This window comes from Ictalurus punctatus, chromosome 26, assembly GCF_001660625.3.
Source record: "Ictalurus punctatus breed USDA103 chromosome 26, Coco_2.0, whole genome shotgun sequence".
In the NCBI taxonomy this organism is placed as follows: Eukaryota; Metazoa; Chordata; class Actinopteri; order Siluriformes; family Ictaluridae; genus Ictalurus; species Ictalurus punctatus.
Genome location: NC_030441.2, coordinates 10,421,548 through 10,493,636, shown reverse-complemented (window position 1 = coordinate 10,493,636; position 72,089 = coordinate 10,421,548). Strand labels below are relative to the sequence as shown.

The 72,089-nt window shown below is 39.6% G+C and overlaps 3 protein-coding genes across 5 annotated transcripts in view; all 3 read right to left on the bottom strand.

Moving 5' to 3' along the window:
* LOC108258936 (radixin) overlaps window positions 1-22,344 on the bottom strand; it is a 42,130-nt gene extending 19,786 nt beyond the window's left edge. Inside the window, exons 1-3 of the mRNA XM_017457970.3 lie at window positions 22,075-22,344; window positions 12,528-12,639; window positions 189-272 (exon numbers count right to left, since the gene is read on the bottom strand). Coding sequence (XP_017313459.1) covers window positions 189-272; window positions 12,528-12,539 — 96 coding nt within the window. The 5' untranslated portion in view covers window positions 12,540-12,639; window positions 22,075-22,344. The remainder of the gene's footprint in view (window positions 1-188; window positions 273-12,527; window positions 12,640-22,074) is intronic.
* A 6,096-nt stretch (window positions 22,345-28,440) lies between these two features.
* Window positions 28,441-35,737, bottom strand: hpxb (hemopexin b). 3 transcript variants are annotated; one of them, XM_053675933.1, is made up of 10 exons: window positions 35,565-35,737; window positions 35,216-35,231; window positions 34,888-35,014; window positions 33,841-34,004; window positions 33,484-33,637; window positions 32,014-32,226; window positions 30,918-31,001; window positions 30,681-30,811; window positions 28,930-29,074; window positions 28,441-28,755 (listed from the first exon to the last, which is right to left on the bottom strand). In XM_053675933.1, the coding sequence occupies exons 1-10, from the start codon at window positions 35,627-35,629 to the stop codon at window positions 28,529-28,531; spliced, it is 1,326 nt and encodes a 441-aa protein (XP_053531908.1). In that variant the 5' UTR covers window positions 35,630-35,737; the 3' UTR covers window positions 28,441-28,528.
* A 3,212-nt stretch (window positions 35,738-38,949) lies between these two features.
* On the bottom strand, window positions 38,950-42,204 carry LOC128629226 (uncharacterized). The gene has a single exon (XM_053676312.1). The coding sequence runs from the start codon at window positions 42,007-42,009 to the stop codon at window positions 39,538-39,540; it is 2,472 nt and encodes an 823-aa protein (XP_053532287.1). The 5' UTR covers window positions 42,010-42,204; the 3' UTR covers window positions 38,950-39,537.
* Between the last annotated feature and the right edge of the window lie 29,885 nt (window positions 42,205-72,089).

Here is a 72,089-nt window from a genome sequence, read left to right as displayed (position 1 = left end):
GAGAGGGCTCATTAGGTTGGCTCATTTAGTAAAATGAAAATGAGGCCCTGGTTCTCATGGATGCAAATATCCCCACGAACCTATTCGACCAGTATACGTGTTCAAGTTACTCTCCATTTCCAAAAGCTGTAGATGTTCCTGAATTCAGTTTCATTAACTGAACTAGGCTGATGTAGCTCTGCACCTACCTGGTCAAAGAGCTGTTTGCCTGTGGTGTTGGGCTGGATGGCAAACTCCAGCTCGGCGTCCATCGTAGTCACCCGTACATTGATCTGAAAAACAAAAAAGACCAACCAGCTTTACTGAGAGCATGCAGATATAAATCACTGGTACTGGTTAAATCGTGACGCTTTCTGAGTATTGGCATCATTGTATTGTACATGCACTTTGGCATGTCGGTTTCACCCTCAACCGACCCAAAATTCCCCAACAATAGCAAGCATGTAAAGTTACAGCTATGAAACGTCTTCCTGACCACATAATATTCACTTTACATACAGTCAGTTCAACACTGTAATGTTGGTGAGGACTCTGGAGGTCACGCCGTCACACTTTCCTCCCAAGTGACAAAGTTCCTCTTTCTTAATGACCATGGATTGATGAAATGTTTGTCAAAGGACAACAAAAATGTGCGCAGTCAGTGTTCAGCTGAATGAGCAGCGGAACTAGAACTATTACCACAACAAAGAAGGCTGGACAAATCTGTTTTCCCCTCGGGATTCAAGTGAATCCTGAAATTCAGCTTTTCACTTCAGAAAATCTTTACTGCATGACCTACTGCTTATTTAGCAGTTATTTGTGCTCGGGTTTTCATTTTCCTACCAGCAATTTTCACAATAAAAAAAAAAAAAAAAAAAAAAAAAAAAAAAAAAAAGAAAAAGTTAAGCCAGATGCTCGGTCACATTTTGTAAAACGTGTTGCCTGACTACAAAACTGCAAACACAAAACAAGCACACGATTATCTTTTTTTAGTGTGTGAACAAAAGCCAAGAGGCCTCAGTCAAAATCACCTCAAATTGCTTAGACGATGGCCTAATTCAAGCAGTCCTGGACATGGACAAGGCTGTTTCATGTGTACAGAAGGGGGGGGGGGGGGGGGGCGGCGACAGACTGAACTGGACCACTTATTTTTTGTGATGGCACGGTGGGGGAGCGGCTCCGTGTGCCATCAACACCGAGACGTCCGGTTTGCTCTTCTATTTGCTCCGGATGCTGAGAACAGCGTGTCGGCGTGAGTGTGTTGCACGTGGCATGTCCGAGTGTGTGCGCATACGAGTGTGAGTGAAACGGAAAAAAGAAAAACACTGTTAAGGGTCACAATGGGTGTCTGAGAGAAAACCCCCACACGTGCAGTTTTATGCTCTCTCAGCACTCTGAAAGGGCAAGTGTGCTCGGCTTCCCAGCCTGCTCTCTTGCCGAGGTGTAGCGGATGACGGAGCTCCGCGATTGGCTAGTGCTGGCCTGTGTGACCTGCTGCTTGGCCTAAGGGAGGAGGGACGACCTAGAGGGCACTCTTTATCCCCATGTGTGTCTCGTACGTCACAGTCTGGTGCCGAATTACAGGTGGTACGCATGTGCATGGGGTAGCTACCTCTACTGATCACTCTCCCTCTCACGCGTGCATACACTCTCGCTCACTCTGCACACACACACGAAAGGTGATCCAGGGAGCCGTCCTGTTGGGATTGGGTTACCTCGGTCTCTCGTATCCATGTGCCAGGCCTTCCTTTCTCCATTCTGTTTTACTCAGTGACTCATGAAAGCTCCAGCCTTGCCATATTCAGTCGAGCACTCGCGCACACAAAGTCTTGCCACTTCTCGGTCACACTCCAGAAACTCTGGAGCTCTCTCTCTGCTTTCTAAATGAAATGTTTGGGGGTTTTCTTTGCCAAGATAGTGGCATTGAAAAAAAAAGGTGCATTACCATTTATTCCTCTATTATTATTATTATTATTACCACCACCACTAAACATCTAGAAGACGCACAGAGCTCCTTCTCCCTGTATTCATCATCAGCACAAATACAACCGAATTTACAAAAAGCTTTATATTACCCAGTATTGTAGCCTATTACAGTGAACTGACCAATCATGAATTTGTGATCCTGCTTAAAACTACAGCGGCATGTTCCTCTAGACCTTCATGCTCTTTTATCACACGCAAGCAGATTAAACACGGCTCCGTTGTGAAATGCGAGATCTGATCGCTGACCTTCAATCTTCTTCCAGTGTAGGAGTTGAAATGTGAATAATGCTCACGGCATGAGCGCGTCGCTAATACAGAACAGAGCGGCGCCATTCTTAAAGAAAACAGGAATCTTTTTTTTTTTGGGGGGGGGGCTTACAATTGAGATCACAATTCCCAAAAGCTTTTTTTTTTTTTGAGAACTCCAGCTTTGTCCATCCCCTCCCCCCACACACATTTTCTCCCTGGTTTGTTCACTTGCCAATTCTCACCCACCATCCAGCTCTCTCCTATTATACGAACAGGGAGGGTGAAGGCGAACACGTGGTTTTCCCATGAAGACACATGAAGCCAGCCAACCACATCTTTTTGAATTGGGCAGCGTGACCCACTCGGGGGGGGGGGGAAAGTGTTATCTGCCCTCTTTCACATACCTGAGCGGACAGAGAGAGAGAGAGAGAGAGAGAGAGAGAGAGAGAGAGAGAGAGAGAGAGAGAGAGAGGGAGAGATAGGGATCAAGAAAGACAAGGCCGTCCCTCTCACCCAGAGAACACGCTTTTTTGGTGCCGGATGTCTGAGGATTCACCAAAAAGATTGAAACTCGAGACCTCGTTGGCTTTTCCACTCGGAAGCGCTTCTAGCTATTTTAATATCAGATGGTCAGAAGAAAAGAAGTCATAAAAGATCTATGAACAGCAATGCGTCATAATCTGCATGTGCATCACTACACTTTTATACTTGTAAGAGTGGGATAAACACAACGGAACCAGCACGCTGTTAATCACAAACACAAGACAATCATCAGCTACAAATTCATAATGGTGACAGACCCGTGAGTGATTAGACACGCTTCCACTGGCACAGTTTAGCCAAGCTGAACTCTCTGAACACGAGCGAGTGTGTGTGCTGCTGAATGGAGCTGAATAATTGACAGCAGGAAGGAGAGAAGTGCTATCGGCCTTAAACACACACACACACACACACACACATTTCAGCTGCAGTTACATAACGAGGAAGGTCATGAGTGTCAGCGAGAGCGCTACATTTAACCACCAAGGATGCACAAACATGCAGAAGTTACTCATTAGAGTGGTACTGGAGCACAAAACTAAATATGTAACCATTGTTATTATACACACAATATCTTAACCTCAAAACCCTTACGCCCGAATGGACGCCGTTTCTCAGTTTCCCGCCGTTTCGTGACTCAGGAAGTGTTTATCGCTCAGAATTAAGATGCAAATCATCTAAAGATTTAGCACTTTCAAACACTGTCAAAACTCCGCTTCTGTCCAATGTTCAACACTGTTGTTTTTTTAAAATGCACTATAAAGACTTTTTCCCCCTTACACACACAGGAAGTTATTTCCATGTTTTATATTTTCCATTTATATTTTCCATGAGCAAGAGTGAGTGTACTGCTGTCAGAAGCAGCACAATCTCACCAAAACATCTGGAGAAAACTGGTTTGTTCAATTTAAAAATAAATAAATAAATAAATAAATAAAACAAACCAACCGCACACACCAGTTGATCTACAAGAATCTCCACCAGACTGACAAAAATTCCTCTAACACCGACTTCCGTCCTCGTGTTCAAGGCATGGATGAACGTTTAGTTTAAGGTTTAGCTCCACCCACAAAATTCCGTAAAAAGTAAGTAGCTCACAGAGAGCTGAAAATGGCAAAATGATAACTGAATGGTGAAAGAGCGACTCCGAAATATTCCAACAATGCAGCTTGACGAGTGCGGGCTGCCACACACTCGCACCTCAGACCCTTCCTCATTCTGTAGGATGCAGTTTTATGGCAAACCTATTTACATATCAAATAATGCATCTGTGTAGCTGAAACAAAAACAAACAAAAAAATTTTTTTTTTTTAAAGATACGGTATGTATGAATTCTCTAGTGACTGCAATATAGGAATAAACGAAGTGAAAATGCCTTAGGGTTTAAAAAGTTCAACAACTTCATCGTATTTATTTATTTAGATTAATGGCTATTACTTTAAAACGTAAGCACACATTAGTGTGCCGAGACAACAGGGCACATTTTACAACATTTACAAGCTTAAACTAAGACAAATTAGACTTCATTGTTCACAACAGATACCGTCAGTCAGCAATAACCTCCAGCTACCACACCCTCCTCAGTCGGTACAAAGCAGCTGACACACACACACACACACACACACACACACACACACACGGAAGAACAAAGTCAGAGAAGTGATGAGGGAAGAGCTTAATTGTCATTTCCGAGCCACTAGCTCCGAATGGCGGTCCCTTTGTATCAGGAGTGGCGCAGGCATCCAGCAATCAGCCGTGAAATGGCTGGCCTTTTGTATGGCTGCGAGTGGGCTCGAGCCAAAACAAGCTCAAACTCGAAGCCAAACATCTTCCAACCCAGAGCAAACGAACGGCAAACGAGTGCTGTGTTTGACCTGATCCACTCGTTCGGCTTATGCAAATCACAGGACGCAGGCTTAGCTCCGACAAGATCTCACAACAGCTACACAGTCCATACATCAATAATAATAATCATCTATTTATTCTCACTAAACAATTGAGGTCATTTTCAATTGTTGAAATTCTTTTAGATCGATGCATCGATCCAAACGATCCTAACTGAAAGACTCTGGTAGAAAACCATCACCACTTAAACGTTCAGTAAGTCATTGTACTAACGTTGTGTTTCCATACATGTCCGATAGTTCATCTTTACTGCCCCCAAAAAAATAAACGGCTCTGATGTAATGTTTGCATGTGGGTGTGTGTTTTAACATCAGCGTACCATATAGTGTACATACACACACACACACACACGCAGCGCTTCCTCGTCTGCGGTTTCTCTCCTCACTTAGCTATCCCTTCTTAATTAAATGTGCTGCTGCCTTGTTTGTAATCCATTTACATGAGATTGGCCAAGGTGAAGTGTCAGATGGGGGTTTGGGTGGGGGTGGATTTGTACTGATTAACCCCTCAGACACGGTAACAACAAAAACAAACCCTGCTTATGAAAGACACAAACACAAACACACAAACTACTGCAGACTGCTACAACGCGAGCTAAAACCCGAGAAACCACAGGACACGAGAAGTACAAGACGAGCAGAACGCCTTTCCGCTTCTGAATTGAGAGAATCTTCTGAAATCTTAGAGATGTTTAAACTATACGACAAAAGGTGCTGAAACGTCAGCCATCGTGAGGAAGAGGATCCAGTGACTCAATTTGGTCTCAACGGCAGGAATCCAGGACCCCACCTACCTTGTGTGAAAAGTTCAGGCTGGTGGTGGAATGGAGTGGGGAATGCTGCAATGGCATGCACTGGGCCCATTAATTCCAGTTCAGCATTGTTTTCAACACCACAGCCAGAGTACTGTTGATGACCACGCTCATCCCTCACGGGCCACAACTTACCCATCTTTTAATGGCTACATCTAGCATGCAAACGCACCATGTCACAAAGTACAAGTCGTCTCAATCTGGGATGTGACAGAACGGAATAATCGAGCATGAACGAGCAGCACTTATGTGATGCAAATTATGTAACGTCAACATGAATCTCCAAGCATCGTTTCCAACACCGTGTGGAATCCATGCCACAAAGAATTACAACTGTTCTGAGGCCAAATGTATTTACACGACTCGGTATTAGCATGTATATAGACAATACAGTACACTAATAAACGTGTGTATAACATATTGTTAATATGCGTAATATTTCATCAATAAAGAGATCAAAAATTCACTGTTACATTGGTAAAGCAAACCGTAAATATTAAATTCCTGCTATGATGACCCCCCCCCACCCCCCCCACCCCCCCCACCCCCCCCCCACACACACACTCCACTTTCATTCCTTCCACACAGGATGTTGACCCAGACCTCCAGTTCGACACTGGCCTTTTACACTCCACTCGATGAAGTGCAAACAAAAAACAGGCACACGCGCTGCCACATGACGGCCCTCTCTCCCTGTGAGGTCTAACAGGTCATAAATACCCCCTGAGGGCGAGGACGGCATCGCTGAGCGCCTTCTGCTCGTCCTGCGGCACCCTCGCTGCCCCCGGAGCAGTTAGAGAGAGAGGGAGAAGGTTTCACAGAGCAACGAAGTATGAAAAAAAAAAAAGAGTCACAAAAATTAGTCAGTCAACTGAGAGAAAGAACTCTGTGGTACAAACGGAAAAGGAATTTTAAAATCTGCCTAAATTTAGCTGAAAATGAATCCAGTGTAGTAGAGAGAAAATCTTAGTACGAAGGGGGGAAAAAATGTAATTTATTTATATATTTTAAGTTGAGAAGTATAGGCTAGAGAAGTGGTTATTTAAAATCCTCAAGTCAACATCACAGAGTCCCTCAAAAATTTCACGATTTTAGAAATGAGCGCAAAATCACTCAAACTCCGCAATATTTGGAAGAATATTTTCAAGTCAATTTTTTCAAAATTACCGCACATCTTGCAAGGATTCGGGCCGAGACAGGTCATGTGACGTCACCGTGACACGCGTTCAGCCGAAGCCCTCTTCGATTTACGTGCGTCGAACAGGAGTACGGCTAAAAGGCCTCATTTACCAAACATCACTGTGAAAGCCCGCGCAAAACAATTTCGTGCAACAGCAATTTCACCAATTCAAGTCGTTTTCCACAGAAAAACAAAAATTGCATCACAATTTTTTTTTTTTGGAAACTTTGAGTGCAACAAACACAAAAAATAAAACCTCGACGATTTCCTGTACAGACTGTCCAATTCACAGAATATCCTCCAACTCCCCCTCCTTTTTCTCACTCCTGAAGTTACTAAGAAAGAATAATGCAGCTTGTTAAGAAGAAACCACAAACTCCTCCATCCCCATATCTCCCCATGGTGGAAAACTTCTAGAAACAGCTTTACCTCTGATTGGTCAAGGGCTGACAGTGGAGACTCCTTACAGAAATTAAACACTTTCTGACCAGAACCATACTCAAGTATTTATCAAACAGTGGTACTAATTTAAGTTAACCATTATCACAACTGTTTCAATTTGTTTGGGATTTAGTTCCAATTTTGTTTAAATTCCAGATTTGTTATTTGCTGAAAGAGATACGAACTTTAACGGGATTTAGTATTTGGGGCTTACCGTCCTCAGCTGTGTTACATTTTTCACCAAAATGATCCCCGCTTGTTTTTAGTGAAATACATAATACCACCTTGAAGTGTGTGACTTTAGACATCACCTAACTTCAGAAAGCACTTATTATGCCTGGTTTGCAATTGAATGCTGTTTTTTTTTTTTTTTTTTTTTTGGCGCAGTTCCTACTGATGCTCCTGCATGACCTTACCAGAAAACGTTCCCATAAACAAAGAAAGGAAGAAAGCAGCAGGAGGTAATTGTGTTCATATTGTGTCTATATAATGTTTCCCAGTAAGTACACTATACTTTGACTGACCGGCTACTACAGCAACGTTACCCGAACTTTGTTTAAAAGATAAATCACCACAGCTGGTTTTAGTGCCTTCAGCTCCAATAGGAAAAACACACCACTCATCTTTTATTTGGTGGGGGGGGGGGGAGAAAAGAGTTCATCTGTGCCTGTTCACGAAACCATAAATCAAACTCAAACACGCAACACAAACATAAGGAGAACGGCTGTATAAGTGAACATCAAAACAGCAGAGGACCGAGGGCATGTTGTGGTTTGCTGACTTTCCCTGAGAACACAACCGAATGTAGCAACAAATGTGGATACATAGCAGACTGGATGTTTAGTTTGGCTGTAGTCGTGGACCGAGATGAGACAACAGACACCATGCAAGAGAGCAGACCAGTTTTGAAGTTAAGTGTGAGGTAGGGCTTTACTCCTGATTGCAGTTTCGTTTGGCAGGTAACAAAAACAAACAAAAAAAATTTGTCTACCGTACAGTAAATAAGTAAAACAGGACCAAACAGGGACAGGTGGGTGGAGCCAAGTCGACAGTCTCAAATTAAACAAAGTCAAAGCTGTGACTCAAATCAAACTACACTTTTTTTTTTTTTTTTTTTTTTAAACCCATTTTAGCCATTTAGGATTTGGAGTATTTACTGTAGATGGTCAGTGCATAAAGTGCAACACAACGCTGTTGTAGAACTTGTAACTGGGCACTGCATTCCCAGTAGAATACTATTTGAGATTCAGCCACAGAATGGGAATGACTCATGATATCAAATGTTTTCACTACAATTAAAGTTCTGGTTACACTTGACCTTGTATGCACTCACTCGCTCATTACTGCCGGCCTACAAGCTGCCTCAAACTTAAAGCAACAAAAGATATAGCCGTGCTCATCTGAATGAAAAACAAGCTATGTCCTCAATGGCAGGAAAACACGATGTACCGGACAAGTCTTAACACTTGCCGAAGTGCTTTCCTGTCCAAAATGGAACAGTTTTTGTACAAGATAGTGCCACTATAGGTGAGGATATGGTGGTGTGCATGCTAGCTTGTGCACATGCAGGAAGTAGAGGAACTGTTCTGCTTCATTCACTAATGACAAACTGTTGAGAGACCATTAGATGAAGTCAGTGATGTGCACTCGCAGGAGCTGGAAGTTGCTCATTGGTTTTTATTGCTGCACCGCTGATATATAGAGGGCAGCACAATGCTCAGGTCGTTGAGAAGGGGACAATTTCTTTACATGAATATGGAGCTGTAGACCATGAGCAGCAATCCAGCACAAGTGTCCTTGTTGGTCAGATAGGATAGGGCTAAGTGGATGTCAGAAGACATGATGCCTGTGGTGGAGTGGTTTAGCTAGTGTACACACTGATGAGGGTCAAATGTAGCTGGGGTCAGATGACCAGCTGCTCGAAGCACTTCATGACCCCTGGCATGAGTTCAGCAGGAGAGTTCTTCAGCACAGGGATGATGGCCAGCTCATAGTAGGTGCACCAGTGACATGGTGAAGTCTGTGGGATGATGACAGGGCCAGCAGTTTTGCATGGGTTCACCCTCGGTAGGTTCCTCTTTCTGTGCACTCCCGTAGCAGTCGACACCTGGTCATCATGGAGGAGCTGTGAGCCTTATTGCTGTCTGTTTGGTTACTTCAACATAGAGGTCAAGTATCGTAGAAGTAGGACGGGAGGCATCATTGCAGTGGTGGCTTGGCGGTTAAGGGGTTCAAGCCCCAGCACTTCCAAGCTGCCACTGTTGAGCCCTTGAGCAAGGCCCTTAACCCTATCTGCTCCAGGGGTGCTGCATCATGGCTGACCCTGCGCTCTGACCCCAGCTTCATGACATGCTGGGGTATGCGAAGAAAAGAATTTCACTGTGCATATGTATGTGTGACCAATAAAGACTCATTATCACTGGTGTGGGCAGGATGCCACTTCCTCATATAGTCAGTGACTGAACATCCTGCCACACATGCTGTGTGTCATTGTTGGTGAAATGTTCTCTTTGTAGAAGGCCTTGGTGCTCTTGATGGCAAGGTCCTTGTTCCCTAGATCACCGTTATGCCTCCTGATCTGAATGCAACAGTCAGGGCCTCAGACTGGGTGGCAACAGTAAGAGAGATCACATCATCCTCCATACACTTGCTAAGGTAGCTAGTGACAGAAGCTGCAAGATTCCTCATAAGTCTATGTAGCAGCATCCTTGAACATCTGATCAACTACTCTGAAACTACTTGCACTTTAATGGTTTGTGTGGCTGGGTTTTTCTGTTACCGTTGATATGCAGGGATTAATAGCTCAGAAGTGTGAACTGATCTGGGACAGATATGGCCTTGAATCCTCTTTTGCATTGGAGTAAACGCTGCTCCTGGACTGTTCATGGAAACACATTCCCTTGGCACGTTATCAGTGGGTACTCTGCTGCAAAGATGACAGTAGATACCTGTATACCAACATTTGTACACATACACACCATCCTTTGCCCCAGCCTTGACAGATGAAGAGGTTGTAAATGTAGAACCATGTGAGCCCGTTCAATTGGACTAGCAAAACAGGAATGTTGTAATGAAGCCATGTCTCAGTTACAATTAAAACAACACTCGTTCATCTAACGCTGTGCAGTCGGTTTTATTTTCCAGTGAGCGACCATTTCTCGGAAGCAACGACAGAAGAATGCGCCTTTAGCCTGGGTACCAACTTACCAGGTTTACCGTGTTTCAACCACTTGCAGCTTTATATTTAAGTTTTGGCAACCCTGAGGGTCATGTTCATAGTGAATGAATGTAGCAACATAAGCAATTGATTTCCTCATCAACAGCTTCCACATAAGGCTGCGTCGTAAATGTGCTTTGTGGTGCCATTACAGCCATTCGCACTTAGTCCTCTTAACTCCGTTCTTAGTGCTGGTTCGACATTACAAGACTTTATTTAAAAACACCTGAACATATTCCCCTGATTTTAACAGGCAATATGAGAGTTTACTAACGAACCATGTAAAATACTCCTAGCTGTACAAGTTTTATCTCTGGCTTGGAGAACATTTTATCAACCGTCAAGTCACAGCCTTCAGCAACGACTCGGCACAAACATAATATTACAGACGGTGATTACGCACAAGGCGACTGATACGCATTTATTGCTTTAAACTGTTGAAATGGAGGTTTTGTTAGTAGTTGTACTGACTTCTTTAGTTCAACGCAAATGGTTTCTTCCTCCGTACCACAAATTCACGGTTGTAACCGTAACTCTACAGTCCTTTCTGCAAAACCAAATCAGTCAAACTGTAAACAAATAAACCATAGAGCCATACAAACATGTCGCGTACATGTACCTATTATTGTTCATACTGGTGAAAAAAGTTCTGGCCTTCCCTCATCACTCAAATTATCAAGCAACACAGGTTATCAAATCAGACATTAAAGCAATCAGAACTAATGTAGTGTTATCAGTAACAGTCAATATTAGCTTAAAATATTTATCTTTATGGCCAGTTATCTCGAGGATAGAGATTGTTAGCTTAGTCTGTCGGCAGCAGTAAACGTCACCTAATTCAAAAAGTCAATGAACTGCACTCTGGGTACATTTATTTCCTGCCTGAATCTCTGTTAATGCATGCTCCCCTTTAGTTAAATCAGAGACTCTCAACCTCCATAAGAGGCTAAAAATAACACTCCAGCCCAGATTTGTCCTCATGTGACTGGGACCAACAAGTGCAAGTCCCACAAAAGGAGTCTGAAATGTGAGAACACCTTTTGTTGTGGCAACAGTTGAGTCAGGACCAAGTCCGCTTAAATCATCAGAAAGTTTAGATAAGTGTGTACAGGGTTACCGGAAATGCTCCCGAAACTCCATTTAGGATTTGAAAGGAAGTGAAACCGCATTTTACAGCTCTCCACACTGACTGCGCATAATAAAATGAAAAACAGCTGCCATGTGTTACAGATCGAAAGTAATCTATAAGGCAAATCATGTCAACCACATGACCAAGACCAAGAGATTAAAATGCAGTTTAAAAAAATTAACAATAATAAAAAAAAGGATGGAAAGATTATGGAGTGTGGTGCTGTGGGGATTTGTGCTTATTCAGCCACAAGAGCATTAGTGACATCAGATACTGATGTTGGGCGAAGAGGTCCGTCAGCATTCCAGTTCATCCCAAAAGGTGTTCAGTGGGGTAGCGGTCAGGGTTCTGCGCAGGACACTCGATTTCCTCAACTACGACCTTGACAAACCGAGTCTTCATGGACGCGTTGTGTACAGGGAACAGTGTCTTGCTGGAACAAGTTTGGGACTCTTCGTTCCAGTGAAGGGCAATCTTAACGATACAGTACACAAACACATCCTATATTACACCCAATTGTGTCCCCCCAATTATTTAATTATTTTTTGGCAACAGTTTGGACCCACATATGGGCGTGATGGTCAGGTGTCCACATATATCTGGTCATATGCATGTATATAACATGTCAAATTAAAAACAATAATAAAAGCACATCGAGAGGAAAAAAAAATACCCAATACAGCAAGTCTATACAGACCATCTTTGGTTTTGATCGCTCCGACATCCGGGTTCATTTACCAAGAACAATGAAGCATCCTAACTCAAATTCAGAAATCTGCCCAACGTCATCAGCCGAAGACCGCTCCCTGCAGAAAGACACTTCCTCAATCTGCCTATCCAGCACGAACAATTCTCAAACTCTTCTCTCTACTCATGCAATGCACACTAAATCAACTGTTATTTTTGAGATGATATGATGAGTGACCATTTAACAACAAATTTGACCATAAACACAGTCCTACTACAGACTCGGACCTTATGCCCAACACCATGCATGTCCTTCACAGAACAAAAGACAGGTCTCTCGCTCATTTCCAATACATACATCATTTGTTTTGAGGGTTTATGTTTTCTTTCTTTTTTGACTTACCGGTTTCGGCATCTTCACCTCCTCCCTTGCCGCTTATCCAGGGGGGAAAAAAAAAAAAAGGGAGAAACTCGTCCTCCGTTACAGGACGACCCAAATCCTTTTGGCGCAGGCCCTGGAAGAGGGGGGAAAAAAATGCAAGAATGAGCCATCTTAGCTTCCACTTTTAGCCAAGGACAATGCTTTATACTCAGCAAACGTATCTCTGCTTGCCTCAGAGTCCATTTTTAACACACACACACACACACACACACACACACACACACACACACACACACACACAAAAAGAACAATCCAACACGTTTAGGACAGAATTCACTGATAGAAATGCATAAGATGCCTCACAGGCTCAGGGTCCCTGCTTCAACCTTGAGCTCAAATTACTATCTGCATGAGTTTTGTTTGTCCCGCATGTCCCAGATTTCCTCCCACTTCCAAAAAACATGCCAGTACATGGACGGGCTACGCTGAATAGCCCCTAGATGTGAATGGGTGTGTGTGAGATGCCATGCGATGGACTGGCATTCCATCCAGGGTGTGTCTGCTTTGCATCAAGTGGATAGCTATCATCATATGATGTTTGTAGAAACAAAGACGAGAAGGAAACAACACGAAATTGGCTTGAGAAAACATCAAGAAAATGCAAAGATATTCAATTGCTGGATGAACGTTTCAGTCAGGAGATCATTTCATAACATCCAACATGTGGGTTCGTTTAACGAGGAGAGCATTAATACACTTAACGACGTTAAAGCGTCATCATTGGCACCGACATCTATTCTACCATGAATGTAATAACTTCCTAAACTTTTGTGCTGTTACAGTTAGACTGATTCCATGACTATGAAATGTGAGCTGATTATGGCTGCTTTGGGAGAGTTAAAGCTAATCTCTGGGGCAATTTCAGCACTATTGAAATATATATATTTTTTAAATTCCACGTCTTGAGCATATGCAATACAAAATTTGAACCTCAAACTGAATTAAGCATATAATAAAAGTTCCAAAACGCATACAATCAATTCATGCATTCTTGTTTTTCGCTCCTTCTACTTCTTCGCTATTTGCATAAACAACTCGCCTTCCTGCTGCAAAGAATAATCTCACCTCAATACCGTAGAGATTTGCACTTCACAGACCTGCTACCCTCATTAAATATCTACTGCAATCCACTTACACTTTTCTTATACTTCCATCAAGACTCCTACTTAAAGCCTGTTTGGCATAGACATCCTGTATGTGCTTACTTACATCGATCAGCCATAACAATAAAACCACTGGTGAAGTGAAGAACATTGATTTTGTCGTTACAATGGCAAGGATGTGGATATACGTGTCAAGGGGTGGGATATTAGACAGCAAGTGAACAGTCAGGTCTTAAAAGATGATGTGTTGGAAGCAGGAAAAATGGGCAAGCGTGAGGATCTGAGCGACTTTGACGAGGGCCAAATTGTGATGGCTAGACGACTGGGTCTGAGCATCCCCAAAACGGCATGTCCTGCAGGGTGTTCCCGGTATGAAGTGTTTAATACCTACCAAAAGTGATCCAAGGAAGGACAACCGGTGAACCAGCGACAGGGTCATGGGCACCCAAGGCTCGTTGATTAGCGAGGGGAGTGAATGCTAGCCCGTTTGGTCCGATCACACGGGAGCGCTACTGCAGCACAGATTGCTGAAAAAGTTCATGCTGGCTATGACAGAAAAGTGTCAGAACACACAGTGCATCACAGCTTGCTGCGTATGGGGCCACAGACTGGTCAGAGTGCCCACGCTGACTCCTGTCCACCACCGAAAACACCTGCAATGGGTATGCGAGTATCAGAACTGGACCATGGAGCAGTGGAAGAAGGTGGTCTGGTCTGACGAATCACTCTCTTTTACATCACGGGGAAGGCCGGGCGCGTGTGCGTCGCTTACCTGGGGAAGAGATGGCACCAGGATGCACTATGGGAAGAAGGCAAGCCAGCGGAGGAAGCGTAATGCTCTGGGCAATGTTCTCCTGGGAAACATTGGGTTCTGGCATTCGTGTGGATGTTACTTTTACACATACCACCTACCTACACATTGTTGCAGACCAAATACAAAAGTATTTATATAAATAATGCACCCTGCCACACTGCAAAAATTGTTCAGGAACGGTTTGAGGAACATGACAGAGTTCAAGGTGTTGACTTGCCCTCCAAATTCCGCAGATCTCAATCCGATTCGAGCGTCTGTGGGATGTGCTGGACAAACAAGTCTGATCCATGGAGGCCCCACTTCACAACTTACAGGATTTCAAGGATCTGCTGCTAACATCTTGGTGCCAGATACCACAGCACACCTTCAGAGGTCTTGAGGAGTCCATACCTCGACGGGTCAGAACTGTTTTGGCAGCACAAGGAGGACCTACACAATATCAGGCAAGTGGTTCTGATTAATGGCTGATCGATGTATAGTTAACACCTTTGTGACTATATATAGTAATTGTTAAAATCCCACTATCTAGCATCAGGTTCTGTCTCGTCTCTGGTTCCTCTACAGAATTCGTCCTCATGCCAACTCTTTGCACAGTCTCCTCTGGCTTGTTCATTAGGGATCCAGGCACAGATTCGTCTTGTGCTGCTTTGTGTATTTAAAAAAAAATCTCATCACTGAATTTAACTGATGTGTAAAGCAGACAGACTGCATGAACAGGGCAAAAATGGTTTGGGATTTTCCCAGCTGATGGTACAAAGCATGAAAAGTATTTGCTGAAGGTGAAAATGGAAACGTTTGGTAGATCATCAAATAATGATATAGGCACTGAACTTCCATACTTTTCCTGTAAGGTACTTAAAATGAATGCCAATGAGTTACTGAATGCTTTTTGGAAAGTTTGAACTGTTAAACATGAGCAGTGAAGCAAGAGATTCGGTTTTTAGATTGCTCTATTACAAACCTTAAAATTTAATTTCCGCTCATGATCAGTTGCTACTTCAGATTTTAAACAATTTCAATGCAACTTTTATTTTTTTTATATACAAATTTCAAATGGCAGGATTCGCACTCGTTACTCAGCAGTGTCTGGATCTGTAGTGTATACAGCATACCCCACAACACGTCAGAAGAAATTAGGTTCAATTAAGCAGAGCGAGACTGAGTCAGGACAGAGCGAGGAAATGTACTAAATAAAAACACTGCAGTGTCTGCACAATTAAACTGATAAAGGCGAGGCGTTTGTGTATTTTGGGCTGATGCCAGACTGCAGCAGGAGTGGTGATGACACCAGCTTATTGCCATAAAATACCTTTACGACAGTTAAACGGAAAATAATTAAAGACGTTAGTAATAGGAGTTTAATGGTATTTTATCATCTATCAACACACCATTTTCTCCTCCCGCATTAAGTAAACATCTGGTACATCACAGGCCGTCATCTTGAGTCCAATTTTCAACCCGAAAATTATAGGACTCCAACTGGCTAATCCTGTTTCTCACCATAGTAACTGGTAGCCAATACAACTGGCTAAAAGGATTTAAAGGAGCTGTTCATTTGACGTCTGCGCGAAACATGTTATCTGACACCGAATAACATTTTCGCGAGGTAATTGTGCTATAATGATGTTAATAAAAAGGTAGATAAAAATACGCTTTGCTTATTATAGCATTCAAAACTGCAAAATAGTTCCTAGCTACGCCACTGCGAGGCCATACACATTTTGTGGTAAAATGTCATATGTGAAAGGGAAGTATTAGCAAAAGCGTTCATTAGAAACGACACACTCTGATCCTCCGGTTTGTACATTTTCAGCTCAGGCCTGAACACCAGCAGGGGTGAATTGAAGACCAACTGCTTTTTCAACCACAGAGAAGAAAGAGAGAGAAAAAAAAAGAAAAAAAAACCCTCATCTTTTCGAATTTGTTGATAAGTCAAAAACATTTCAGAGTTGCAATGTGAATAATGGAAAACAGCGAGGGCCTACAGGACATGTTTACTGACATTAAAAATAGTAAACATTAACACGAAAAGATCCTCAAAGGCAATGACTACATTATAATTCTTCAAAATTCCCCCAACACTACACATTAACATCACAAAACACTCATTTAAATATGACAAACACGTGTGCTACATCTAAAAACACGGGGAAAAACGCGCATTCTGAATATTAATAAGACTGCAGGAAGTCATTTCCATTCATTATATTCATTCCGTTCCATCTATGAAGAACAGACATAACTGAACATCGCTGTTGGGAAACAAAGAACCATTTACACATACTCCTCGCTCATACACACAAAAACTCGTACAGCGCCACAAATACAGTCGGCAATTATACAAAACCTACAAAAATACCAGACTGAAAGATCTACAAATTGTCTCATATTTTATCAAGGCTAACTGGATAATCCGTTAAAACACATGATACGGTTATAGAAAAATCATCTCGATGTTGATTGTTTTTGAAATAACAGGATGAAATGTTTCATTCCTTTTAGACCACGTTATAATTTTTTTTAAATCAGTTTATGTTTACATTTAACATTGTATGTTCCTGCTATCACTTATGTTATATCAGCTATAAAAAATTATGTCCACACCAGCCTCTCTTTTTTCCTCTTTCCAGAAGTTAATGAAACAAAAACTACACACACACACACACACACACACACACACACACACACACACAGTGCGTTTACATGGACAACGATAATCCGATATTACCCCGATTAAGACGATACTCTGATTAAGAAACTAGCATGTAAACAGTGATTATTGATTCTGGCTAAAGTCATACTCGAAGTAAACACAAATCAAATTAAAACATGTGGAGTATTCCTGTTTTAGTCACATTATCGAGGTGTACAGACCTTAATCACACTATTAACGTCGTGTGGGAGTTCTCACCGCATTGTGCGACAGGACACGTACACACACGGCAGCGCTCAGCCGTTTTACGGCAAACAAGAGAGCACGGCTGCGTCCCAAACCGCGTACTTACCTGCTATATAGAAGGCGAGATGCATGTATCTCAGCTACTATACAGTAAGTAAGTACGCGGTTTTGGACGCAGCTCGTGGCCTCAAGCAGTCGTCTATTAGCACGTACAGCATGACAAATAATTACCTGCACTTGAAGCGTTCTTAAAATTAAAAATAAAAACACCCAAAACTGTATACGGTACCATAACGAAGACCAACTGTATGTTGATGCGTGAAATTCTGGAGGGACGTCGGACAGCGTGGCGCGGTGACGTAACGACGTGTGCTGTTAATCGCACTATGTTCTATAACATGTAAAACAGGTACATGACAGGAGCAATCTAAAAGCAACTCATGTAAACACCTTAATCCGAATATGGTCTTATTTAGAATAAGGTCAATAATGAGATTACTACTGTCCATGTAAACGTCGTCCGTGTCTGTCCTGACATTTTTCACCTTCCCTGTGGTGAAAAACCGAAAGGAATAGAGCTTTACCTCTACTACAACCTCCTGACAATGGAGACTCCTTCCACTAATGTTAAAGATCAAGCTTCACCATAATCAACAATTATACATTTCATTTGTTAAAGAACATGTTTTTCGATTTGTTTACGAATATAAACCGGGAATCTACCTTGCAACGTGAACTACAATCAGAGCTGCTGTTATGGAAAATTAATCAACACTTAATGACCAATCGGAATCGAGCGTTCAACAGCGCTGTGGTTTCAACCGCAGTAATTTCCACTCATGATATTGTGGACATTCTCGAATATAAATCATAAATTTTCCTTGGACCAATCCTATGACTCGGGTTACCTGACGTCCCCTATTTAAAAATCACTGACTTAATATTTTGTTACTTAACTATTGTGATAATATTGTAATAGAAAGATTTGGCAATTACGATAAAAAAAAGAGAGATTTTTATTTAAGACAAGTGGATAAGTTAATTAATTAAGGCAACACCACCAGGAGGTCTACAGATTGTGCAATCACACAGCTTCAAATGGGAAACAGAGAAGTGAACAACATTTCTCACCCCAGCCCCCATGTTCCACTGAAACCTGTGTGTACCGTCATCCCTATACTTGCCACACACGCATACAAAAAAAAAAAATCCACATCCTTCTGAGCGTAGATCATTTAGAGGTATCACGCGGTCTGACTTTAGTCCATAAGTGAAATGATGTAAGCAACGCCACTTGCTCATTTACTCAACACAGTCTGCTCAGGGATTTACCCGAGATTAATGTAACCTACATACACCATCTCCACGTGCATTAATACTGTAATAAATTACTTCATAGAGTAACTTCCTGAAATATCACAGACATCATCGTTACTTTTAACACTGTATTTACTCAGGAAAAGCAGAAAGATGACGGGACATTGAAATGTTTTATTTATTCATATTCAAAATATAATATAATATAATATATATACATATGCGCCATGGTACTAATTTATAGCTTATTTTTGTTTGTTTTTGTAGACTATTCAGACAGGATACAATTTCCAAACGTGTGTTATGTCATGTCACCAGAGGCCATGTGTAGTGATAATGCTCGATTCACCCGGCATAAGTGATTTCAGCATAAATCATACAGATATAAAATAAGCGCTTGTTGCAGGGCATGTAGCCACACACTGCGTTTCATCATTAGTAGGTCAGAATGCAAGTAGTCTGTACCTGTGCTACAACCTCAAAAACACACCGAAAACACCCAGATGTGTCGCTTCTCCGACACGTTCGTTTACACATCAACTATATTTGATTGTTCCACCTTTTAAACTCAGGAAATACTCCCTTTACACTAACGAAAGAGGAAACCTTTTCTCCAACATGGTATTAGGGAATATTCATTTCAGATGGGATACACACACACGTTCAGACAGAACTAAAATCCCAGAGATACAATGGTAGCAACTAAAATTACCGCAGCACCCCATATAGAATTAATCCGATCTGACTAAGGCTTAAGCTAAATTCAACCCATGCAGCTAATTATAGAAATTCATTAGTCATTGCACAATAACAACTATCAATTAGAGGTGGACCGATAGTGGATTTTACAGATGCCAATAACTAAGTTGGGCAGTACCTGTCAATAACTGATTAATCAACCAATACTTTTTAAAATTGAGACTGACTGAAAACACAACACTCAAAGTAAATACTGCTGAACGTGATCACAAAAATAAACAGTACTGACTGTACCATGAAAGTGTACTGTACTTTTTTAAAATGAAACACACACAAAAGTTTCATTTTTCTTTGTCTTGGAGCACACCGCCTTTCCTTGACACTTCTTTTTCAGCTTATTGCAACAAAGGGATAAATACTGATATACACACACACACACAAATTTTAATATCTTGGAAAAGTTCATTTTTCCCCTGATAATTTAATTATTTCTGTTATAATATTCTACATTCGTGACACATAAAGTGAAATATTTCAAGCCTTTTTTGTTCTAATCATGATGATTACGGCTTACAGCTCATGGAAATCAAAAATCTAACATCTCAGAATATTCAAATAAAGAATTTATAATACAGAAATGTCGACCTTCTGAAAATTATGTTAATTTATGCACCCAGTACTCGGTCTGGGCTTTAATCCTTTTACACAAATTACTGCGTCAATGCGGCGTGGCATGGAGGCGATCAGCCTGTGGCACTGCTGAGGTGTTTGTTCTGGAAGCCCAGGTTGCTTTGATAGCGGCCTTCAGCTCGGCTGTATTGTTGGGTCTGGTGTCTCATAGATTCTCTACGGGGTTCAGGTCAGGCGAGTCGGCTGCCAATCAAGCACAGTAATACCACGGTCAGCAAACCGTTTCTAGTAGTTTTGGCACTGTAGGCAGGTGCCGAGTACTGCTGGAAAAGGAAATCAGCATCTCCATAAAGCTCGGCAGCAGACTCGGAAGCATGAGAAAACACTCTCGACTTGAGAAAACACAGCGGACCAACACCAGCAGATGACATGGCAACCAAATCATCACTGACTGTGGAAACTTCACACTGGACTTCAAGCAACTTGGATTCTGTTCCTCTCCACTCTTCCTCCAAACTCTGGAACCTTGATTTCCAAATGAAATGCTAAAATTTACTTTCATCTTCCTCATGATTGTGGTTGTGTACTGATCCAGACAGAGATTAAAGACTCGGGAAACCTCTGCAGGTGTTTTGACTTAATTTGCCGATTAGAGCTCCTCAGGTCGACAGTTCTGTATTATAAATTCTTTATTCGAAAATTTTGATATACTGGATTTTTGATTTCATGAGCAGTAAGCTGTAATCAAGATTTAATTATTTTTTTAAAGAACCTTGAAATATTCCACTTTATGTGTAATGAATCAACAATATATGAAAGTTCCACTTTGTGAATTAAATTACGTAAAAAAAAAAAATTTTTTAATTGTGACGCACCTGTATATAAACTTTATGCAAAAAATTCACTTATTTTAAAAATATATCTTTCTAAGAAAGAAGAAAAATAAAGGGATCTTGTTTCTTTAGCTTGTTATATATAAAGATGAGCAAAAGAGATCTTTTTGTACAAAGATTTCATAATGAAACGTTTTTACCGGTCGACTAACACACTGATATATTTGTCTAGGTTTATAAATCATGAAAATTTCAAACAGCACTGCTAATTTACTTCAAAACACACATTTTCCTGCTAGCATCACTAGCAACCTGAAGTACTTTTACAACACTCTCCCGCTCTTCATTACTGCCACTGACAAAACACTGAGTGGACGATAATATTGCACCGAACGTTCAATTTTCCTGGCTAACTAAATACACAGACATTAAAATAAAAACTACCACTTATAAAATTGCCCACACACTCGTTTAGCATGAAAATACCGACGCTAACGCATCGTGGAAAGTATCGAAACACGGTATAATTAACCGCCGCTACATTCACCGTTACAAACTAGGCCACATTTGTTACACTCGCAACCTTCAAACGAACCGCAGGCCTTTCTGAACTGTCTAAACTGTGAACACAAATACAAACAAAACAGGGTTTATTTACAGTGAAAACTAGAGCAGGCCCTGAGGCTGAATTAGCCTTTAATCCGTGTATTTCAGCGACGCGCCTCGGCTTTGAGTCGGAATAAAGTTGTGACAGCAGATATTCTAGCATACGGAGAAGCCTACTCAAACTCCGGCTCTTATAATCCGCTTTACAGTCCTACATTTGACTCGTCGTGTTTTGCTGTGGAACGGAAATGATACACATCTCATGTTGAGGGTTTTTTATTATTATTTTATTTATTTATTTATTTTTTACCCCCATTGCTAAATTAATATGTACAAACAGGACGCAAACTCTTAAACACTTGAAGTCCTGTTTAATCTTTGGGCGGATGTTACACCGCTACTCTGTATCACACACATAACTGTCCCTGGTGTACAACTCAAACTGAGCCTTTCTTCATATAAAACCTGCTTTACAGTAAACATGAGTCCTGTATTTTATATGCATGTATTATATACATATATAGAGTGTGTGAGAGAGAGAGAGCACATAATGGTGAAACAGTTTACTAAGCCTGCAAATGGAGCCGATTAAAAACAAATAACTCACCTCGGCGGAAGCACCGCGTCTTCCTAGAGCTGAAATAAACTCCAGAAATCCTTTAAGAATGAAACACAGGAGCAGAAAAACCTCCTGAACTGCTTTTTTGAAGAGCCCCTGTATCCTGTTGGCACGCTAATTCGATCAGAAGGGAAAGAGAGGAGTAAGGTTTAGCCTGTAAATATCCAGAGCAAGGTGAGAGAGCGGGAGGGAGAGAGAGAGGGAGAGGGAGAGTGAGAGACAGAGAGCAGCTGAAGCCCGTCAATATGGCCGGCGTGAGCGAGCATGAGGCGTGGTTCAGTCCCATCCATGAGAGAGGAGAGGAAGGGGCGCCTCCTCATGTTACTACTTCAAACTGTGTCGCAGCAAGAACTATACATGTACATTTCACTTTTTTTTTAAGGCTTCTAAAAATGTATCATTGTCATATATTCCTGCAAAAAAAAAAAAAAAATTTAAAATCACCATGCCAAAAGAACAGCTACCAAAACATAGGCCAAGCTAGGATGGAAACAGTTTCCTAATTGTGCTGCTAATGCTACATTGAAAACAAGGTTTTTTGTTGTTGTTGTTGTTTTTTTTTTTAAAGAAAAGAACACTACATGGCCAAAAGTTTGACAACACCTGACCTTCATATCTAAATGGTCTGCACATACATAGTGCTTTTATCCAAAGCGTTTTACACTTTGTCTCATTCACCCATACACCGATGGTAGCAGATCTGCCATGCAAGGTGCTAACTTGCCATCGGGAGCAACTTGGGGTTCAGTGTCTTGCCCAAAGACACTTCGGTATGTGGAGTCATGTGGGCTAGGAATCAAACCGCCAACCCTACAATTAGTGGACAACCCGCTCTACCACCTGAGCCACAGCCGCCATATATGTGTGTCTTCTTCAAAGATAGCTGAAAGCACACAATTGTCTAGAAAGTCTTTGTATGAGGTAGTATGACCATTTCTCTTCACTAGAAGAGTGAAGAGGCTCAAACTTGTTCCAGATTGCCCCTGTGTAGAAAACGAGCTCCATGAAGACACGGTGTGCCAGATTTGGAGTGGAAAACCCTGACCTCAACCCCACTGAACACCTTTAGGATGACCTGGAACCCAGGTCTCTTCACCCATCATCAGTGTCTGACCTCACTAATGCGCTTGTGGCTGAATGAACACAAATCCCCATAGCCACGCTCCAAAATCTAGTGGAAAGTGTTATTATAGCAGCAAAGGGGAATAAAGCTGGAATGACATGTTTAACAAGTACACTTGAATGTTATGGTCAGGTGTCCACAAACCATTGGCCATATAGTGTAACGTACCAGATGCCAAAAATGGTCTATCGGATTGCTTTGTGTTTTGGCCGGTTTAAACAGGTCACATAAAGCTGGATTATTTTCAACAGGATTAGGCTATATTTGACATGTATTAAGAATATACCCTAACTTGCCAAATTTATTAACTACACCTGCCCTCTCAATCCTTTTAAGACCACTTCTGATCAGATATTATTATTATTATTTGATTGGTGGAGCACAGCAGTGACTAAAATTGATAAGGAGTGCTGGTACAAGTACATCAAGCACAGCATGGTTACTGGGGTTTTTAACCACTGTCCAATTATTATTTTAATTTTTGTAGACATTCCTACCTTGTTAGTCCTTATACAACCTGGTTGGTGTTCATTTCTAACAGCAGTACTCAGGGACAGCTGGTATACATGGGCTAGTAGGGCTAAGCCTCCCTGTCTTTGAAAGATTAAAAGATAGTAGTATAAGTGTAAGATTTAATTTGATCTGATTACTTGCTGTTAACATATGTCTTAAGGTGAATTATTTTGGGACCACTGGCTGTAAGAAAAATACACAGAATGGTATGAAGAAGCAAGGCTGGGGCTGATATCTTTGTAGGCCAGACTGTAGATATATGCAGCATATCAGTAATAGTTGTGTCAGGTGATTACAGAGACTAAAATGCTTCCTAGATCTGAGCTCCATTTGGGTTGGTATATTTTCATCCTGCTTTGCTGACTCAACGATCAGCAGTGATTGAGAAGGTGCATGTCAAATACAGTCGCAGATGTAATAAATGTCAGCAAGGTGGATTATTTATTCTTTTCTTTTTTCAATAAAATGTCTTAGGAAATGAAACTAAAAGCATAAATTTGAATCAAAGTACAAATTATGCAAAAGGACAAATGACTGTTTTTTGGCTTAAGCAAAAGGGATACAGCTTTTCTTTATACCGTGTTTGAGAGTATTCACAAGAAACACAGCATGAATCCAGTAGAACATTGTTGACTTGAAAGACTTTGTATGTGTTTTATATAAACTGCAAGGAAATAAATTACTGCCTCTTTCTTTGAAATGCATTCTTAATAAGCAGCTGATAAAGACACCACGTTTCTGTTATTCTGTGGTATAGGAAACTATTCAGCTGACGTCCTCATTAAAATTTAGTTGCAGTGTTTTGGGGCAATGACCTGTCACTTTTGAAAATGTGAAAACTCTCATAAGGAGTAGTTTTCCTTTTGAACTAATTTAGAACAGATGGCATATAAGCATTGGTCAGGACCAACTGTGAGGTAACCACAAAATAAAAATAAAAACAACAACAAAAAAATAACATTAAGTGTGTTAGTAGGGCATTGGGCCATCACAAACCACAAACTTGGAAAAGCTTCAACGTACCTTGGCATGATACGTGTCTCTGTAACTGTGTTTTGCAGCACACCACCAGTGAATTATTTCCTATGACGTCACTCCCTGTCGTGTTTTATTCCTTACATAGTCTTATATTTAGTTCCATTGACAGTGCCTATAAATAGAAACTATATAGGCTATTACGAAATTTGGAATTTTTTTTATTTTTATTTTTAGAAAAAGTCAATGTGTAAGAATTTGTCAATAGCCCTCAACAAGTTTAAGCACATTAAATTAGCTATACATTTCATCACTAATTTAAAAAAAAATACTTTATAGTAATAACAACATATATTAGTCAAATACTTAGTCAACCAATCACCAACATTTAAATATGAGTTTAAAATGAAGCAAGTAACTGTTCACTTTTTAGGAGCCATGATAATAAACAAACAAACAAACAAACAAACAGACAGACAAACAAACAGACAAACATGGAGCCAGGAGCTACAGGGTGTAAAAATAAAAATGTAAAGTAAACTATAGACCTTTTCTGTATGCTTAAGTTTTTAGATGTTACATCAAATTAAACAGACACACGTTAGTTTAAACCCAATAAATTATTTATTGTGTCATGTATTTGTGTTTGTGTTATGTATTTTAATATAATAGCGACGCCACGTGGCCAAACCAGGAACTTCATTTTAAAACTTTGTTTCATAGTTGGTCAAAAATGGCAGCCGGCTGCAAAACCTGTGGTGGTCGTTTGGACACCCCTGCAGCCATGGACCATTCTCATGAACTCTTTTAGACAACTACATCCGGAAGTTTAAACACATGAGTAGAACACAAGTCACATTGTTTTAAGGTACAATGGGGGGGGTCTCCATTAAGCTGCTGGAACATGTAACATAAAAAAAAAAACTTTGGTAATTGTGTGAGCTGACCATCTATCACTCATCTCACACTGTTGTGTACTGCAGGTTATGTTGAAAGGGAAGGATAGTAAGGATTAGTAAATCCTGGGCAGGAACCTAAACATGGCCACTTCGTAACCTGTCACTCAAGAACTCACCTCACAACCCAACAAATATTAGGTATCTGCACATAGAGTAACCATGGTGCTATGCAGAATGCAGCCTTATCTTAGGCAGCTGGCTTCTTACTTGTTTTTCACGTCACAAACTCATCCAACAACTTTGACTCAGTGGCCAGCAGTGACAGCATACCGAGTCTCCATTGGCTCGTTATAGTTCTGAGTTTGTTTTTTATCTGACCCATTTGGGAAAATTAATGGTCTCTGGCTGCTCGTTGGTTACAATTTCCGACCCACACACCAATAACATTTCTGAATTTATTTCTGTGACATTGCATGCATTGACTCTTGTTCTATATGTCTTGTTGTGTGTGACAGTGTAATGATTTAATCATTCACTTCCAATGGTTTGTATGCTTGTTGAGGGCCCCCTAGTGGCCAGGCCCTGGGGTACATGTCCAGTGGGCCCAACTGGTAATCTGTGCTGGCCTCATGATCATTGTAATATGAAAGAGATAAGTGATTAACAACTGCACTGTAAAGTTGTTATTGTAATCAAGAAAGTGTACTTCTTCTTCAGAAGTCCCCTTGGTTTTTAGAGCCATACTTGTTTTCTCCAAGAAGACAAGGATACTATTGACATGATACCATAAACATATCTTACGATACTATACCAGCTGAAGTATCACGATACCAAGTAGTATCACAATACCGCACAATATTGTGTTTGTTTATACTTCAAATCAATAAAATGAACTAAATTTACAGAAATAGATAGAAAAAATAAATACAGACAAACCAAATTTTCCTCAGAATACTTTATTAAAGAGAATGAATAACTGGCTATTGGAAAAACTCAAGAACAATCATGCAATTGACAGGTAACTAATTCAATGTGCCACATATTTCATCTGTCATTCCCTAGAGCAGTGAAATTATGCAAATGGAAATTGTCCTCAGAGAACTAAGAATGAACACAACATTAGTAATAAATAACTAAATTTGGAAACCAACTCCAAAAAAATTATAAAATTGGGAACATTAGCTCGCCTACTTGCAAACACGGCTAATTTTAGTATTTACACACAGCGGTTAGCGTAATGTTAGCTCGCTTTGGCTAATTTGAGTATTTACTCCAAGCGGTTAGCGTAATGTTAGCTTGCTACTTGCAAACACGGCTAATTTGAGTATTTACACACAGCGGTTAGCGTAACGTTAGCTCGCTTTGGCTAATTTTAGTATTTACACCCAGCGGTTAGCGTAACGTTAGATCGCTACTTGCAAACATGGCTAATTTTAGTATTTACACACAGCGGTTAGCATAACGTTAGCTTGCTTTGGCTAATTTTATTATTTACACCCAGCGGTTAGTGTAACATTAGCTCGCTTACTAGCAAACTGGAAATCTTTAAAGATTAAGGTAAGGAATTTAGGTTAAATGTGGTATCATTAACCTTTGTGTATTCTGCAAAAGCAGTGGGATGTGTCGTTTTAGCGAACAAAGTATTAACTGCAGCAGACATACAACATTACTTACGATACTACCGTACTGACGATACTACCGTTTAAAAAATACAGTGGCATCGGTGGCATTTTGAAGCTTTAGTATTGTGATACTACCGAAGTACCGGTATACCGTGCAACCCTAAAGGAAACCTTTCCTGATTTGGTCTTAGTGAGACATGACCAGTTCTTTATTAGTCTCCCAATCTTCTGGTATGAAGACAGGTGGGCTGGAATTTCCTCCAGGAACACCAAAATGAAGACGTCACATGGATCCCTCTGGAACATCACTGACTTTTTAGATAGACAGCTTCACTTAGATGGCATAATGTGTTCCATGGATGATATTGTGGATGGCATGCCTTGCAAACACATCCTCCAAGCTCATTAGCAGGTTGCGTGCATGGTGTTCGGGCATGAATCCGATAACCATGAAGACAGTGCACCTATTGTTGGCTTTAAATGAAAGTGATGATGGTTCGACACTGTAGAGAGCTTCACTTCATTTTGCTCATACTAGAGAATGCCTTTAATTTAACGTTAACAGCAGATGGATGTGGCATTTTATTTGAAGGAAAACCTGACACCCCTGTTCATACTGTATATCATCATAATATTAATTGGTCTTGCTTTTATGTTATATCAAATAACAACTGGCAGCAGAGGGGGAAATGATCTGCTTCTTCAGTCTGCATTTTCTATCCCCAGCTTAAAGGCAAGTGCTTATTTTTAAAGGCGATCTAGATGCTAGTGAAAGCCATATCTTGGACATTTTGACTCGAGAAAAATCTGACCTCAGAGGCATAATTCACACACAGGTAATTTAACCTGAATGGGTTCATGAATATGGAGAACTCCTCAACGGTTGAACTTACGTCACTAATACATGGGGTCAGTTATTATTTACATTTACAGTCAAAAAATGGGTGCAGTTTATTTGGTATGTGGTTAAACTTAAATTTCCTAGCTAGGGATTATTAAGCAGGAAAATGGACGATGTGTAACATTGTGGATCTACTATGGACTTTGGGACTTCTGACTTCTGCCCAGTATTTGTGGGATCCACCGTGTCCCTCACCAGAATAAGAGGATTATTTAAGATATATATAGCATCTGCTGAAGCCAACAGACCATCTGTGTGAGAGGCTATCTAGAGAGTGAGAGGTGTGGTAAAAATAAACAAATAATAAGAATAAGAAAAATGTAAGAAAAATGACCTGAAATGTTTATTCAAATTTGTGATGGACAGTAAATTTGACAGAACAGCATTTAATGCATTTCATGTGATGCTTCTATTCTTCACAACCAAACAATTCAGATGAGATCTTGTGGGGTACTGGGTTAATCTTGCTTGTAGCAAGCAGTTTAGGACTCTGGTACAGGTAGTATTCCCCACCAACAAACACTTTCACACCATCAGTGTGACATGTAGCAGCATCAATTTTAGAGAAGGGCAGTGGAGCCTCGGTCTTCACAGCTCTTGGGGTCGCTTCCAGATTAATATCGAGCATTTTCTGACCTGTGTGAAAAATTCTGTCATGTCTAAATCGTTCATTCAGAGTGAACTGAACGGGACATCATTTGTGCATAGAATTCATTCATTTGCGTAACTATTGAATTCTGTCATTCATATTCATAAGACTCTCGAATCGTGTACAAATGCTGAGCTTGTTGACCTTAAAAAGACACATACCTTGTATAACATGTACAATATGTTCGTCACATACAAATGCAGCATCCACGGGTCCGTCAATACCCAACTCCTCCTTCAGCGGTTTAGGATAGCCCTTTATGAGTGTGTAATGTGCTGCCGATTTGTAGATATAAATTTGATCACGCTGTCAAAATAAATGACAACACTTTACATTAAAAGTCGCTAATTACAGTAATTCTACAAATGAATGAGTACCCATAACTAATTTTAGCTATTAAATGTTAGTTACTAATACATACTACTAGGTCCTGAATATGCTGTTATACTCATAAACGCATTAAACTCCAAGCTTATTACTCATATTATTTATCTGATTAATTCAGTGACTACAGTGAGATTAAACAGGAGTTATAAGAGTCACTGCATCAGGACCACTGGATGCTAGGAATTTAAGAGGTTAAATGTTTACTACTTGTTAGTTATTGCAATGCAGAAGTATATAGTACAATAAAGTAGTAATGCAATAACACATACACTTAGTCCTAGTAAGTTCCACTTTTATTGTACGGACGTCATCAGTTAATTTGCATATTAAAAATCATTATACCACAGCTGTGTTTAACTCTTGACTCTGATTGGTCAGAAGATATTTTCTATATTCTATAACACTAGCAGTGTTAGTAGTGTGACAGAAGTGCTGGCTGCCACAGTTTTATAGCAGTGTACTATTTATTATAATACAATATCGTTTTTATAGTAACACTCAGTTCACAGGGTCTTCTTTGGTGGCTACTTCGCATAATCTAAGACTAATAATAAATGGATTAAAATAATTGATTGTCAGAGCAGAGGACATTATTCTTTCTTGGATTTTATCCATCCATCCATTTTCTATACCACTTATCCTACGCAGGGTCACGGGAGCCTATCCCAGGGAACTCGGTGCACAAGGTGGGGGACACCCTGGACGGGGTGCCATCCCATTGCAAGACAATCGCACACACAATCACACACCTGTTCACATACTACAGACAATTTAGAGATGCCAATCAGCGTACTCCGTATGTCTTTGAACTGGAGTACCTGGAGGAAATTCTGTGCACACAGGACAGAGGTGGGAATCGAGCTCCCAACCCCGGAGGTGCGAAGCAAACATGCTAACAACTAAGCCACCATGCCCCCCCTTCTTGTTTTTTATTTTGTTGTTTTTTTGTCTTATTAACTTGTTTTGTGGAAGTTTTGTGTAATTATAAACAGATATAAAGTATGACATCATTCTTTAATTAATAAAGAATTGTAATTGAAGTACAAGAGGAATTAAATACTTTGGGATGTGTTGTTATTAGAAAATAATCAACTAACCTAATAATCAGGTGGTAACAGTAACTCTGCTTTGTGTCACATCACACTACTGCATCAGTGATTATTATTCTCTAACAGTGTGACCTGTCATGTTTTATTCCTGACATAAAAACCAGTAAAAAAGGAGAGATATTGAAATGATTTGTGGGGCAGTGGTGACTCAGTAGTAAGGGCTATGGACTACTGATTGAAATGTGAGTCATTGGTACTGCCAAGCCACTACTGTTTGGTTCTTGAGCAAGACCCTTAACCCTCAATTGCTCAGCCTAATTATAAGTTGCTTTGGATGATGCCAAATGAGTTAATATGACAGGTACAGCATATATAGAGGAGCATTGTTAAAACTGTTGAACACTATAAAAACATACATTTTTTGACACAATGGACTTGATCTTTAACTGAAAATGGAATACAATATTTCGTTTTACCTGGATGATGTAAATCTTGTCACCATAAGAGAACACAGCATCTACATGTCCTGAGACTTCCTTCCATGATCTTACAATGTGGAAGGGATGAATGCCATCACGGAGTGTGTCCAATCTAATGTACATTATCCCTGAAATTGTAGTAAGATTGATAATTCAGTTGCTTTTTTCATATGAAAACTGATGTATTCTCACTTCACTATTCTCACCAACACTGTTGTAGGAAATTGTACTCACCGATAAATGCATAGGATTTGCCAGTGCTGTCTGTAGTGATGGCATCGAGTTTACAGCGCGGCCTTCTGTGGCCAGCCCTGTGACCTACATTGCAAAGTCAAAAACAAAAATATGACCTATGGGAAATGATACAAGGAAACCCAGATTTACTAAAGTTTTGAGTGTTTAAAAAATGTGCGGGCTAATTTGATTTGCACAAAATGATCATATTATACAGTATATTCACAACATTTTTGTACCTCCATTTACATTCACATATACCATATATATAATACATACACTCATATTTGCATTCATATTGTATTTTGAATAAATTTCCTGATTTCCTGTATGTTAAATTGTGTTCTAAGAGGCAGTAACTTAAATTACTGTATGTAGATTCACTGTCTGGAATTTGTTAGCATTTTGTTTTATGCTTTATTTATAATATTACATTGGCTAAGTTTGATACTGTAAACTTATGTACAGTACCTTAACCTATGTAGAAATTAAGATCATTAAATTGAGAAGGTTTGCTCAATTATATACTGGACTGAAAATGCCTAATGTAATGCAATGTAATGTTAACATGCTTCAGCAACATTAATAGCTCCAGCTTGCCTACTTGCAACCAAAGGTTAAACAAACCTCTTGCATGAGTGAACTTTCTTGCATTAATCTGAATAGATTGCAGCTACTAATATTAGGTCAGGCTAATATTAGGGTTTTCAATTTCTACGGAAGTCAATTATATAAGTTGTTGCAGTCAAAATGGTAAGTTAAATGAAGTTAACATTAAAGTTGGCTAGATAGGTACTGTAAACTCTTGTAAATTAGGACTCATGTGAGAAGATTTAATCACCTTGAAGACTTGGCTGCAAATGCCTACAGTTAGTTCATATCCTGTTTAACTTGTGTTAATAGCTAGTTGCTGTCTAGACAATCCCCTGTCAGACAGCATTTTAATCATTTTATATACATAAACAACTTTATCTAATATTAATACTACCGCTTGTCTAAGGTGCTTATAGCATTGACTTAACAGATCACCAGTCAACAGAGATCGGAACAAAAAGTAGGAAATTAGGTAACACATTTAGAGGACTTGACCACACACCAAAATTTGGGCAGCTCATGAAGTAACGTCTAGTTTCCTTGGGATAATTAGCTTCCACTTCTCCAGACAAGGGATGAAATCTGGTAAAGTTGTGACCATGGAAACAGTAGTAGTGCTCGAGCCAGCGGAATGCAGATGTGCAGACAGGCAAGTGATCCCACACCTTCTTCTTCACGGTGTTGTTCCGGATATCAAACTTGTACACTTCATGTCCTGATGGTTAAATATATAATAATATGTCACTTTATATGCAATTACAGACCCATTTCCTCATCTTAGATTGATCTCGTAATGTACAGTGGGGTCCAAAAGTTTGAGACCACATTGAAAATCTATTTTTTTTTTATTATTATTTAAAATTGGGGAAAAAATGGAAGCGTTTAGCTTCCATGTTCAATATCTTGAATATTTAATACTCGAGATTCTGCACTATTTCTAGGTCCCTATTTAAATGTAAGCAGATTTGTGATATTGACCAAGTTAACTGCTTTGTACAAAAGGTCAGCTTTTCGTCATGCCTAATCTCTCCTACTGAAGCATGTGTTGAGATGACACACCGACGGATTTGATCTAAAATGCATCATAAAGTTTTGCACAAATGTGTGGAGCTCATGCCAGCTCGAGTTCACACTGTCATTAAAGCAAAAAGGGGACATACCAAATACTAAGAAACTCTGAAATTCATGTAAATATTTCAGAGATTTTACTTCTCGCTCAAGTTGATGTCAAGAATATAATTTGTAATGAAAGTTAGTGATTAAATTAGAAAAGAGCAGACATTTGGACTCCGTTGTATATAAGACTAAGATTAATCCTGAAAGGAGACAAAAGATTCCCCTTCAGTACAGCACAAGAATGAAAATATTAAGAGCAGTGGTTTTTTTTCCCTTCTTTTTCTGATACTAATATCAGAATGAAACTTGGCTTGTTTTTGTATTTGTAAAAAAAAAATGTTTTTGCATCAAAAAGTGTTTAATGTGCAAAATATAACAAATGAATTTTAACCCTGATGTTCAGAGTTCCACCCAACATTTGATGAAAAGATTGTCATGTCACGAAATAAAAAACAATATATGTTCAAATTATATATATTATCTAATATATTGACACTTGTAAACATGTGTGAAATGTGGATGAGAAAACTCACTTGTCATTGGTCATTTTAAGACAATGACCAATAATCATAACTTAGTAACCTACAACTGTAGAAAGCAATTCTTCTTTTGTAATCAATTATATCATCATAAAACATAAAAAAAAATCACCTTACACCCACATATAATTCAATTACCTAAAAGCATCAAAAGCTCATTTTCTGAGCTTCTACCTAAAATGTAAAAATACAACAGAATGAATGTGTAGCTGCTTGAGAGTTGGAATAAAAACTGTCTTTAAGTTTAGACCAATATATTCATTTCTAAAAAAAAATAAAATAAATAAAAGAAAATAGAAATGAGAAAATGTGTTCACCTTTGAAGAACAGGACCGAGTCAGTAGTGCACTCTCCTTTTGGACACTCCACTGCTGCATCGAGGTGGCTGGGAATACCTGGAAACACCTGCTGGATCTCCAGAGGGAAGCTTTTCTCCAAAGTGTGGTTGTAGTAACTAAAGACCTTGTCATCCTGTAATATATTGATCCTACTGTATCAAATTCATAATACTTACATAAAAAGCAGGTCAGTTATTTTAGGGATGGAATATGTTCATTTCTTGAAGCTGCCTGATTGAAGATATAAAACCTGGAGACATTTTGTGAAGACTTCAAAATCCTAATGACCTTTAATGTAGATATGAGAATGTGTAATGGGATGATACGATATTGTACCAGAAAGAAGAAGACATGGTCATGGTGTTTGCTGTCTTTCCCATCTTTATTGTGCATGCGGAAGGCTGCATCCACATGACCCAGGTGATGATATTCATCTAATTCCTGGAATGTAGCATTTGCAAGCTCAGCAGGGCCTGAAAACCCCTTCCATAAATGGTCTCCTGTGGAGGTTGACATCGAAGTCATCAATATCACCAATGTTTTTGTGAATTCATTTGGATAAGAATAACATTTCAAAGACATGTTCACTATTCTGTCAGCAAAGCGGCAAATCAGAAGTTTGGCATTAAAAGGTTTCTTCTGGGAACATTTTAATGCCAAATAATAAAATTATGTGATTTTATGTTATCCTTAACAAAGTAGATCAAAGCAGATATTTCCATCCATCCATCTTCTATACCATCTATCCTTCTTCAGGGTCACAGGGGAACCTGGAGCCTATCCCAGGGAGCATGGGGCACAAGGCAGGGTACACCCTGGACAGGGTGCCAATCCATCGCAGGGCACAATCACATACACATTCACACACTATGGACATGCCAATCAGCCTACCATGCAGGAGGAAACCGGAGTACCCAGAGAACATGCAAACTCTGCACACATAGGACAGGAATCAAACCCCTGACCCTGGAGGTGTGAGGCAAACGTGCTATCCACTAAGCCACCGTATGCCCTAGCAGGTATTTTTCAACTTTAAAATTGGGTTAAACTGATATTTTGGCGCTCACGGTGGCTTAGTGATTAGTATGTTCGCCTCACACCTCCAGGGTGTGACACCATCCTGATGTTCTTCTTCTGCTTAGCTTTATGTGCTTGTGATTCAACTTCTGCCATTGTTGCTGTTGTTGATGGTCCCACATGGACACCTTAAAGATTTGGACTTTCCAAAAATCAGTTTATGCCCAACACTCAGCTTTGCTTCAGTGTATAATCTCACCTGTAGATTAAGTACCAATAGATTTCTACCTTCTGCTGCAGTAATCATCAAGACTCATACCAGAACTCCTCTGCGACAATGTATATTGTTAAAAGCGCTGTACAAACCTTTAAAAAAGAGTGCGGTTCCTTTCTCGTCAGGAGCTATGGCGTCAAACTCGATGCCCTCACAGCGGTCATACTTGGCATTGTAATGGGACTCGTCATCAACCTGTGGATTTTCTTCAGCATGTTCGAAAACAGCATTTATGTAAAATAAATAGCTATTGCATTGTTCACAACATTTAACAAATATGTGGAGATACACGTATACACATGTAGATACACAAATATACATAATCCATTTCATAGAATGAGGCTTAATGGTCTGTTAAATACAATACAATGATTGAAAAGAGAAAAATGAATTGGTAAAGTAGAAACATATAAACCAACCTATAGCAGCATGGTGGCTGTAATGGAAAGAGAAATACCATTTATGTTTATGTTCAAATTTACATTTACATTTAATCATATTATTCATTAGTATGGATAATTTCACATCTTCAGTGAAAATAATAGGAAAGGTATGCAAATGTAAGAGTGAGGAATAGTCTGGACCTGGGAGTTTAAAGGGTTAATAGTAAAGTTAACTGCTTTAGTTAAAAGAAAACCTGAGCTAATGACTTTGACCACCCTTTATTGATCTAACGCTGTACTCTGTACCCAGAATAGCATAATATCAGATTAAAAGACATTTTAAACTGTCTAATTTAAATTTTTTAAACTTTGTAGTAGATACTCACGCTGGTGCTGTATAGCTCAGAGGCAGAACAAAGCACGCACAAAAGAATACCAAGAGCCGCTTCATGATCAGCCGTGTTCTCTGTCCAGGTCAGCTCTGATATTGTACGTAGAATGCACTCCGACAGTAGCAAGGTCAGGCTTTTATACTGGTCCCCCGCACATGGAGGGTTGTGGTGGTGGACTTTGTGGGTTTATCTGTTTCTGGACAATATGTAGGACATGACGTGATTTACCGCCAATCTCAGAAAGAACAAGAGTGAAAAGTCCCATGTTACAAAAGTTTGTGATTAGGCAACCAGCTCGCAGGATACTAGCCATACAATGACTTTGTATGACCAATGGTTAATCATTTACCTCATTCATTTGTATCATGAAAGATGGCTGTATCATGGTTAGCACATTTGCACATTTGCTTCGCACCTCTGGGTTTGTGGGTTCGAGTCCCACCTGTGCATGAAGTTTGTATGTTCTCCCCATGCCTTTGGGGCTTCCCACAGGTACTCTGGTTTCCTCCCACAGTCTGAATTCAAGTGTTGTGGGCTGATTGGAATTTTTAATTGTCTGTAGTGTGTGTGTGTGTGTGTGTGTACATGATTGGGTCCTGCAATGGGTTGGCACCCTGTCCAGGGTGTCTTCCACCCTTTGCACCGAGTCCTCTGGGATAGGCTCCAGGCTCCCCGCAACCCTGTGTAGGATAAGCGGTATAGAAAATGTATGGATGGAAGACCAGCAGTGCTTGGTGAGTTCCCTGTTCTAACATACACATGCTAAACAAAGGGTGTCAAACCCTTTGTGCCCATGGACCAGAACTGGCCTTCTAATGTTTCCAATCCGGACCACCAAACATGGCTTTTTGAACATGGTTTAATTGAAAGATGTAAAAAAAAAAAGAAAAAAGAGTGATATGGGGATGAATCAAATAATAAACTCCAGGCCATAAACTCGCAAAATATGCTAATGATATATAGTTCTTCATTAGCACGCTAAATATTTGGCATATAATCCCAATAAAGTCCATTCAGTTCCAGGTTGTAACACTACAAAATATGGAAAAGTTCAAGAGCGGTCAATGCTTATGCAAGACACTCTATGATAAAAACATTCTTTGGAAATATTTGTTTTCTTGGTAATGAATTGGATTGTGTTAATCTGTTATGTATGTGCATTCAGAATGTATCTTTCATATAAATGCTGATATACAAACACATTTAAAGGCAGATGTTGATGTTTTATTGGTCAGGAAACTGGTTTTTCTGCTAATGTAGCCCATTACCTAAAATGAATTTGACACTCCTGCACTAAACCGAATTAACTGGTGAGCTGAATCAGGCGTGTATGAGCAGGGAAATCACCAACTGGACTCTGACCTTTCCCCGTATTGGAATTGGACACCACCTCTGGTCTTTAGTACAGTTCATATAAGCAAACATGGAGAAGAGAAGCTCTGTCCTGAGCAGTATTCCGAAAGGTATACAGTTTGGAAAATACTTTTCAGTGGTCTCAATAAGTTATTGATGGTTTTTATAACCTTTTTTCACGCATTCTGTTGCACCTTTCATATTTGGGCCTGTATCCAGCAAAATAGTTTTAATGATTCTTAGGTTCAAAGTAAATGGAGTGTCCTGATTAGATTGTTACACTGCGACTGACTAACTAATCACACGCTGTCCTAAAAAATAGCAGTTTTCTATACGGTCCACAGAAACACTTTATTTTAAGGAGCACATAAAGGGGTTAAAATGTTGGTATTTATAAAAGGTTTATTCACTGTACTGTTACTTTTTATTCATAAAGACCTGTATTGCAAAAATGACTAATAATTGCATTAGTAGTTGTGATACTGTGCTCTACACACTTTGTTAAAACCTTTCTCCACAAATGATTGAGGATGAAATTATGATGTAAATTTATATTGTAATAGTCTTAATTCTCCATGTTCAGGTTCTAGCTGGTATCAAAGAGGGGGGGAAGAGTTCACTTGCTGTTTGCCCTGTGCGTAGTTTTGTTGTACTAACTTTAGCCTAGCTTCCTGTGTCCTGGTCTTTGGCTTTTCCCTGTGTTTGTGTTTGTTTCTTTGTTGTTATTAAAGGTGTTCTGCACTCTGAATTAGTCTCCCTGGATTCCATATGATGACTAACAATTTTACAGGTGCTAAAATTTATGGGGAACGCCCTTTGGAATGTCTTGAAAAGCCTTAGATCAGTTTGATTTGAGCATTTAAGATTTTTAATGCAAGGATAGCTTGCACTAATAGTTACCTGCACTAGTACTCTTGACCTCAGTAAATAAATTAATAACAGTTTTGAATGAGTTATTATTATAGGAACCTTACAATACTTTACACTGTCAAAATTGGTTTACAATCCAACTATTGAAGAATTCAATGTAAGTCATAAATGAAAGTGGATATGGATATGAAAGTAGATATGAAATTTGGTGATTAAGTTGCTTGGTTTGTTAGTTGGGCAAGAAGTCATTTGTTAAACGATCCAAGAAAAACAATCATGGTTAACATTGTGGCTGGCTTCTGTGGTAGCCAGAACACAAGACCATCTTTTGGTTCAGTCACTACTATACTTGAAAAGCAAATCTCTGGTGTTCCAGAGAGCCCCAGGTGGTCCTTTCCTACTCTTTGATGAGAAGAAAGATGTCCTCTTCTGGGGATTCTGGTGAATATTCCACCTTATCCATCCTTTATTCCAGGATGAAGAATAATAAAGAATGTACCAGCTGGCTGAAACCAGAAGTGGATACTCCAGACTGTTTGGGAGCATGCTATTTATTCTTAATAAGGCAGGGTAAATACTTAAGTGAAAAAGACTCAGGTTGTAGTTTTTAATCAAAATCTCCAAAGTAAATGGCAAAAAGAGGTTGAAATGAACTACAGTACATGATAACGAATACATCTTTCTAAAAAATTTTTTATTTAACCCAGTTTGATCATTGACACTAGCTAGGTCTCACCAATTGGTACAATAACTAATAGCTAACAACCCTGGAGACTGAGGACTAATACAAGCACCCTCTGAGACATATGCAGTCTGCCATCATATCATTGTAAGAAATGATCTTAAGCATACTTTATATTTTGCTCAGAATGTAAATTAATTTTATTTTTCATTCAATCTAAATTGTTCTGATGTAGGTGCTCTGTGCAGTGTTTGTGCTTATCTAATTTTGTCAAACCTGGAAAGAAGACAAGTCAACTGAATATTTTACATCAGGCAAAGAAACAAAATCTATATACCCCATGATAGTTTTGGTAGCCTGGATTATAGGAGCTCTTCTTTCATTAATTAAAGATCTAGAATTGGTCAGAGAAAGTCATCAGTTGTACAAAAAATGGAGCCAGATATTCGGAACACCACATTGTTTATTTGAAGCTAAGAGATACAGTATTGTTTAAATCAAACACAATTCCCACGAATCATATAAATCAGCAAAACGACAACCAATAGATAATGTGATTACATGAATAAATTTGTTTGCCCAAGAAACAATATTTTAGATCCTGATATCGGTATTTTACAACATTTTGTTCTGCAATGACTAGTTTATGCCTACATAATGTCTAAAATGTCTCATTTTTTTTTGTATGTAATATGGATGCTCATATTTTCTAGAATAGTTCTGATAAAACAAAACCTACAGCTGAATGAATCAGATTATGTAATAATGTATAAACAATTTGACTATTTTCAGTAATTACAGAATATAAAAAATGTTAATAGAACAATAAAGAATGGGAGAGAAATAGTAATCACAATAAACAATCATTTAAAAAAAAATTACTCAAATTATATATTGCATGAATCTTAATTTCTTCAAATATATCTTTAAATATATAATTTTTTCAATTCTTTAGTTTCATGCCTGATTTAATATAGGAAGTTTGTCATTTTTTTGTACAAATTGTTTTGGACAGAAAACTGCAATCAAATCACTTAACAAGTATTGACTAGGGTACAAGCATTACTTGTAGCGGTAAATCTTAATGCAATGGTTCATGCTATCTGAGACCACAAGGTGACCTTCAGGCAGCAAAGCAAGACCTCTAGGGCTGCTAAGGCCTTGGGTAACAATATCCCGACCCACACCAACTGCAGGGTACAGCACCACACGATGCTGCTTGCCCCAGTCTGCCACAAGAACATTTCCATCTGCATCTATGCATATACCCCAAGGGCTGGTGAGCACCGGTCCCATGCCAGAGCATACACCCAATGTGCGAATGGTATTCCAACCAGGTTCCAAAACCCTTATACAAGCTGCACGTCCAGTTTCATTGCCCCTCTCAGACACAGCCATAAGGCCTGTAGTGAGACACGCTGCCACCAGATAGGGCCGGTGAAATCCTGTGACTACGGTGCGCTCTATCTTGGTTCCTGTTTTAGGGTCAAGTTTCAGAGTTGTCAAAGTGCCACGCCGAATATCGGCAACTAGAAACTCATCTAGTTTTGTCACAGTGACACCTCTTGGAGCCTCAAAGTCTTGCTGAGTACCAGAGCCCCCAAAGGTCTGCAAGAGGCGACCATGGCGGTTAAAGACAAGCACAGCACGTTCTGCAGCACATGTCAGTGCTATCAAGCCCTTGGAGTTAGCAGCAACATCAAAAAAATTGCGACAGTGTCGAGAGGTAGAGTCAACTGCCGGTAGCGTCACCTGCTGCACGATGGTCTTCTGTTGGTCTGTTACCTGCACACGGACATTTCCACAGTCCACTACAAACAGCTGACCTTGAGCTGTGGCATGAACTCCACTAGGCAGAGTGAAGTCAGTGCGTCCTGAGCCCTGCTTACCAAATTTCTTTACCAGAAGTCCCACTCTTAGTGTTCGTCCCTCTTCCAATACCTTTGGCAGGCCTGAGCCTCCTCGTTCTTTTTTGCTTCTGTCTCCGCTATGTTCAGTTTTGGTTCCTCTTCCTCTTCCTTCTATTTCAGACAAAGACAAAGACCGAGATACTCGTTTGGAACTTTCACAGCTGTCTTTCAGATGCTGGTCTTTTAAATCCATTGTTTCAGATCTTTTAAGGCCTTGACCCTGCCTCGATAAATTGTTCTGATTAAACTTTTTCTGAATTTTGTCTTTTCCATTCATTAAATGGCGACCCCTGGCAGATAGGTCAGCGGTGGAGATAGAATGTTGGTTTTCTCTTTTTAGGGAACCACTGTGGTTACTGGCAGATCTGATAGTGTAGGTGTAACTGGAGTCCATGCTGTCTGCGGGGGAAGGGGATCGTCTTGGTCCACCAAAGCTTTGACCATACTGTGGTTGGTCTTTGCAAGAGAGGTCCACACAGCTATAACTCGATTTAGGTCCTGCAAAAGACATCATAGGAGGTGACATTTCTCTTTGGAACCCATAGTTTTGATCACAGTCCTCAGGTCTACTTTCCTCTGGTGGACAGGATGGCTCTTGGCTTGAAACTGGAACAAGAACTCTTTGTTTCCAGTGGCCTTTAGAAAAAGAATGTCTATTGATTTCAGTTTGCTCAGATACATGGCTTTCTGCCTCCATTTCTCCTTGGCATGACATTGTATCAATTGCAAGAAACAGGTCTTCTCCACGTGAGTCAGAACCGAGCAATTCTGAGTCCTCATCCTGAGAGGATTCTGAGGTATCTTGCTTACGTTGCCAAACTTTATATGTTTTTGGGCTGGGTATCTTTATCTTCTCATCTAACACATCATCTTTAGCTGTCGATAGGCGAATCTTTCTGACAACACGGCTACTTCCACTGTTTGTCTTTGATGATTCTTTTTCTCCACCACGATTACATGGGCCACAAAGCTGGTCTGATACAGCCACATGACTGTCAAGTTTTATCTCGCCAGTGTGGAGAGCACATTTTTGCCCCTGTGGTCCACAGACTCCAACTGGAAGAGTCAAGCTGTGTTCTTGGACATTAATCTCCCCAAACTGAATAACATTTGACTCAGGACTGGGCTGGAAAGTGACTCTTTTCAGGGAAAGAGAGATCTCCCAGGGTTGCATTAATTCTTTAACTCCTCTAAGCAACTGACTTTTGTTGTGTCCAGTGGGACATCTACCCCACATTAGAATTTGCTCCTTAAGCTGGCCCATCTTTCGCAGCTGACGGTCAACCAAGGATTGGCCTACTCGAGCTGCTGCTGCATTTTCTCTTTTGAGCTGTTGCAGTCTCTGTTGGGCATCCCGATGGTCTTTCTCCACCTTCTCCAGCAGACGGCGCTCTTCTTTCTGAGCACCAAAAATTGCAGAATCAAGGCTCTGGTTCACTTCATCCACTTCAGCTGTTTGTTTCTCTGCAAGTCTTTGGAGTTCTTTCTCACCTTGTGCTAGGTCACATAAGGCCTGGGTTATCCATGTAGGCAGGGAGTTTAGGGGTTTAGAGGAGCTGTATACCTGCTGAGATATTGTCCCAAGGGAAGGTTTACTATTGAAATGTGATCCAAGTAACATCATTCTGAGGGTTTGTTGACTTTTGTTAAACGGTCCAATGCTTCACTGATGAAATGTCTCTGTTAAAAAAGCAGAACAGCCTCTAGCTACATGACACATACTTAAAACAATACACATACATGAAAACTTATGAATAAAACACAACAGAGTGTGCTGTTATACGAAAATAATCCACACCTGGGTGATGAGGTGTTTTATTCTTCATAAATTTCAACGATTTGTCAAAGATGTGCAATGTTTATTTATTTATTAATGAATGACACTTCATGCTTTTGAATCATTTTAGTTACATTTGATGTCTGGGATGTTGTTTCCCATTGTTGCTTATGTTATGACAGCTATAAACAGTTGGTATGTCACTAGCTTGTCTTTTCTTCTGTCTCTTAAAGTTAATAAGAATTAACAAACACAGCTTGAACTGTTCGACAGAAACCAGTAACCGGAAAAAGACGGTGGAAAACGTACTGACTGTTACAAAGCACTGACACTGGAGACTCCTTCCATAACTATTAAATAAATGCCTCCTCAAAAAAATGCCTCTTTGTTAAAGCACGAAACGTTTTCTTAATCCGTTTATTATTAGGCTTAGATGATATAGATTGTCCACTGTGTGTGAGCTGTTGCTATAGAAACAAAAACGAGCACATTAATATAAGCCTATCATTTGAACTACAGTTCGAACTACTATAATGCCCAGTGTCTTTTCAATTGCTCCAAAGTATCTTTTATGTGAGAACACTAGTCCTCTGTTTAATATGTCACACACTCTTCTGTTCTAACAAATCTGGGTCACTGCTATCTGGGACATTTAACTCCATAAGCTTGATCATCAATCCCATGTGTGTTGATTGATGAATGAATCTCTGAACAGTTTTTATGCAGCATAAAATTCTCCCTTCTTTCTCACAACAGCCTAGGAATGTACTGTACAGGTCTCTCTCATGCCCTGCATGCCCTGCAAAAACAGGGCTTCTTCTGTGATGAAAGGTTACTGGTATCAGTTTACCAGGGTGCTCTGACAAACAGATTCCCTCTGGATATGAACATCAGCTCATTCATTCTAACCTAAATACCTCTGATGCTGTCAGTGGATGGACCGTTTAAGATTTTTTAACACCATTTGTGATTTTCCATGAAAGCTGAGACCTTAGTTTCAGAGATAAGAACCATATAGAGTGACTCCTACAACCAGTAATAAGAACAAAAAGTTACAGATATACTGGATGTTTATAGAAATTATAAGAATTTGCAAAGGATGCATCTGCAAACTATGTGATCCGTAAAATGAATAATTTACACTATAAATTGGTCAGGTCCACCCCTCACCCCCCCCACCAAACCAAGTGTTAAAGTGCCACTGTGTGTTAGTGCAACAAATCCGCTCCTTCAGTGTGGCCACTGGTGGCCTATTGGGTTACTTCGCATTAATGATGAATGAGGGCTCGAGTTGCTAATGTACCAAAGAGTCTGCATAGCATTATTGTGTGGATCAACAGAAAAATATAAACAGCGGTATACCAGTGGGTGCATGCTGTTATCCTAGGCAAGCATTTGAAATAATATTGCTGGATCGAGAAATGAAACCGTCTAGTTTGCAAATTTGTTTAAATTCACAAATAGCTCGTTTTAAAGAATGCTTGCATGTACAATTTATTTGCCAATTGTAAGAAAAGCATTTCATGCACACGTATGTCATATAAACTATGACATGCATGTGAAGCCAGACATTTCTTGGAATAAGGAACCAGACATTTCTTACACAAGATCTCTGCACACCGCCTTATAATATTAACATTATTTTCTGTTGATTTTCTTTTTTTTTTATATATGCACACACAGTCTTGTTATTATTTAAGCAGATGAAAATGGTCTTACCTGAGCAAAGGTGTTCGTCACATGCTTTATTCGGACTCTGGTCCTGGGTTTACATGAGCGAACCCTCCCTCTTTTCCTGTCCTCTACATCCTCCCACAATCTCTCATGTTGCAAACCCACACAACCCCCCTCCACCTGTGTATTCACATCTAGAGACATTTACCTCTTCTGTTTTGTCTAACCACATCAAACATTAATGCTATTTTTGATACTTGCGTTTCATCTTTATGATGAATAAGTATTATAGGATTAATAATTAGTGTCTGTATTAGGGGCATTACTCTGTGTTATACCGTTTGTGAATGAGCCTTTATTAGGATGTTACCTGAAACTGAAAGGCATAGTTTAAAATATTTACAGAGACACCAGTAGATCTGGTAGGAATGGAGGTCAATTAGTGGAGCCACTATTGTTCAACAACTGCTGTAAAGACACAAGCATGTTCAGCGAATCTCCACTAGATGTCATCCAATATTAGGTGTTCTTTAACACCGCAGCGATACAATACAACTCTCCTGCTAAAATACCTTGATACAAGTACTGCAAGACCACAAACAAGGGTGCTGTAGGAATAATACAAAGAGCACCCGCTACCATTAGAGACTTGGACTTCACATGTGAAATTTACGTGTGATGTTTCACACGTTTGTCACAAACGCTGGAACTTTACAATTCATTCATTTTGATGTGTAGTTTAATTTTTCACATTTTCTCACATGAATAATAATAATTATATATATTACATTTGAACCCATATTGTTCACATACTGTATTGATGTCACATGTGATCCTTCTGTAAGGGACACCATGATACTCGGAGTAAGTGCTCGGATTACTACAGTAAGTTATAGTAGAGGTATGAAGTTACAAAACTTGTCCTGGGATATGCAGGAGTCACAGTGAACCCGAGCTCTTACAGGACATTTCCATCACCATTCTGAATCTTCTCACGAACAATCACTTGTCCCAAAAGTCACCATACATAGGGGAAATTCCTAAATATTTTCATACTTAATTCATAGTATATATATATATATATTCTCATGGCGGGATCAGGAAGCTGTCATAAAGTTGCTATGGACTATAACAGGAAATATGGCAAGCACATCACACAGGATACTGTTACCAAACTTATTAACAAATTCAAAAGACTGGAAGTGAACATCCACAAACATGGCTGACCCTGTGCTCTGATCCCAACTTCCTGGCATGCTGGGGTATGCGAAGAAAAGAATTTCACTGTGCTGGAATGTGTACGTGACCAATAAAGCCTCAATATCATTATCATCGTGAAGGCACAACCGACGTGGTGCTGGAATACACAGTCCCCATGTATGAAGACTCAAGCATGGTTTGGAATGGTTTGAATGAAATGCTTCAAAAGCATTTTAGACAAAACACACACAGGATTGATCTGAGTGAGACCCTTTGAATTCTTGAATAATAAAGGAAAGTATGGAGTGTTACCACTGAATTTTGAACCTATTTTTTTACTTTTTCCTATATAGATTCACATTTCCGTTGCAGTTTTCAATTTAACAGACGGTTTTATCCATACATTGTAAGCAACTGATGGTTACATGCTTTGCTCAGTAATGGCGGTTTTAGGATTTAAACTCACAAACTCTGAATAATTATCTGTATATTTAAATGCTTTTTTAATTATTGTTCTTACTCCTTGTTTCCAGTAGAGGGCATCTGTAGGTTGACGTAGTACTAGAGGTGGTGCTCAGTGAGGTCTCTTCACCCCCCGGCCCCCATTTAGTGTCTGCCATTCAGTGTATGTTTGGTTGATTATGTTTCAGCATACATACACTGCTTGGTCAGTCAAGCTGGCATTATCATTCACATATAAATATAACTTTTTATTGTGTTTTTAATTATTTGTTATACAGTAACATCCTGTTATACTGTATGTCCCTTGAAAGTGTCATGTACTCCAAATATTCCAGCTCATGATATATATATATTTTTTTTTTCACTTTTTAATGATGTTTTGCAAAATTTGTCAATCTATGTTTAGCCAAGGTTATTATAGGAACCATTATTCTGCCATTCAGGCACATTTGTTTAACAGCACAGCCGATGTTCTTGGAGCGTTCATGGTGATGAATGTTATGAAGTCATAACATTTTTGTTTGTTTGTTTGTTTGGTCCTGTCTCCTCAATATTTACCTCATTATTTTTTACAGCTTCATTTCTGGATCATAATAGTAATTATGCATTGCTGTTGTTGCTATTTTTGTTGTTGTTGACTGTGGTACCTTCACTAGTGTCACTAGGTTATGACGCTGTTGTAGCATGTTCATCCACTGTTCAGCTGTTGAGCTGCTTAGACAGGGCCCTCTCCTCTCTAAAAAAAAAAAAAAAAAAAGTCAGAAAACCTTTAAATTACTCCAATCATTGCCATCATTCATTATTCATCCTGCAATTATTTTATCCATCTGGTTGGCTTCTTCTCAGGGAGGCAAGAATATTCATATGGTTAAAGAAAGACACTTTGGCATCATTCTGCCGAACAAGATGAAACCATTTGTTCTCCAAACTAAATTGGCATTTGTGTGTTTAATATTTCGTTCTGAGCGTGCAGGAGGTTAGACTGCTTTGCTTACACACAATCTGGCTTTTTCATATTACAAACTAAACTATCTGCACATGAATGTTGACTCCTGAATGATCCTTTTTCCATCTGGTCAACGAGCCGAGCGCAAAAATAACGTTCACATAAACAAGTTTAGAGAATTTCTTTCTAATTTGACTATGAGTCTATATGATGATCAAGCCTCAAGCCTTGTTTTATGGTATTAAGGGAATGTTGCAATGCAAACACTGTTAGAGTTCATGATGAAAACAAATTGAATGACATTTATTGGCTTAACCAACACTATGTACTGTAACTTATTGATTTTTGCATCTTTTAATCAACATTTATATACCGTATACGTTTTAGGACTTCAAACATAATAACTCCAGTACTATATGACAATACAGTTGATGATCTGGCTATTTGTATGTATTGATGTTAATTAGTTTTCAAAATTACAGTAACATGTTCTCAACAATCTTTTCGCTTCTTTTCACCTGTGAAAAGATCACTGATATCCATCAGGTAATAAGAGTAAGATGCACACTGGAACGTTTTCATCCCATTATATTTGCATCTCAGACTGTATTCGTTATCATATTAGGATTTGATTCGCATTACACTCCCCATTCACATCCACACCTGCACGTTCTCTAAAACACGAAAGCCCCATTAAGTTATGTGATCTTATTTCTTCTCTTTAACTCCAATTGTCATGACAAGTTTTGGATATTGAACTCAAAGTTAATAACTTTTCAAAAATGAAATTTAATGTCATCCATTGTCTTGACTTGTAAAACTTGTAAAAGCGTAACCTTTTGAGTTGAGTTGAAAGCTAATCTTCAGGTTGAGTTTACTTCAGGTTGAGTTTAAGGCAGCGGGTGAACTTTCTTTTCTAAGTTTAACTGCCTGAAATATTTTACAGAGTATCCAATCAACCAATCAAGTAGCAGCAGCACAACGCATAAAATCATGCAGGGACAGCGCACGAGCTTCAGTTAATGATTACATCATACGCATCAATACACATCGCCTGGTTTTTTTTTTTTTTTTTTTTACAGTCTTCAGCTGTGCAGTTTCAGGGAGCCTGTGCCCACTGTGGCCTCCCTGTCAGCTCAGACCAGTCTGGTCGTTCTCCTCCTTACTAACAAGGCATTTGCTGCTCACTTGGTGGTTTTGTTCCTCATCTCACCATACCGTGTAAACTCTAGAGAATGGTGTGTGTGTTGTTTCCAGGAAATCAGAAGTTTCTGAAATACTTAAACTAGCCCATTTGATGTGAACATTAACTGAAGTGTGTGACCTGTATGCGCATGCATCTTCTATGGATAACTGCATGAATGAGCAGATGTACAGGCGTTCCTAATAATGTGGTGTGTTAGTGTATATAAAGGAAGGCTAATAATTCGTCGTGGCAAATGTACAGTTAACAAGGACAGTTATAGTATATTAAAAGGCTTCCCTGTATTTAGAAAAAAAATGGAAAACCTGTCAACCTGAAACTCACTCATAATAGAAGTCTATTGAATGTTGTTAAGGCTGTTAATATATGTTTATGTAAAATCAATTAATGATTTGTGCAAAATCAATTAATTTGACAAAGGTATTTTTTAAAAATTAAATTAAGCTCTCCATTTATAATTCAACCTTTCAAAGGACTGTAGATGTACATGAATGATCACACATGTATACCACAACACCTCAAGTTAAAATGCTATCGAAGCATCAGTATGTGTACATTTTACACAGGAATCATGTGTTAATACTGAGCCTTCAATGTTAGTTCATAGTGTTTGTAGTACACATAGTAAAGTTGTAAACTATCATTCATTCATTATGATAAAATGAAGCATGAATCATTATTCATTCTAAATAGTTACTACATCTGTTCAATACTTGCTCTTGCAGTTACAGGGTTACTAAGGAATCTTATTGTAAAGCGTTAGTGTGTAACTAACCAGAATGGCTTTAGAATGCGTTTTTACACTCCTTTGGTTAAAATGTAGTTAAGACATAAGAACAGTAAGACTGTAATTAGACCATATTAAACATTTATTAGGTTAAACTACTTAACCTAGTAAATGTTATGTAGCTTTGAAAAGACATTCATTATGTCGCTTTAAAGTTATGTAGCTTTGAAAAGGCATTCTCTCTATGTTTGCCCCTTCTAAGACCTTCGTTGTTCGTGTAAAAGATGTTTCAAATTGATGTAACATAACCACATACTGTACTGTGCAAAGGTCTCGGGCAGATGCAAAGAACTGCTGTAGAGGAAAGATGCGTTCAAAACTTCAAAAATACTATAAAGAGCAGTAATAAGTGAAACAAAGTCAATATTTGGTGTGACAACTCTAAGAAGATAGTAGTCTCAGGTACAATTTAGTGCAGTTTTACAAGGAAATGAGCTGTAAGTGTTATTGAGCATCTTGCAGAAACAGTCACGGTTCTTCTGGAGACTTTGACTGTCGCACTTGCTTCTTAATTTTGCAGCAAAACCCAGCAGTCTTCATTGTGCTTTTTGTCTGAAAAGTGTCTCTTATAAGTAATATACTGATTTCTTTACTGACATACAACATTTTTCTGTAACATTTAATTTTGTGCTGGAAAACTAATGTTTGGGAATCTAAAATGTTTTCGTACTGAATCGATAATGTAGACGTCATAAAATAAAAATCCATAACAAAGTTTGTAAAAAAAAAAAAATAGGGTGCCTAAGACTAATTATTCACAGTACCACCCTTAAACCTGCACATGCAGAGTGCTTTAAGTGAACAAATGCTCTGTTTTTTTCGCAGTACCTACTGTAGAAATGTTGAAATTCTTGTCTCTGGTAACCATTTATACTCTACTCCAATATTAGACTCTACTCCAATAGACTCCAATATTCCTCAGACTACAAAGTGTTTTTTCAATGTAATTTAATGACATTTGATTTGTATAACACTTTCAACAATAGAAATAGTCACAAAAGCGAACTTAACTTTACGCAAACCCAGATGTAGACTTAGAGCTCGAATGAGCAAACTAGATGTGGCAGTGGTAAGGGACTCAAAAGGAAATGCTCTCTGGTTGACACAGAAATTATAAATCAATTCCACAATTGTATACGCTTACTAAATCTTAAGTGTGTTGAAAGGATGTTATGAGCGTAATAATTTCCATATTCATATGGCAGGATCAAAAACTCACAACCCACCCCAAAGTCTTGGCACGTAGCATATGGTCCAATAGCTGGGAGCAAAAAGAAGTTTTACTACTTATTAAGCAGAATTAATGATCTCTAATATATTTCACTGCACAATTTGAAAGGTTTCTCACACTGATTTGTGGCACATATTTTCTTCTTGCAGAAATTCGTAATTAAAATGCAGTATTAAATGAAGTTACATTGGGAATGGGCGTATATTGGTGTTTTTAAGGTGGTCAAATAAATAGATAATATGCCATGTTCATTAATGATCGTAACTCTCGATACATGAGGACAGATTTTCTGAGTGGAGATCAGATCGGGAGTAGTCTCACTCCTCTCTAGTACTTTGAGTGCATGAAGGTTGTTCATATTTCACAACAAGTGTCCTTTTCTTGCGAACACCATTTTCCTACAAACCAATCCTCATAGTATCCTCTTTCACTTTCCATGCCTTCCTATCCTGATGTCTTAGTCCTGACCCTCAACCCCGTTCCCTCCTCTGCATCTGTCCATCACACAGGCCTGCCACTTTTCCCACCCTCTATACAGCACATCATCTCCCTTCTGTTACTGACAGCGAAATGTTACTGCTGTCTGCATCATTATATCCATAACACAAGATAAATGTTCTAGCAAGCAGAAAAGCAAACCTAGTACAATTGAAGAATTTCAGCTCACGTTTATTGGATATTGCATAGGGGCAATTACTGAGAATATTTGCTTGCCACGGCCAATTTTGAGTATTGTTTTCCAGATTATTGTCTTGTTTCAAATAATCTTTCCCAAGCACCTGCACCGCTGACGATTCAATAAACATGTTGCCTTATTGCCTTACGTCTTTGACAGTGAACAATGAGGCAATGGGGCAAACAAATATTATGCCTAATGCCAAGGGGGTCATGCAAAATGAATTGTTAGACATCACAGATAGGCAACGCTGGTTAGGTAGGCTAATAGGCCTAGCAGTAATTCCAAAAATACCCAGGATTTGCCTTGAAGGACAGATAAATGGTTTCAGTCTTTCTAAATTTTGAATGCAGCCCTCACTTTCTCATATCTTCACATGCAGCAGAAAGACTGTCAAGGTAGTCAGATTAAATCCTCCCCCTCCACGTGAACTCTTTTTTTTTTTCTAATTCTAATTCAGAGCATATAATATTATAGGAACAATTGCAGAAACAAAACGAGCTGGAACTACCAAGTCGGGAACAGATGGCCCATAATTGCCTCGTGGAGGAAGCCAGGGAGTCAATTTTTACAGGTCTCGAGGGAGTGGCAGATGCAAAAAAAAAAAAAAAAAGTGCAGGTGCATTTGGGTTTGATCTGAGACGGCCTAAAGGAGGCATCTGAAAAAAAATCAAAACATTAAAGGCGAATTTAACATAGCTCGGTGTTCATGATGGAGGCGGTCGCTTGAGTTTGGGGCCTGGAAGATTAAAAAAAACAACAACAAAAAAAAACAAAAAACAAAACGTGACGGCAGCGTGAAACCGCAACAGATGCGGCACGAATTAGTCGCATCACCGTGCACAGATAAATCAGGAGCATGTCAGTGGAAAAAAATAAAACAGCAACAGAGACACGACACATTTTCCCCTCATGTCATTACAATTTCACATGCAAGGATCTAAGCCTGTAAAAATTATGCTTGAGGTTGATCCGACAAAATCTGATTTTTTTAACAGGGAAAAATCTGCACGTGCATCCTTGAGGTTGCCATGGTGTATTATTACTCTTATTTATTATGGCACAGATCAGTATCAAGAAACAATATTGGGCCTCGCCAACACTGTTTGTTTCTTTGTTTGTTCATTGGTTGGTTGTTTCAGGTAAACTGGGACAGTTTAACAGCATTTATTTTCGAGCTAACATGTCTGTATGTTGATTGATCTATAGTCAAATATTAGTATATATGATATAACTCATTTAAAAGTAAAGAAGTGCTTGTTTGTTTACTTTTGATGCTGTGAGCAGCCATGTTGATTTGATGTCACTTGCTGAACTCAGGGCTGAGGAGATCGTCCCAACTGAGTAATTTCGAGTTGAGGCGGTGTTTTCTTTGGCTTTTATACATATGCTGCCTTCAATTCCTCTAGATAGATAGATAGATAGATAGATAGATAGATAGATAGATAGATAGATAGATAGATAGATAATATGCATAGAATTTTACTTAGTGTAAAGTGTTCATGTACTTTTAGAGACTGATGTTGTGTATTTCTTTAACTCCTGTATTATGTCACAAATGCAAGAAATAAATATTATTTTCCATTTAGTAGTGTTTTTCTCTGTGATTTATACATAATCTGTTGATATTGAATTTCTTTTAATACAAAATGGTGTGTTCCATGGGAAAGAGCTTCATACAGGGAAAAAAACCCCACATGCACTGCCTACTTTTAAGCAAGCCCATAGTGCTTTAATTTGATTGACTGCCTTCTACTTTACCTCATTTATGTTTCTTGTCCTTCAGACATCATAATCGAATCTTAAACAATACAAATGAATCATTTAATTGATTCTTCCACAGAATAGGCTACACACTGGAGTCCTATGGGCTACTGTTATGAGCAGTGACAGTGCTGGCCATATTCTGAATGAAACACAGCCCAAGGCTGGTCACTTGTCAGTCTCCGTCGATACTAGTCTCCATCACAAACACCATAAAGAGTGCTCTTAAAATTCAGCCCGCATCCTGAATATGCTTTGTTCCAAGCGCTACCCCTTTTATAATCCCAAACTTGAGCGGCCTGGCAATATCAAACTAATAAATTACATCCTGCCTCCCCTATAACTCCCTGATAAATAAAAAAGAGGCTCCACTTTCCTCGTACAGCTGTGACCCAGGGTTACCTAGCAACAGGTCATGCCCAGATGAAAAAGCACAAGGTGGAGATCCACCTAGGAAGCTGGGAGGGAGGGAGGGGGGTGGGGGGTAGGTGGATGAGGGGATGAGGTGGGTGTGCATCTTCACTCGCTGACCCTTGACAGATAGAAAACGCACTCAGAAGAAACGTTTCTCGGAGTGACAGTGGTGTGAGGAGAGGCCTGAGCTCATCTGTGGCATGACTTCAAAAGTGTATTATCAAGGCTAGGATGTGTGTATGTGTATGTGTGTGTGTGTGTGTGTGTGTGTGTGTGTGTGTGTGTGTGTGTGTGTGTGTGTGTGTGTGCGTGTAATACATTATATAAACTCATTATATAAACTCATATAAACCCCATAACACAGTATCGTAATTTGTGACATTTGTGCCCGTTGGATTGGTCCGTATGGTACTAAAGTCCAATCAATGCATTATGCATTATTAACAGCTAAGAGCTGATATATTTATTATCTTCCATATTAGCCAAATCCAGGTGAATCAAAGTGTGTTGCCTCCAATAACAAACCGCCTCTGTTGCCTCACGTGTTGTCTCTGTGGAGCCAGGCAGCTGTGTAAGCTTAGCGCACGCTCGAGGTAAGCCCGCACACAGCGCACACATAATCAAAGCCTATTTTATATGCAATATAAAGGGAAGTAAGATGTGTGTGGCTAAGATGACTTCAGCTATTACCATAAAGATGAAATGTAGAACTGAAACAGTTATTTCTTCAGTAGAGCAACAGGATTCTGTGGCATAATTCCTCTCTCAGAAAAAAAAAAAAGTAGGAAGCAAGGAGAAGACTGTGTTTGTGTGCAGGGTTTGGTGACCATTATCTTGATTCATAGTTGTTCCTGAGAATCCACCGTCCTCGTTACCCGGACAAACAAATGTGTTGTTGTTGGCTGGAAAACAGTGCATCACTGTATTTACTGACTGTAGATTAGTCATGGGTGAGGTACGTTTGTGTTTTTGTGCTGTCATATTTTTGTGAAATATTGTGAACATTTTTATGAATCTCAAATTTATGATTAGATTCGTTTAACTATGTTACAATCACATTACAACTACAAATCATAATCCTAACCAGAAGGACATTTTTATTCTGATTACAAATCATTGTGTAATGGAGACAGGGCATAATGGAAACATTGTGTAATGCACATATTGTGTAATGGAAATACTGTGTTATGGAATCATAACACAATGTGTAACAGTAACAGCACATAACAAAAACACTGTGTAACAGAAACAAGGCATCAGGGAAACAGGGTGTAATGGTAACATTGTGTAATCTAAACACTGTGTAATGAACATATTGTGTAATGGAAATATCGTGTTATGGAATCATTGCGTAAGAGTAACATGTTGTAAAGGAACCATTGCATTAAAGAGACAGGGCATAACAAAAACACCGTGTATCAGAAATATTGTGTAACAGAAATAAGGCAAGATGGAAATGTCTGAGTTACACATGTAACCCTGTCCCCTGAGAAGGGGACGAGACATTGCATGAGCATCACGCTGTGGGAAGTGCCCTCCCGCGTGACCATTATCTGAAGTCTGTGTGAAATCACGACTATTTATAGGCCTGCCATCGTCAGGTGACTTGGCAATGTCATCCATCGCATCCAATGTCATCAGCCTCTATTATCTGAAGCGAAGCTGCAATTCACAGGCATGCCCCAGTATGACAAAGCTACACAACATCTTGTTCCCTTCTTAGGGAACAGGGTTACATCCGTAACCCAGACATTCCCTTTCAAAGGGTACTCAACGTTGTATGAGCTTCACACTGTGGGAACGAGAATACCCACTCTATCATACTTAGGGTATGGCCTGTTCAAAAATATCTGAGCCCGAGGTCACTGCAAGACATTTGAGCCTGAGGTGGAATGCATGTCCAAACTGTAATATCGAATGATTGTGTGTGGCATAGACCACCACGCAGCAGCACACGCATCCTGCAAGGCTACCCCTTTGGATAAAGCCTTCGAAGATGTAGGTACTTTAGGAATATAATCAAGCCTAGGATATAGGAAGGCCTTGACTAATCCAGGGGCAAAATCAAGGCAAAAAGGGGCAACAGAGAGAGCTTATAGATCTCCTACTCGCTTGAGATATGTCAGGGACAACAGAAGAGCTACCTTTAGAGTCAGAAGCTTCTCTGAGGCTGACTCTAAGGGCTCAAATGGGGCACCCGACAGACCTTCCAGGACCAAAGACAGGTCCCAGGAAGGTATGCGTAGTCTGCAGATGGGCCTCAGCAACCTGACACTATGCATAAACCTTAATGTTAGAGGATGTTTCCCCACAGAGGCTCCATCAATGGGGGCATGACTGGCTGAAATCACTGCCACGTAGACCCCGATTGTAGAAGGAACCAACCCTGCTGAGAAACGCCCCTGTAAGAACTCCAGTACAGTAGCTATTGTGCAGTTTACTGGGTCTAACTGACATTCTTCACACCACAAGACAAAAAGTCATCACTTGAGCATATTTTCTCGTGGATGGTTCAACATGGCCTCTACAATCTCGGTTGAGAGAATAGAATCTATGAGCTGGTGCACCTCAGGGGCCAGATCCACAGTCTCCATAGTTCCGGTCAACGGTGATAAATCAACCCTCTGGAATAAGAGAACATATCCCTGCAAATGGGAATCTCCAAGGGAGTGGATATCTAGCAGTTATATTATCACCGAGAATCATATTCGTGCTGGACAACAAGGTGCTACTAGCAGCAGATGTAGATAGTCTTGGCGAACTCTCGCTAGAACTTGTGGGAGCAGAAAGATCAAGGGAAAAGTATACAGACATGATCTCGGCCACATGTGCACTATGGCATCCAGCCTCAATGGTACGGGAGGAGTGAGGGTGAACAACAGAGGGCAGTGTGTTGTCTCCTCAGAGGCGAACACCTCCACTTCTGCTTGGCCAAACCTCTGCCATACGGACACCTCCACTTGTGGATGGAGCCTCAGCCTTGGCCTCAGCCCCTGCCTCAACAGGATGTCTGCCGCCACATTCCGGTTGTCCGGAATATACATTGCACTCACTGACAAAAAATTTCCCTCCACCCAGAGAAGAATTAGTTGCCTGAACCTGCCTGAACAGGGGGCACAAACATAACCCTCCCTAGTGGTTGATATATGAGACCACTACCACATGGTGAGGAAGAAAGAATTTCAGTGCTAGAAATTCAGCCCACATTTCTAGGTGATTTATATGCCACTCCAGATGAGGGCTGCTACAGAGACCCTGAGCTGGACAGCCGTCTAAGACTGTGCCCCAGCCTATGAGGGAATGTCTGTCATTGCCATCTTGCAAAAAGGACATGCCCCAAGATTGTGACCTGAGTCTAGAAATCAGGGACAACTCCAAATTTTCAGAGCATTTAGGCATAGCTACTTGATACGGATTACTCTCAGGGGTTTCATCCTTGGATGTGATGTTATGATGGTATGACCTTGGAAATTTGAGCACCAATGTGAACCTGTATAACAGAAGAATATGGTTCAGGTGACACAGATCTAAAATTGGCCGCATACTCCCATCTTTTTTGCAGACCAGGAAATAACGGCTGTAAAAACCTCCCTCCCTCAGGGAATGGGGTACATGTTCTATGGCCCCTTTGTCCAAGAGGGATCTTACTTCCTGCGCTAACGTCGGGCTCAGCTCTGTACTGACTACCATGGTGAGCACACCTCTGAACCGGGGGGGTCGTGCTATGAACTGCATCCGGTTTCTATGGTAGACAGAACCCATGGGGACACATGTGGAGACACATTTCCATGCTGCCAGATGTTTTTTTAATGATGGTAACTCTTCCACATTCTGTTGGAGGGAAAGATTTTTGTTTCCCTGTGACAGCCTGCTGACCAGAGAAGACTGAAAACTTGGGATGACATAGGTTAGGGGAGGCCCTACAGTAATACTGGGGACTTTCTGCCCTAACAACCTCACATCCCCTGACACCTCCCTCCACGGCCCATCAAGACCTTCTCCTTCTTTGTCTGCTTGGCATTTATGATCATTCTCAGATCAGGACTACTAGCAGGCTGTGACTGTGGCCTCCTGGTCTCCCTGGCTCTCCGCAGGGGGAGGCCTGCCACACTCACCTTCTGTGCCTTCCTTGCACTAATGCTGGACATGACATGGAAGGAACTGGCTGAATGTCGCCGTTTGCTGTTTAGTCTCGTGAAAACTGTAGGTGGTGTCGTTAACTGCACTGCCAAACAGGCCAGAAAGTTCAACAGGGGTGTCCAGCAGGGAGACCTTATCCTTATCCCCTATCCCTGAGAGGTCGAGCCATAGGTGCCTCTCTGCCACAACCAAGCAACCCATTGAATGGCCGATATGACAGGCCGTTTGCTTGGTCACCCGGAGAGACAGGCGCTGGGAAGCTCCACAACTGCCTCATGCCAATATCAAGCTCACTCAGCAGGTCTGCTTGGTCGGCCTGCAACACTGCCATTGTATGCAGTGACCCACAAGTGAGACCTGCTGCCACATAGGCTTTGCCAACCAATGCTGAGGTGGCCTTACATGGCTTGGATGCCACTGAATGCCATTCAAAGCCATTCAAAAAGTCTCTAAATTTCCTGCCGTCGATAGAGAGAGGTAACTCACAAGAGGTACCTCCTCCAACATTGGCATAGCCAAATACCTATGTTGTTCATTCCCCATGATAGCTGAATTATCTGTCATCGCAGGGTTATAAACACGGCTAGTGTATGTTTTTCCCCAGAAGTGGAATATTTCATGCACTTCTGGGAAAAAGGGGAGTTTTCTGTGGTGTGAGGGAGATTTATATTCTGTGGCATGCTCCATATCTACACTTCACACAGAAAGTGTGTCTGTCCCCCCACTCCCACACCCTCATCATTAAACGCAAGGCGTGACACAATTCCTAAACTCTCTCTGACTCATACTTTTCTTTTTTTAAAAGGGACAGAAAAGAATATATATATATATATATATATATATATATATATATATATATATATATATATATATATATATATATATATATATATATATATTTTAAATAGAGAGGAAATGTGTCTTTTTTTGCGAACATTCATACAAATGACCAACATGCAGTCTTTCCCTGAAGATAATAAGGCTGAGGATGTGCTTCACAGGTGCTTCTATAGTCACACGATGTGTGAAATTGCCACGTCACCTGACCATGGCAGTGATTAGGTTATTAGGCGTGATTTTACGCTTCCCACAGCATGAAGCTCATGCAACATTGAGTTCCCTTTGAAAGAGAACAGTGTGCAATGGAAAAACTCTGTAATGGAAACAGGGTGTAATGGAAACAGGGTGTAAAGGAAACAGACTGTAAAGGAAAAACTGTGTAATGGAAACAGGGTGCAATGGAAACCGGGTGTAATGGAAACAGGGTGTAATGGAAGAACTGTGTAATGGAAACAGGGCATAAATGAAAAGAGGACATACCAGAAACAGGGTACTACATAATCATTATGGAATTGCATAGTAACAGTTACAGTAACAGGTAACAGTGTAACACTGGGTAACAGAAATAGAGATGAATGGAAACAGGGGGTAATATAAACAGGAGCTAATGAAAATAGCCTCTTCTACTATTTCCATCTACAAGCTGTCTAAACTATGCATGTAAAATGATTATAAACCTATTAAACTATAAACATAATGCCCATAGTGAACTTCCTAATATAATGTCATTCTCTTAATGTTTAGGACATCGCAGGCTAAAACGAGTGTATTTGTGTACAGACAAAGTTACACAAATACATATATGTACAGTATAACAGAATTGAAAGGGATCCCACACAACATGACAGTACAGTAGCAACAAAAGCCTGAGGTGCTGGGGGATGGGAGAGAGAGTTACAAAGCAGACTCCTGTCAAAGCAAGCCCCTGAATATTGCCCTATGGGCACTGCTGTACCCTATACAGGACAAAACGCCGGCACCTCGCTTCTGAGCTTCGAGCCAGATGGATGCACATTATTCTCTCCCAGAGGAGCAACCCCCTAAAAAAATGAGCTTTACATATTGTGCCCTTTCCCAAGGAAGAAGCCTTTTTGTACTTCCACAAATCAGCAGCATTTCAAAGTTTTCTGTCATACCGCAGAAATTCTTTCCATCCAACTTGTATGAATAGATAAGAGTAGTAGTAATTTTTTGTTTGTTTGTTTGTTATGACTTTATTTATTCCAACAAAAGGCACGTCTGCAAATTTTGCTTGAATAGGTTAAAAACAGAGCAGGCAGGTGAGAGTGTAAGCAACGTCTGCTGTGTACCCCTGCAAGCAAGAACATGCATGTAAAAAGTGGGCACGAGGCCATGATAACACAGACCACCCCCCGCCTATATCCGTGCGGAGGCTGAGTCAATGGGCATCCATCACTGATGCTAACAGCTCTGATTAAAAATACATCAACTGCAACTGGCCTCCTGATGGCAGTGCGTAGTACTGCGCATAATTAAAGGGGCCAGGGAGCTGTGATGATGAAGGGCAAGGCACACCTGCTCTCCGTTAAATCGCGCTTCTGTTGCTAGAGCGTTGCCTATTTCACCCTCAGCAAATTAATTAATATCAAATCAAGGGAGGCGGATGCTGTTTATATTTACGGCCCAAAGTTTGTTAACTCGCTAGTGCCGCATGCCAACTCTTGCACTTCTGTGCTTCTTCTTTTGAATTCCAAAGTGCAACTTTTCATTTCACGGTCCACTTATGCTCGTTCGTTAACTCGCCACATAGCCACCTCTCTCCTTCTTTTCTCTCTCACATTCTCACTGTTTCTCCCTCAGTTTGGGTGTGAGAGAAAAGGCAGTTTGCTATAGAAAGCTCACCGGGCTAACACTTGCGGTGTTGCGTCCAGCCTCACCCAATTTACACCTTTCCCTCTCCTGTCAGCGCCATGCCATTTCCCCCAGTGAACAGAGCCATGGCAACTGTCATCCCCTCTCCTTCCATATGTAGCACGTGGGAGAGGAAGTTGCCCACAGGAAGTCACAAGTAGCAACATGAACAAGCACAAGGCCTTGACATTCTCTAGATCCAGATGAAATCCCCACTACCCTCGTTGGAGGAACAAAAAAACAAAACAAAACAAGCCATCCTAAAAAGCAATCCACAGCGATGCCTGTTTAAACAACTTGATGGGATTAAAGCGGAGTTAAAGTGTTTGGTAGTCACCGTTAATTGAAGCGGATGGGATTTTTAATAAAGCATGCAGAGGCAGCAGCTGACAAACAGGCCTGCTGGCTCTTTGGGGAGATGCCGCTTAATGGTATCAGATATGTGCTCTGCCGGAACCCATTGCGTTGCGCTTTTTTTTTTCCTCCTCTCATTCACGCTTACCTTAATCGTTAAGGTTTTTTCCACTTGAGTTTTAATTACGGTTCATGTGCTGGATTACATGGGGAATAAGGGACGGGCAGGCAGATGAGCAGGAAAGAGAGAGAATCAGCGTGACAAGCAAGACCTTCGTCATCTTTATCAAACAAAGCTCATCATAGCAGGAGGAGTTATTTCCATTCTCCCAAATCTCATAGAGTAGGTTCTTCATTGTGAGTGAAGATCCACTAGAATTGGCACTAATGTGAAGTAAATGTACTGTAAAATTTACAGTAAAATATTGGCAGCAGAGTTATAAAACATATTTATAGTAAAGAACTGTTTACCTATTTACAGGTAATTCGTGTAAATTTTGTAGTAAAGCGTTCCAGTAATATACTCTAAATTTTAAAATCTAAACATTATACAACCCTCTACATTTGACATTTAGCTGACACTTTTATACAAAGCGTATTATACTTGAGACAGGATGCAGCTGAGCAGTTGAAGGTTCAAGGATCCCTTAATTGCAGCATAGCAGTACTGGGATTCGAACTCACAACCTTCTGATCTGTAGATCAAAGTCTTGACTAAAAGTTGTAACTAGAAAAACATGACAAAAACAAAGAAAAAGCCGCCTTAACTCAGAATTCCTGCTCACGAACGGTCTTTTCAACCCCAAGTTCAGAAAGTGACGTCAAATCAACCCGGCTGCTCCCAGCATCAGCAGTAAACAAAGTAGCATTTCTTGACTTGTAAACAAGTTATACTGTATATAAAGGTATTTACTATTACAGATATATTAGCTTGTTGAGTCTGTAACACTGACTATACAGTTAGCTGACTAGATTGTTGCTAACGAAAAACAAAGCTGGAGGCGTCTATTCTTTTCTCCCACTTTGTAGCTCGAACACACGGGGGAACGAAAAATAATATAAATCCGAGTTCCGACTTCCCACTAATGTTTACCTAAAATAAAGGGCACAAAAATAATGATCATTTTCAGATGTTGACGCAAAGAAAAACGCCTAAAACAATTCCGTAGCTATCCCACTATGCGTTGCGTTTTCTGGCATTATAACATGATACAAATGCTATAATTGCCCACTCGTTTATTTACAGTACCCTCCTGCAAAATAACACAAATTTGCTGGAAATACTGTAAATTTGCAGCTATTTTTATTTATTTATTTATTTTATTATTTTTTTTACAGTTTTGTATATTTGTGTGAATTTTCCATTTATTAACGAAGAGTCAAATACTGATAAAACTGCATCATAGGCACTGCTGTCGAACCCTTTAGACCAGGTTTCTCTTAATAATATACTTTCTGAAATTTTACTCAAGCCTTATATACTGTGTTGCCTTAAGGAAAGACCATATAAAAGCACCTGCAGGGAAAACTCGTTTTAATATTTCACTTTTACAATGGCACAGCCAGTCCTGCAGGGACAAGGCCTCATATCATGGGACAATTAGAGAGTTTCATTTCCCATCATATCAGTCACACAGCTCATGAATAAAAACAATTAAATGCTCATAAGTCATACAATTGAGGTCCCTCCCCAGTCCTTTGCATCTGGAAACCAAAGCCACCTGGGTATTTCCTTCTTTATCTCTACAGTTCTGGGGAGGGAACTAGAAAGAGAGGTTGAAATGCAAGCACTGGGGGAGCGGGGGGATTGGAGAGTGAGGGTTGAGAAAGAGCGAGTGACAATGCAGGACTCGTTATAGAGCTCGAGCTGTCTGCAGAGCAACTGTCAGTCTTTATTATGGAGTGGAGGGATAGTGTAGCTCGCAGGTATGGAGGGATGAAGCAAGGACAGAGAGAACGAGAAAGAGAGAGAGAGAGCGACAAAGAGAGAGCGAGAGTGTGGAAAGAGGGGTGGCAGCTGTGGAACTGTGTCTTGGTCTCCTGCAGCAAAACACCAGCTTTCCTACTGCGTTGAACCCATCACCCTCTTTCCCACAGGGGAGGAATAGAGAGGAGGAGGTCTGTGCCAATCATCAGAGCTGTCCGTCATGTATGAGATACACCGATACCATCAACTGCACTCTGTGTCATGCTCCAGGCGGTAGTACTGACCAAACTTATACCATCATCACGGTTTTACATTCTGAATGAAGCAAAAATGCACAGCAGTCTTTAATAGTAGAGGCAGATACTGAGACATCAGCTGCAGACGCTGTTCACCATGAAGAATTCATTAATAAATTTATTTATTTATTTATTTATTCATTGCTTTGTTTATTGTTTCTTCGCTTGCTTATTTGTTTGTTTGCTTATTTGTTTGTTTGCTTACTAGATTGTTTGTTCGTTTGTTAGATTTTTTGTTTGTTCACGTGATTGTTTGCTTGTTTATTTGATTGTGTGTTTGTTTGCTTGTTTATTTGATTGTTTGTTTGCCTGCGTGGGTGTGTTTATTTGCTTGTGTGTCTATTTGTTTGCTTGCTTGCAGTTAAGCGCTTGTTTTTCTTCCGTTGGTTAAAGGAGTGCTACAGTATTTTTTAACCTAATCACTGTCTACCCCATCTGTAGCACATGGGTAATTACCATAAACAAGAATTTCATGTACTGAGGAAATTAAAAAACAACCAAACAAACAGTTGACTGACCAACAATCATTTTCTTAAATAAATAAATAAATAAATGACCATGTGTAATATTTTTTTGTCTCATTGGTTTAACTGGGTTCTCTTTGTCTACATTTAGGACGTGTGTGAAGTTTTAGGTCATATTTATGCAGAAATATAGAAATTTCTGAAGGGTTCGCAAACGTTCAAGCGCCACTGTACAGTACATGTGCATACAAACCTAGAAAACAAATGTAAGAACAGCTACAGATTCTTCCCTCTGAAAAAGTAGTCCCTCCTCTCTGGAAGGACAAATGATACAGATTTACAGCTTTTATGTCTTCTGCAGAAGCATTTATTACCACCCCAGCTGCCCTTTGACTTTCATTACGGACAAGTAAACAGGTTCTGTTTGTTTTATTTCAGTACAGGGAACCGTGTCCTAATTCTTGTCCTCTCCAGATGTGGTAGACAGATTAGGTTGGAAACACCACTCTATTAATTTAAAAGACAAAATCATAGGTATCACATTGAAAAGATTTCATTTATGTTAATGTTAATAAAAATGTCATTGACATTTCATAAAAATTCAGTGTTTATATTCTGTTCCTGCAGTTTCTGAACACTTTAGAGGAATCAGACCTTCTCCTGCGCGGGTGTCCGTCTTTCCATCAGTACCGCTGCAGAACATTTAATGGAGCCATTGTGCACTTTTCTACACAGATGCATCAATTCAAGGACGGCTCAGTCTATATGCTGCTTCCATAGAAATTTGGACAAATCCCGCAAATCCCCTATCACCAACCCAGAACTACATGAGCTGCCTTTTTCAAAAAATATGGAAATAACTGTGAGAGCTCAATGAAGATTTATTGAGTTTGTGAAATGCAGCAAACATTCAGAAGGTTCACAGACCTCATTCGTAGCGTGAGCGTATGTTCTAGCAGCTTGTACGGTTTAGTAATATAAACACTGGTGAGCCGTTGTTTACCAGACGTACACACACACACACACACACAACACACACCTAACTGACTTTATTAGCTGGGTCAAACACAATCACAGCTCAGCCACACAGGGTTAGCTAATTATGGGTGGCAGCTGGCAGTGAGGGCTTCCTTTAGGGGCTGGCTGCTGGGTAATGTCCATGCGTGAACTGTGTGTGTGTGTGTGTGTGGGTGTGTGTGTGTGGGTGTGTGTGTGCGTGCATGTTTTCATCTCTTTTTGGGGACCAAATAAAATGGAAACATGAATATGTGACAGGAATATTTTCATGACCATATTAATTCATTCGTTTGTTTGTTTGTTTGATTATGCTCGCTTGTTTGCGCATTTGATTGCATGTGTGCATGGTTGTTCTTTCATTTGTTTGTTTGTTCTGTTGCTTTTTTACGGTGGCCGAGAAGTGCAGAACAAAATAACAAGTCAGACAAAACGGAAACGGTAGGTATAGTTTGTGAATGGAATACTTACCACTGATAGGGCGAGACGTCTGTCAGTCATGATGTACAGGAAGTACAGCAGGCTTCGGTAAATGGGAATGTGGTCAGTTAGATTTAAGGGAAAATATTACGTATGGTTCACATAAAGATATTACGTTTCTCATCAAAATGTGATTTCAGTGCTTATGCAAATCTTAATTTAAAGGAGATTTCTAATTACAAGAGTGAATTATGTAAAGTGAACGTGATCGTATTAACGGAAACCGCGCTGCAGTAATGTGGTTGCTGCAGAATGCCAGCAGGCTGGGCTCGATCCTCAGCTCAGGTGAAAGTGTGGATTCAATGAGCCTTTTTTCTTCAGTGTAGAAAGTCACGTGTGTGCATGTGTAAATATAAATGTCCTTCGTGGAATAAATTCCATTTCCTCCTTCCTTGCCAATGGAAACTTTTGGTCTTTTCTTAGATTTAAAGTTTCACTATTGAAAAAACTGGTTTAAAGTCAACACTGAAAAAAAGCTCATTGACTTGATTTAATTCAAATGTGTTCAACGTGACCAAATTGAGTTTCATTAACACAACACCACACTCTCACCTGAGCAGAGGATCAAACCCAGGTTACTAGCATTCTACAATATTCACATTACCGCTACGCTATTCCATCACACACACTTGTTACGTTTCTCATCAAAACATGATTTCAGTGCTTATGCTAAACTTAATTTAAACAGGTTTCTAATTAGTACATTGAATAATATAAAGTAAATGTGATCAATTCGCACTGTATTAATGAAAAAAACAATTACATTATATACGATAACTATAGGATTTAAATGAATATGGATAAATGAATAAGTGTGTGTGATGGAATAGTGTAGCAGTGATGTGGTTGTTGTAGAATGCTAGTGATCCGGGTTTGATCCTCTGCTCAGGTGAGAGTGCGGCGTTGTGTTAATGAAACTCAATTCAGTTGAACCGATGAGCTCATTTAAATTAAATCAATTCAATGAGCTTTTTATCAGTGTGTGGACTTCTGTGTTCACTTTAAACCAGTTTTTTCAATAGTGAAAAAAAGCTCATTGAATTGATTTAATTCAAATGTGTTCAACGTGACCAAATTGAGTTTCATTAACACAACGCCACACTCTCACCTGAGCAGAGGATCAAACCCAGGATCAAACCCAGGTGTTGATTTTAAACCAGTTTTTTCAATAGTGAAACTTTAAATCTAAGAAAAGACCAAAAGTTTCCATTGGCAAGGAAGGAGGAAATGGAATTTATTCCACGAAGGACATTTATATTTACACATGCACACACGTGACTTTCTACACTGAAGAAAAAAGGCTCATTGAATCCACACTTTCACCTGAGCTGAGGATCGAGCCCAGCCTGCTGGCATTCTGCAGCAACCACATTACTGCAGCGCGGTTTCCGTTAATACGATCACATTCACTTTACATAATTCACTCTTGTAATTAGAAATCTCCTTTAAATTAAGTTTTGCATAAGCACTGAAATCACATTTTGATGAGAAACGTAATATCTTTATGTGAACCATACGTAATATTTTCCCTTAAATCTAACTGACCACATTCCCATTTACCGAAGCCTGCTGTACTTCCTGTACATCATGACTGACAGACGTCTCGTCCAATCAGTGGTAATTATTCCATTCACAAACTATACCTACCGTTTCCGTTTTGTCTGACTTGTTATTTTGTTGTTGGATTTGTTACTTTGCTTTGCACTTCTTGCCAACGTACTTCTTTGTTTGTTCACTTGTTTGCTTATTTGATTGCCTGTTTTCTGGCTTATGTGTTTGTTTGTTTATGTGTTTGTATGTTTGTTTGCTTGCTTGTGTGTTTGTTTGTTTGCTTGTCCATTTAATTGTTTGTTTGCTTGCTTGTGTGTTTGTTTGTTTGTATGCTTGCTTGTTTATTAGATTGTTTGTTTGCTTGCTTGTTCGTTTGTGTTTTTGCTTGTTTAATCATTTGTTTGCCTGTTTATGTTTGTTTGTGTGTTTGTTCTTTACTTTTTGGGCTGTTTTTTATTGGTTGCTTGTTTGTTTGTTTGTTTGCTTACGTGCTTACTTGTTTACTTGTTTCCGTGCTTGCTTACTTGTTTGTTTTTTTCTTGATGGTCGGGTTTAATAGCTTTATTTTAATTCCTATGGTTTGATTGTTTGTTTTGCTTGATTTTTTTGTTTTTTTGTTTGTTTGTTTGCATGCTTGTCTATAGAAACACTGCAGCTGTTATTTTCAAAAAATAAAAAAATAAAGGGGGTCAGGGGCAGGTGTAAACATTGCATTATTTAGCTAACACACTGTCAATTACACACCGAGAACTGTGTGTGTGTGTGTGTGTGTGTGTGCATGAAGCATGAAGAATACATCTCACACTGTTGTCTACAGTGAACTCTTTGACTGCATATTAATTTCACAAGAGTCAGATATGCGGAGGCGAAGTTGAATTAATAAGGTGAATGATGCATTAAATGGATGCAGGGTAACTCATTCTTGTGTGTGTGTGTGTGTGTGTGTGTGTGTGTGTGTGTGTGTGTGTGTGTGTGTGTGTGTGTGTGTGTGTGTGTGTGTGATTGAGATCCCAACAATAGTATAAGTAGCTGTTATGTTTCTATAGCACATGGCTTTACCTATGTTGATGTTGTATTGATGGTGCTGAAATAAGTTATTTGATGACCAAGTGATGGTGAAACATTCTATCCTTCACACAAATTGATCCAAGCCTCCCTCGTCCACTGTGCACTATTTGATTTAAGTCTCAATTTACGCAAGGAAAAAAAATTGAGACGGCCAAGAAAAGAGAATCCTTCACGACCAACTCGCGGTGCTGGATATTCTGTAAATTGGACGGCACGATGACAAAAAGTAATTTCCATGAAAATCAATATTAATATCTGTCTGCACGAGTGGAACATTATGCTCGCACCCTTAACCTACTGTGGGTGAAATATGAAAGGGAGGAATACGAAGGGAAATAAAAAAGAAACCCATTCATCGGGCACACTAATTTTGCGTCTGATAGGGACCACTAGAAAACAGCATTTCTCTCTCTGCTTCAGCAATCAAATTGGAGGGGAAAAAATGCATCAAAGTTGACAGGTTTGAATGGAGAATGCAAGGCTACTCCAACGTGCCAGAGAAAGAGAGTGAAAGGAAAAAAACTCGGTATGACAGGTGGAGAGAGAGAGAAAATGTTTTCTTAATAAAAAGTTACCTGTGCGAAATGGAAACTCGGACAGAGAAGATGCAACGAGAATTAGTTATTGAAGAGAAACGATGAAAATAGCACCTTATTATATCTGTCATGGAGTAGGGATGCATACACAGTGTATTTGCTTTTGCTGAATGATGTAACTGAGGCTGAATAGCAACTTCTTGCCTTTAGAAAGCTGACACACGTGCACACACACACACTCACACACACACACACACACACACACACACACACACACACACACACACACACTAGCACAGTTCAAAATACCTTCAACCACAGAGGAAATCTACTTTACTGTGCTTTAACCACAGCAATGTTGGATTCTGGAATCTGATTGGTCAGGAGGTGTTGATGAATTTTCTGGAATAGCAGCCCTGATGGTAGTGTCGTCTACACGGCAAATCACTGGTTTATATTAATGCGCTCATTCCAATACGTTATCAATTCTACTGTAACAACTTACACAGGGATTTGTACAGCGGACGACCTACATAGTCTAAGACTCATCACTGATGTGGTGAAGTTTTCTGTAAGGACACATTTATGTTATTTATTTCAAATATATACATATATATATATTTATGGAAGGAGTCTCCAGTGTCAGCACTTTGCAGCAGTCAGTAAGTCTGACATTTTTCTGACTTCATGCTTTGCGGTTTCTCGGTAACATGACACACTGCCTTTTTTTTTTTTTTTGCCTTATTAGAGGTATATAAAAAGAAAAGCTGGTGAGGGAACGACTGTTTATAGCTGCTATAACGTAAGGGATATGAGGAACTAAGCTGTTTGACAGATGTTCCACAACATTAAATGTAACTATAAATGGATGAATGAATGAATAAAATGTTTTATTCCTAATATGACAGAAGCCCTGAAAGTAGTTCCGGCTGCAAGGCAAATCACAGGTTCATATTAATGCAGTCGTTCTGGTATGTTATTGTTTCTATAGTAACAGACAGTTCGTACAGGATTTCACCAAGTTTTTTTGTGATTGTCGCAGCCAATAATGTTTCATTTTTCAAAATTTGTGATGCAATTTGCAGAGGTTTTTTGTGCTTTTATTGTTGCAGAGAACCACTTGAACGGTGTTGGGTAAGTTACTGAAAAAAAGTAATCCACTACTACTAATTACTACTTTAAAATTGTAATCTGATTACATTACTGATTACTGCATGTTAAAAGTAATCAGGCTACTAATTACTTTACTTTCACGTTACTTTCAAAACCTATCAAACCTGTAAAAATACACTACAAAGTGAAACTCATACTCAAAGTTGGATTTATCATAAAACTTGCCTCGGGTGTTGTCACTGTTTGTAGGACTACGAGACCGATAAAATATAAAACTTTTCTAATCAGGCTAGTTTGGTGTTGCTAGCCAAGGGGAGGCACAGCTAAGCTATCACTGTATGGGTTTAGCTGCTACAGTGCCATGCAAAGTCTTTCTTTATGCTCTGCTCATATCATGTTCACGTAAACTGGAACTCATATAGACATTTACACACCTCGTTTCCTGCTCAGCATCAGATGATGTTAGTGTTTCAGTTTCAACACCTTTACTGGTTAAAAAACAATTGGTGTATATCCATTTTTCCTCTCACTGACTGTGAGCTAGTGTTTGGCAGAATTGAGAGCGGTCAGCCAATAAGACACATGTTTTTCCACGTATTGTCCTGTAAACGCTGTCTGAGTGGTCTCACCTCCGTTCACTGAAGATATAAAATTGCAACACCGCCGACGTTCAGTTACGTAGTGACAAACCACTCCAAGTGGAGAATTATTCGGGGCTAAAGAAAAAATCTCCGGGGCTACAGTCCTGAATAACCCAGGCCAGGTTACACGCCTAGCAGCCGTGCAAAACGTGATTTATTTTAAAAATGGATTTTACTTAATATTGTTTTCTTAACAATAAATTTGTAAAGTAACTAACATAATTTTATTGACATCAGTAACTGTAATCAAATGACATAAATTTAAAATGTAATGCATTACACTACTGCCGTATCAGAAAAAGTAACTCTTTATACCCAACTCTGTACTTGAATTGGCAAAATTGTTTTGCACGCTCTTTCACAGCGATGTTTGTACGTAAATGAGACCTTTTAGCTGTACTCATGTTCAATGCACGTGAATCGAAGAGGGCTTGGACGGAATGCGTGTCGTGATGATGTCACATGACGCATCTTTGCCCGAATCTGCAGAAAATCTGTGGTAATTTTGAAAAATTGCAAGCGTTAATTTCTGTGAAAACAAAATCGCAAAATCCTGCAGGAACCGAACATCTCATTCACATGATTCATTGTATGGCAGTCGATCCACATAATCGAAGGCTAATAGTACGCAGATGTTATATATATATATATAAAACACAAAGGAAAATGTATAATCATTTAGACAACACTTTTTGTAAGGCACTAACTTGCCTTGTGGACTTTCCACAACATTAAATGTACAGTATACAGTATATGCTATACTTGATTAAAGGGGCGATTATTATTAAAGGTAATAAATTTAAAAAATTGTAATTGATGACAAACTGCTGTGGTATAAGGGGAATAAAACACATTGAGACCCTTTACTGGTGTCCCACCACCTCAGCATTGGTTATTTTTCAATAGCAGCACATCCCCAAGTGTTCTATTCCTTAACTTATAGTAAGGATCATTATACTGTATATAACACGTCAAGGCCGTACTTATACTGTATATAACACCTCAAGGCCGTACTTATACTGTATATAACACGTCAAGGCCGTACTTATACTGTATATAACACGTCAAGGCCGTACTTATACTGTATATAATATTTCAAGGCCGTACTTATACTGTATATAATATGTCAAGGCCGTACTTATACTGTATATAATATAAGGCCGTACTTATACTGTATATAATATAAGGCCGTACTTATACTGTATATAATATGTCAAGGCCGTACTTATACTGTATATAACACGTCAAGGCCGTGCTTATACTGTATATAACACGTCAAGGCCGTACTTATACTGTATATAACACGTCAAGGCCGTACTTATACTGTATATAACACGTCAAGGCCGTACTTATACTGTGTATAACACGTCAAGGCCGTACTTATACTGTGTATAACACGTCAAGGCCGTACTTATACTGTGTATAACACGTCAAGGCCGTACTTATACTGTGTATAATATGTCAAGGCCGTACTTATACTGTGTATAACACGTCAAGGCCGTACTTATACTGTGTATAATATGTCAAGGCCGTACTTATACTGTGTATAACACGTCAAGGCCGTACTTATACTGTGTATAACACGTCAAGGCCGTACTTATACTGTGTATAATATGTCAAGGCCGTACTTATACTGTATATAACACGTCAAGGCCGTACTTATACTGTATATAATACGTCAAGGCCGTACTTATACTGTATATAACACGTCAAGGCCGTACTTATACTGTATATAACACGTCAAGGCCGTACTTATACTGTATATAACACGTCAAGGCCGTACTTATACTGTATATAACACGTCAAGGCCGTACTTATACTGTATATAACACGTCAAGGCCGTACTTATACTGTATATAACACGTCAAGGCCGTACTTATACTGTATATAACACGTCAAGGCCGTACTTATACTGTATATAATATGTCAAGGCCGTACTTATACTGTATATAATATAAGGCCGTACTTATACTGTATATAATATAAGGCCGTACTTATACTGTATATAATATGTCAAGGCCGTGCTTATACTGTATATAACACGTCAAGGCCGTACTTATACTGTATATAATATGTCAAGGCCGTACTTATACTGTATATAATATAAGGCCGTACTTATACTGTATATAATATGTCAAGGCCGTACTTATACTGTATATAACACGTCAAGGCTGTACTTATACTGTATATAATATGTCAAGGCCGTACTTATACTGTATATAACACGTCAAGGCTGTACTTATACTGTATATAATATGTCAAGGCCGTACTTATACTGTATATAACACGTCAAGGCTGTACTTATACTGTATATAACACGTCAAGGCTGTACTTATACTGTATATACAGAACCTATAGTATGGTGTGATGTATACTATCCAAGCCCAACATGGTGTCAGTTTAAATCCCAACTTCAGTATCATGCCAAAATGTACCTCGGGATTTTTTTGACTCATTATGTTGTGTGTTAGCATTTTTGGAAGACCTTGAAAAATACCCCACGTTTGCTTACTGCCTACCTCAGAGCAAAAATGCCTGATATACGGTCTGGATTTATTGATCCACTTCATCCTGGTGAAATGAGATGCAGATAGCCGTGTCCCGTCTGTAGAAGCCATAATCATGATCCAATATGGGCTATTCTGACCTCACTATTGAATTTTGGTATGCCTACATAAATCTGATCAATGTCTTATTAGCGTTCATAGTGAGAACATTTGTGTAAAATATTCCTCACTGTTTTATAATCCGTTGAGCTGCCTGTATTGAGTTTAAGACATTTATGTTTGAATGATACTGCTGGAGTATTTTTGCTCAGAAGAAAGAAACTACACACACACACACATGTTGGACAAGGAGCAAGAATGGATTCTCTGGCAGCAAGACAAACTTTTTTCTTTTAAGAGAATAACTTAACCCCGGAACAGAGGAAGATAAGGGGATTGAGGAATGCTCTAACAAATTTTGGTGTATGTCTATATTTGTTTGTGTTGGTGTGTGTGTACACTTTCATCTTTGCACTTTCTCTTTCTTGCTTTAACTTGCCCCCCCCCCCCCCCCTCCCAAAGCCCTTGTAGCCATGGCAACAATGCTGATCGATCCAATGGCATCTGATGCCAAACCCCTAGAATTACTAAAAAGATGAGAAGGGGAAGACTGGAGATTTTGGGTTTATATGTGAGCCAGTTTAAGAGGCACTTGAAAATCATAGAGTGACTGGTTCATGGCTGATTAATGGAAATCAAGAAAATGCATTTAATTGTGAAATGGAAT

Excerpts from the sequence above, each read along its gene's own strand:
- hpxb (XM_053675933.1), bottom strand. The coding sequence starts at position 35,629 with ATGAAGCGGCTCTTGGTATTCTTTTGTGCGTGCTTTGTTCTGCCTCTG. Across the intron at positions 31,002-32,013 it reads CATGAGCTGCCCAAATTTTG|GTCACAGGGCTGGCCACAGA; the intron begins GTGTGTGGTCAA and ends TTTGCAATGTAG. Across the intron at positions 28,756-28,929 it reads TATTGTACATGTTATACAAG|GTCAGAAAATGCTCGATATT; the intron begins GTATGTGTCTTT and ends TTTTTCACACAG.
- LOC128629226 (XM_053676312.1), bottom strand. The coding sequence starts at position 42,009 with ATGATGTTACTTGGATCACATTTCAATAGTAAACCTTCCCTTGGGACA.